Source organism: Miniopterus schreibersii, assembly GCF_964146895.1.
Source record: "Miniopterus schreibersii genome assembly, chromosome: 6".
NCBI classification, from domain to species: domain Eukaryota; kingdom Metazoa; phylum Chordata; class Mammalia; order Chiroptera; family Miniopteridae; genus Miniopterus; species Miniopterus schreibersii.
Genome location: NC_138107.1, coordinates 2,207,866 through 2,279,954, shown reverse-complemented (window position 1 = coordinate 2,279,954; position 72,089 = coordinate 2,207,866). Strand labels below are relative to the sequence as shown.

General features: G+C 46.9%; 1 protein-coding gene across 1 annotated transcript; it reads left to right on the top strand.

The window, feature by feature from the left end:
- Positions 1-54,622: 54,622 nt before the first annotated feature.
- On the top strand, positions 54,623-62,211 carry TRIM26 (tripartite motif containing 26; the record flags this gene model as incomplete). Its single annotated transcript, XM_081141467.1, is given in 14 exon segments — positions 54,623-54,738; positions 54,740-54,868; positions 54,870-55,050; positions 55,230-55,325; positions 56,476-56,590; positions 56,593-56,682; positions 56,685-56,736; positions 60,762-60,860; positions 60,862-60,875; positions 61,052-61,084; positions 61,554-61,609; positions 61,613-61,624; positions 61,628-61,682; positions 61,685-62,211. Coding segments are annotated over 14 exon segments (1,575 nt in total).
- Between the last annotated feature and the right edge of the window lie 9,878 nt (positions 62,212-72,089).

Below are 72,089 nucleotides of genomic sequence, written 5' to 3'. Positions count from 1 at the left end.
AAGAGCATGTAATGAACAATGGACCTTGTTACTGAGCAATCTGATCAGACCACACACCAGAGATGACTGCACAGTTCTGGCTCTGCATCTGGAAGACATGTAGGCCACAGAGCCCCAAACTTCATTGTGCACAGGAATCACGGGGACATCTCATCCAGATCCAGTCAGTCTGGAATAGGCCATGTTATTTTGAATTTATAACAAGCTTGGTATAGATAGTAGCAAGAACATAGAATTCCCACATGGCTGCCTCACATGTAGGGCTTGTTAAATAATCAATTCCTGGGCTTCAGGCCAAACATTCTAAGATGGTGGTTCTGGGAAGAGCCTGAGCATTTTGTTACAAGCCCATAAACAGTCCTGGGGCTTAGCCAAATTAGGAATCATTGGTGTAAGTGATGAGGGCACCGAGATTGGGGAGAGATTCTTAAATCCACATTTGTGAAGGTTTTTATGGAGGAGAGGAAAAGGCAAGAGATACCTCGGAAGATACATGTTTCTTTACCATGAGGTATAGCCGGGTGGAAGAATTAGGTCGTGGGTATTGGCTCAGCATAAAATTTTAAATGCTTGCTTTCTATTACCTACATTGATTTCTCAACTCACTTCTTGTAAGCAAACAATGGAATTGAGATTTTCTAATATAAATATAAATATAAATAATATAAATATAAATAAATGCATATATTATTGGGGGCTCATTTTATTTCAGAGAATGCCATAGAACAGGATTGAAACGACAACAGCTAGGAACAAAATCCACAGTCCCATTCTAAATTGGGTTCCACACATGAACCACAGCCCCTGCTGCTGGGCACAGACACTATTGTCCATACCATTGACACTCCTGGTGTGGGACCCGGGAACCCTGGTGCTAGGACTGCTATCACTGATGCTCTTGGAAACTGGATGTCTATTTCTACTCACACCACTTCTACCAAATAAATTCTGCACAGTCCCAGCTTCTTTGTGACACCACATCCTGAGTCAAAATCTGGCATGTGGTCATCTAACTGTTGGAAGCTCATGTCTATGTCCAATTGCAAGAATGTTTGGTAAATTAGTTTTCCTCCCTTAGGGAAGGAGGTGGTCCCTTTTCTCATCAAGACTCTAACATTACAACTGACCACAGAAGTACAAAGGAACATAAAAGACCACTGTACACAATTATATGCCAAATAAACCAAGTTAACTGGAAGAAATGGAATAAATTCCTAGAAACATACAACCTAACACGACTGAGTTATGAAGAAATAGAAAATCTGAGCAAACCAATAACAAGGAGATTGAATCAATAATCAAATCCTCCCAACAGAAAAGTCCAGACCAGATAGATTCACTGGTGAATTCTATGAAACATGTAAAAAATTAACAACCCTTTTCAAACTCTCAAAAAATTGAAGAGGCCGGAACACTCTTAAACTCATTTTATCAGGCCAGGATTACCCTGATAACAAAGCCAGAAAAAGACACTACTAGAACAGGCAATTAATAGACCAATATCTCTGATAAAGTGCTAATTTTTTAAACAACATATTGATAAACCAAATTCAACAGCACATTAAAAGGATCATACAGGTTGGAGGAAAAACAAGATGGTTGAGTAGGTAAACCTTGAACTCACCTTCTCCCATGAATATATAAATATTATAACTGAATTATAGAACAGCTGTCACTAAGAGCCACTCCAAGAAGCTGAACAGAATTCTTGTAACTAAGGATACCAAGAAGAAGCTACATTGAGATGGGTAGGAGGGTTGGAGATGCAGACTGGGCAAGTCCCACACCCACAGTGTGGTAATTATGGGAGGGATACCTTGGCTATGGAGGTCACCTTGAGAAGTGAGGAGTCCCACCCCCACACTTGGCTCCCCATTCCAGGGCACCAGGACTAGGAAGAGGGGCCCACATAACATCTGGCTTTGAAAACCAGTAGGGATTGAATCAGAGAGATAAAGGGCTTTGGGAGACCTAGATGCTGCTCTTAAAGAGCTTGCACATAAATCCACTAACTAAGCTCTACAGGAGCTGCAGCTTGAGAAGTGCCTGGGAGCAGCTGGAAGGAATTAAGTGGACTAACTTCAGTGTGGGGGCTGGTGGGACAGGGATTGGGGTACTCTCTTAGGGGGTGAAAACACTGGTAGGTGCCGTTGCTCCTTTTTTTGAGCTCTCTTCCCATCCAGATGGCCCAGCCCAGACACGCATGAAATCTGTCACTCCATTAAACTAACATTGTTCACCCCACTGCAGGGTCTCCCTGAGACTCTGCGCCACCCAACCCACTTGCCTGGCATAAGCGGCAGCCAGTCTTGGCTTGCATCACAGCCTCTCCCAAGCACCCTCACACCTAGCACAAGTGGCGATTTACCACAGATCACATTGTGGCTCCTAGCAAGAGGCCTGAAGCCTGACTTAAGTGGTGGCTGACCTCAGCCCATACCAGAGTATCTCCCAAGAGGATCCAGACACAACATACAGTGGCCAGCTTCAGACAGCACCAGAGACCCACCCAACCAGCTCCACAACTGACAGACCTCGTGGGCAGCCTTGGCTGGCACCAGAGCCCCATTAAATGACTCCTTCATGGGTCAGCCCCTGAACAACAGTTCATCTACTATATTTGCAACTGGCCCTCATAGCCAGTCATCCTAAGAGTCAGCTCCACCCACCAGGGTGCCTGCAGCAGTCGAGGCCCAACTACATCAAGAGGGCACATGCAACTCACACAAGCAACCCTCCTGGCTCAGGTGACAGGTAGGGAGTGCACCAGTGGGCCCCACACCTTCTCATAAGGCCACTCTTTAATGACAGGGAGATGCAGTGATAGTAGCTAAAATAGTGAGGCAAAGAAACCTGTTCCAAAAGAAGAACAGGACAAAACTCCAGGAAAAGAATTAAATGATATGGAGACAAGCAATCTCTCAGATAAAGAATTCAAAACACTGGTTGTAAGGATGCTCCTGAACTCAAGGAGAAGAATAGAGACACTCAATGAAGACTTCAACAGAGAGAGAGAAAACAAAAGAGAGCAATCAAAACTGAAAAATGCAGTAACTGAAAATGAAAAGTGTATTAGAGAAATCCACAGCAGATTAGATGAAGCAGAGGATCAAATCTGAATTTGAAGACAAGGTAGCAGAAAACAACAAAAACTGGAACAACAACAACAACAATTTTAAAAATAAGGATAGTTTAAGGGACCTCTGGGACAACATCAAGTGTACAAACATTTGCATCATACCAGCTCCCATGAAAACTATAAGCTCATTTTTCAACAGAAAGTTTGCCTGCTAGAGGGGATTGGCATGAAATATTCAAAGTGATGGAAAACCTACAACCAAGACTACTCTATCCAGCAAGGTTATCATTTAGCATTGAAGGAGAGATAAAGAGTGTCTCAGATAAGGAAAAGCAAAGGAATTTTATCACCACTAAACCAGCATTACAAAAGATGTTAAAGGGATTTAAGTAGAAAAGGAAAGGACAAAGCTAAAAATAAAATTTGGGAAAAGATATATTTCACGGACAAAGGCAAATAGTAAAAATATTGGATCAACCAATTATAAAGCTAATAGAAAGGTTAAAAGGCAAAAATAGTAAAATAATGTGTAAATACAATAATGAATTATGGGGTACACACTCACAAAAAAGGTAAAAAATGACAAAAACAAATGTAGGGAGGTGAGTAATATAGTGATTTTAGAATGCATTTGAACTTATGTGACTATCAACTTAAAATAGACTTCTATAAACACAGGTTGGTATATATGTAGCACATGATAACCAAAACCCAAAAGCCTATATTAGGTAAACAAAAAATGAAGAAAAAAGAATCCAAACATAACACTGTAGATAGTCATCAACATACAGGAGAAGAGAGCAAGAGAAGAAAGGAACAGAGAACAACCACAAAACAATCAGATAGCAATTAATAAAATGGCACTAACTGCATACCTATTAATAATTACTTTAAATGCAAATGGACTAAGGGCTCTAATATAAAAACATAGGGTGGCTGTCTGGATGTTTTTTAAAAAAAGACCCATGTATATACTGCCTATAAGAGACACACTTTAGATCAAAAGACACACAGACTGAAAGTAAAGGTTTTGAAAAAGATATTCCATGCAAATGGAAATTTGAAAAAACTGGTGTAGCAATACTAATACCAGACAAAAAAGACCTTAATACAAAGGCTGTTAGAACTAATCAATGGATTCACTAAAGTTCAGGGTTACAAAAACAACATACAGAAAACAGTTAAATTTCTATACAGAAACAATGAAACATCTGAAAAAGAAATTTAAAAAATCTAACAATAGCATCAAAACCAATAAGATAATTAGAAATAAACTTAACCAAGGAGGTAAAAGGTCTGTTTACTGAAAACTATAAGACTTTGATGAAAGATAGTGAAGAAAACACATACAAAAAAGTGGGAGAATTTATACTTTAAAAACATCCACATTGCCCGGCTGGGCGTGGCTCAGCGGTTGGGATCCAGGCGATCGGGGTTCGATTCCCAGTCAGGGCACATGCCCGGGTTGTGGGCTCGATCAATGACTCTCTCATCATTGATGTTTCTATCTCTCTTTCTCCCTCTCCTTTCCTCTCCCTGAGATCAATAAAGACATATTAAAAAAAAAAAAGTCTTAAAAACGTCCACATTATTTAAAGCCATGTATAATCAATGGAATCCCTATCAAAATTCCAATGGCATTTTTTCACAAAAATGGAAAAAAATCCTAAAATTTCTATGGGACCACAAAAGAACTGAATACTCAAAGCACTTCTGATAAAGCACAAGGTGAGAGACATCACATTTTTCTAATTTCAAACTATACTGCAAGGCCATAGTGTTCAAAACAGTATGGTACCAGCCTAACAATAAACACATAGACCAATGGAGCAGAATCCAGAGTCCAGAAATAAACCCTTGCTTATACGGTCAACTAATATTTGACAAGGGAGCCAAGAATATTCAATGGGGAAAGGATAGTCTTAAATAAATGGTATTGGGAAAAATTGGGTAAACACATGCATAAGAGTGATATTGATATCTTACACTGCTCACATCAGTGAACCAAAGTGGGTTAAAGACCTGAAACCATAAAACTCCTGGAAGAAGAAAACATAGGCAATAAGCCACTTGACATCGATCTTGGTAGTGATTTCCTGGATATGACACCAAAAGCACAAATAACAAAAGCAAAAATAAGTGAGACGATACCAAATTAAAACCTGTGCAGCAAAAGAAACAGGCAACAAAAGGAAAAAGCAATGTACAGAATGGGAGAAAATAATTGCAAATCTCTTATCCGATATGGGGTTAATATCTAAAATAAAGAACTAATATAAGTCAAAAGCAAAACAAAACAAAAAATGATTAAAAATGGGCAGAGGAACTGAATAGACATTTTTGCAAAGAAAACATACAAATGGCCAACAGAAACATGAGAAGGTACTCAGTATCCCTGATCATCTGGGAAATGCAAATCAAACCGCAAAGAGATATGACCTCACACATATTAGAATGGCGACCATAAAAAGACAAGCGATGAGAAGTGTAGGCGAGGGTGTGGAGAAAAGGAAACCCTCAGGCGCTGTTGGTGGGAACGTCAACTGGCACAGGCACTATGGAAGACAGGACGGAGATCCCTCAGAAAAGTCAAGAGAACTACCACTTGACCCAGCAGTCCCACTCTGGGTATTTATCCAAAGCATATCTGCATCCCGATATTAATTGCAGCATGATTTACAATAGCCAAGATATGGAAACAACCTAAGAGTTCATCATCATATGAAGTATGGTTCAGCTATGAGGGGGAAAAAAGAAATCCTGTCATTTGTGAAAACTTGGATGAATCTGAGGGCATTATGGTAAGTGAGATAAGTCAGACAGAGAAAGTCAAATACTGTCTGGTATCACTTACATGCGGAATCTAAAATGCCAAATTCTGAGAAACAGTAAAGTAATAGTTACCCAGGGCTAGAGTTGGAGGGGAAATGGGGAGACACTGGTAAAGGGTACAAACTTTTAGGTATAAGATTAACAAGTTCTGAGGATCTAATGTACATCTTGGTGTTTATAGCTAATGCTACCTGAAATGTTCTTACTATGTAAAAGAAATGGGAAAGACATGTTACCTAATGCTGTGATGACAATTATTTTACAATATAGAAATGCTTCAAATTAACACAATGTACACTTTAAACTTACACAATGTTATATGTCAGTTATATCTCAATAAAGTTGTAGAAAGAGACTTTTTAGGGGTGAAACTCTTCTTACATGGGAAGAGTACAATGTTCTGGGAGTGGTGATTGGGGGTAAGGAATTGAAAAAGTGTAACAAATTTCGATGCTTGGAGCAGTGACCTGAGCCTGGAACTCGATCTGATGCACTGAGGCACTTGGATTTGGTTACATCCCTGAGTGACTAATAAAGGAAGTATTTCAACTTACTTCCTTAATAGTCTATAATGGGATCCAGCTTTTGTGTACTCCAGTTTATGCTCTCAGATAAGTGGAGTGGCATTGTGCATTAGTAAAATGATTACTCAAAACATCTCCCTGTCTTTGTCTCTTGGTAAGATTAAAAAAAAAAAAAAAAGACTCAGATTTATAAGACTTGCATACACAGGATCCATGCATACACTGACATTTTATATTAATTTTTACGTTTCTTTTAATTTATTTATTTTTATTATTTTTAAAAAATATATCTTTATTGATTTCAGAGAGAGGAAAGGAGAGGGAGAGAGAGAGAGAGAGAGAGAGAGAGAGAGAGACATCAATGATGAGAGAGTCATAGATCGGCTGCCTCCTGAACGCCCCCGACTGCGGATCGAGCCCGCAACCCGGGCATGTGCCCTGACCGGGAATCGAACCCCAGTTGCCTGGATCTTAGGTCGACGCTCAACCGCTGAGCCACACCCAGCCAGGCTGTTTTTTTAAATGCACGTATTTCTGGGGAGAGTCTCCATAACATTTTTCAGTTCTTTTATGTGACCCTGCTTAAAGCTCTAAAAACCACCCTACTTTAGATACCATGCTATTCAAATTCTGGTCTATCAGTTGCTGACAACCAAGCCTTTTAGCGAACCTGAAGACATATAAGTGATCATCTTTTGCTTGACTGTTATCAGTATGGGGCAAAATACGGTAGAAGTTTATAGCTTATGGTCACTTTCAGTTTCTGTGTGTATCTTATTGTGGGCTGATAACAAACATTCACACACCTACAGAGGGCACCAGGTGGCACTGGTGTAGGTGGACTTGTATTCCAGCATATACTGTGGTGCCAGGTAAATACCAATAACGAGTTAATGGGGATTGCATTTCAAGCAATATGGTGGCTAGGTTTCAAAGCTGCCTCTTCCATTATAAACAACTGAAGATAAGAGATAAAATATAAAAAGCATCCAGAAGTATAGTAAAATAATAAAAAGAATAATTTATGACAAAGTATAAATGTGAGCAATAATCCAGAGAGAAAAGCTGTTTTGCTCCTTGGGTGTTTTTCAAATCTGAAAAAATGTTAGCTTTGGTTTTTCTCTAATTCATGAGCTGTAATAGAAGGAAATAATGCCCAGAGTTTATTCATGGGGGAAGCATAGGAGACATCCCCTCCCTGAAAACCTGGGGAACCAAGGTTTCATCTCGGAGTAAGGATGAAACAAAACAAAATCCCCTTTACCCCTCAATACAAAAGAATTCTAAGAAAATTTGCCTTTGAGCCAGCAAAAAAGGGAGCAAACAACTGTTTTTGAGGATTTGCAGTCATAAATTAGCCCTCCTGTGATCTGCAGTACAGATTTGGTTTACTTTTTGTGCTAAAATAACTTCAAACCATGACTTTACAATCTTGGATTTGTGACGATGCAAAAATTGGATGAAAGAAACAAAAATCTATAGAGAAACATACTTAACCTAGATATCAAAGAATTTACACAAATAATTGCACAAGAAAAAAAAAGCTCACAGCAAGAAATGTACAAGGACAAATGCAAAAAAGACTGAGAAGCAGTAGAAACAAAGGACAGTAAAAAGAGGCTCATAAACTCCAATATTGGACTTGTGAGACATAGAATATAACATAACCATATATATGTACAGTAGTCCCTCCTTATCTGTCGGGGATACATTTCAAGACCCCCAGTGGATGCAAGAAACCATGGATAGTAGCAAATCCCATATACTATATTCTTTCCTATACATACATACTTATGAGAAAGTTTAATTTATAAATTTGGCACAGTAAGAGATTAACAACAACAATAATAAAATAGAACAATTAGCATACTGTTATAAAAGTTATGTGAGTCACTTTCAAAATAAAGCACCTCTCATGCACTGTGACAATACCTTTTGCGTTTGAGGTGCAACACCAAAACTATCATAAATAAATTTTTTCCTTCACAATTTCATACATAGAATATTCATTCTTACTGTAGATCTCAGCAACCTCAAAATACATTTTTTTTTTTTATCAAGCTGAGAACTACTACCGTTTTACTTAAAAGAAGTGCTTTATGGCTTCTCTTTAGCATAGTGTTGCCAGCATCCTGACTCTTGTGCTTTGGGGCCATCAGTAAGTATGGTCATGTGCAGCTTAATGATGGGAAATGTTCAGAAGAATCACCATCAGGTGATTTCATCATTGTGCAAACACCATAGGCTTACACAAGCCCAAATGGTATGGCCTACCACACAGACAGGTGTATGGGATAGCATATTACTTTCAGACCACAAACCAGCACAGCATGTCACTGTACTGAATACTGTAACACAGTGGTATTTGTATATCTAAACATGTCTAAATATAAAAATATACAGTAAAAATATGGTCTAAAAGATAAAAATGGTACACCTGCATAGGGTATTTGCCATGAATGGAGCTTACTGAGCTAGAGTATAGTAAAGTATAGTAAATACATAAACCAGTAACATAGTCACATCATAATTTATTATTATCAAGTATTATTTACACTGATTATTATTTACATGGTACTGTACATAATTGTATGTACTATACTTTTATGTGACTGGCAGTGTAGTAGGTTTGTTTACACCAGTATCATCACAAACACGTAATCCACTGTGCTATGACATTACAATAGCTACAATGTCATTAGGCAATAGAAACTTTTCAGCTCCATTATAATCTTATGGAACAACTGGAGTCCATCATTGACCAAAAACATCAATAGATAACATTATAAGTCAACAGTATAAACCTAACAGACATTTATAGAACATTCAACATAACAGAATATACATTTTTCTCAAATGCACATGGAACATTCTTCATGATAGACTATATGCTAGGCCATAAAACAAACCTTAGTAAATTTAAAAGGCTAGAAATAATACAAAGTATGTTTTTTTCCACAGTGGAATAATATTAGAAATCACCAATAACTAAAAGAAATTTGAGAAACTCACAAATATGTGGAAATTAAACACACTTCTACATTACTAATGGGGCAAAGAAATATATAAAAAAAAATTAGAAAATACTGCAAGGGACATTACTAAAGCAATGCCTCTAGGGAAATTTATAGCTATAAATGTTTACATTTTAAAAGCAACGTATCAGCCTTAGCTGGTTTTGCTAGTGGTTAAAGCATTGGCCCATGGACTGAAGGGTCCTGGGTTCAGTTTTGGTCAGTGGCACGTACCTGGTTGCAGACTTGATCCCAGACCCTGGTGTGGGTGTGTGCAGGAGTCAACCAATTGATTGGTCTCTCTCATATCGATGTTTCTCTCTGTCTCCCTTCCACTCTCTCTGAAAAGCAATGGAAAAAATATCCTGGGGGGGGGAGGGGAGGAAGCAACATCTCAAATCAATTACCTAACCCTCACCTTAAGTCAAAGGGAAAAGAGGAGCTAACAAGCAAGCAGAAGGAAAAAATCATGTATTAGAGAGAAAATTAGTGAAATAGAGAAAAGAGAATAGAGAAGCAATATATAAAATCAACTAAATAAAACTGGTCTTTTGAAAGGTCAATAAAACTGATAACTCTTCAACTAGACTCACTAGAAAAAGAGAATGAACTTATTTCCTTGCCCAGGACTCATCACCCCTCGACAGAGAGAATCTCTTGGATCTGAAAGAAAACTTCACCCTTCTTCAGCAGGAAGCAGCTACAGAAAAGACCCTGTGCCCCTTTTCCCTGAAAGGATTCAGAGCCAAGATCCATGAGGGGGAAAATAGTAGGAAATTAGATAGACAAGATTGGAGCAAGGACGATAGGCCAGATACAGAAGAAGGTGACCAAGGTGGAAAACCTCGGGTGCCTAGCAATGGGCAAGAGGGAGCAAAACAAAAGGAATAAAAAGAGGCATCTAGGCAGATGACAGTTTCCTTAGAAGCATATTGCAGGCATCAGCAGTTCCAGTTCTTGCTTGTACAAGAAACAGCCTTGACCACAACTTTGGATGAGGCAGATTGCCCAACTGCAGGAATTTGGCTAGCACCAGCCAGGTCCAGTATGCTGACATTAACCATCCATGTCAGGACCAGCAAGGACGCTGCCTGCATGTCCACAGCCCCTCCTGATCTCTGTTCTGCTTTCCCTCTCCTTCCCTATAAAACCCCTGCCTGCACTGAGATGCTGAGATGGGCTTTGGACAAGAATCCCCCATCTCCTCGAGATGCCAGCACTTGAATAAACCTCTTTCCTTTTTTCACCAGTACCTGTCTCATGAGTTTGGCTTTGGTGGTAGCAGGCAGTCCAACCTTGGTTTTGGTTACATGACGGGCTTTTGATTAACTAAACTGCACTATTTGTACCATCTCTCAATGGACAGCCTATTTTTGCCATCTCACTATACCCTAAAGGAGTGATGCCTTCAGGTTGTCCAAAGCCTAGTCAAGCCTGAGAATTATTATAGGAGACTGGATATTGTGAGATCACCCTACAAAGGTCTGGAAAACTGCCTGAATATGAGGAAGGAGCTGGAGCAGATGACACAGGAGCATATTGAAATCAGTGTACAGAAGAGGAGACTGAAGATTTTAATTGAAATTTGCACTCCTGAGTCTCAGCTTTTGATGAACTGACTAGTCTTGATCTAGATACAGGACTGGTTGCTTATTCTTGGTTTAAAGGTGTCTCATTCTTGGAGTAAAGAATGCTCCAATGCTTAAAAGGAAGTTAACTGACTTCACTAGGTATTGTGATGTTTAGGGGCAAAAAATTCACAAAATGTAATGCCTATCTTCTCTAGAAGTGTTTATTAAGGGAAAGTAGTTGCATTTTTGCCTCTTAGTAAGTTTCTCTATAAGAACTTTTGTGTAAGTAATTCAGTGAGAATTGCAGCATATTATTTGATTGTAAGAAAGCAGTGGCATCTGCCTTTAATGCTGTATTGAAGACTGAGGTGTCCTTGAGGCAGGGACAGATCTGTCTCCTGTTTGAGACCCCAGTGCCTCTCACACTATGAGCCTTCATCAGTGTTTGTTGAATGCACAAACCAGTGGATACTTTGGTTGAAAGTGTTTGGAGGGTTTGCCCTTTGTGTGTGTGTCGGGGAGAGGGGCTATGGAGGACCTTAAAGGGTGTACAGTGAATACATGTTTTAAAGGGAATTATTTTTATAGAAAGCACTTTTTATAATTGTCTAAATTTTGTGCTTTTCTCTGTTCACTATTGTTACAGTGCTGTTTTATTTCTGTTTCTAAACCAGGATTAGCTTTTTACAGTTACTGTGAAGATAGTTCTTTTGAAACTTGACATCTGCAGAAACTAGCTAGCTCTCTCTTGTTTAACTCTAGCATTAAGGAGATACTACCGTACTGTCAATAGGTTTCTGCCAAGTGTAGGTACTTCTGTTTTTCTTTTTGTTTGTTTGTTTTAATATCTTTATTGATTTCAGAGAGAGGAAGGGAGAGGAAGAGAGAGAGATAGAAACATCAATGTTGAGAGAGTTGTCATTGATCAGCTGCCTCCTGCATGCCCCTGACTGGGGATCGAACCTGCAACCCAGGCATGTGCCCTCACCAGGAATCGAACCATGATATCCTGGATCCTAGGTGGATGCTCAACCGCTGAGCTATTCCCAGCCAGACTCTGTTTTTTTTCGTAAATCATGACATTTCTGTTTGGCTCAGGATTTTTCATCAGGTAGGATCTGCTGACACTTTGACCCTGGCTGCAGGAGAGGCCGGAGCTCTCTCAGCTCTGGGAAGTTAGTGCTCACACACAGTGGATTCAGAAACTGGCCTGGAATGTTTTATAGTTTTATAAGTGAACAAATATTCTTATAGGCTGGACTTAAATTCATTCAACATCAGGCTTCCTTTCTTGTAACAGTTAAAAAAAACCCAGTAGAGAAATTTTTGGAAAAGACAGAAAAGTTAAAAGGAAGAAGAAGATCCCTGTAGATACACTACTTAAACACAATCACTAACTTAACATTTTAAAATTTCAACTCTTTTTAGGGTAACTTTGGTTTGATTTGTTTTTACATAGTTGAGGTTATACTGTAATACAGTTTTGTATTCTTTCTCATTTAACTTTGTAACTTAAATATCTTTTCATGACATCTTTATAAGCACTTCATAGACATTAGTACAATCTTTCTTTTGCAAATAATGTTGGGCTATTTCTTGGCATCTTCAGTTCCTGTGCTAATTGTTCCTCTGCTCCGCAGTGAGGAGCATGAAGCACACAACCCTCACACTGTACTTTAAGTTTCACCTGCTCTTGTTCCCCTCTGCCATTCAGCAAAATCGTTGGCTTTTTAAAAAGCATGTTGTAGTGCTCATTCAGTGATACACCTCTCAATACCTAATTTTTTGTGTGTTGAATTGTTGGATAGGGAGGAGGATATGCTGGTCCAGAAGGTAGTGGGATAAAATGGGGGCTTAAGGAAGTCTGCTGGTGCTAGATTACCTCAGTGTTGGCCTTATTTAATTTTTAACCTATCTTTGTGTCAAATGAGATTTCATTTTCCTCTTGTTAAGACATGTGATTTGAGTATGTGTTTTTTGTGTGGTCCAAGGAAAATTGAAAACTTGTAGCATGAAGAACATATGTTTTTCATTTGAAGTCTTATGAATGTGTTAAATATATTAAGAGACTGTGCTGTTTCCTATTTTGAGTTTTAAAAACCTGTTCTTTAATACATTATATGATGCTGAATAGAGGGAGAAAAAGTGAATCAAGTTGACTACTCCACAATGAAAATCTATGCACTGGGAATTATGACAAAAAAAAATTAGCCAGATGTTTTTCTACAAATATTTGAATTAACTGACTTTTCACCAGTAAATCTTATCTTTCATATAGTATTTGCTGGTAGCAGCAGTCACCTGATACTTAAATTTAGAAGAAAAACATAATAATAATACCTCAGAATAGCACAGCCAAATCTTTCACGAAAAAAGTTCACACACAAAAGAGTAATATACACATATTAGGTATCCAGAGGGGAAAACAAACCAAGCACAAAATAAATGTTCATCAAGTGGTCATCACTAATATTCTATTCTTACCAAAATGATGGCTCATATGTCAACTCTTGGCTACACTCAAATACCTAAAACAAACCAGTAATCAATAATATATAAATAAAAACTCACTTAAAATCATGTTTAAATACATCAACAGCTTGGTGTGTCTGACATATATTGACTTTTTTTGTTACTGAACTCAAGGGATGTGTCACCTGGGTGCTTTATTAAAAAAAAAAAAAGACATGGTTGTCACAAGGTAGTTCTATTTACTTGCACTAAGTAAAGGAGATGGAATTCATAACCAGAGCTCTGCCTCCTGGAAGGGAGGCTTAGCCACTGCTTATACAGCTATTTGGCCAATTGTATGTTCATTTCTTCTTTACAGTTGGCTACACTTATCAGGTTGGGTTCCTGCCCAGTTTATCCTGTTTACTGCTGCATCTGAAAAATACTGTGCTACATTCTAACATTTAGCAAGAATAGCATTGAGCAAGAATTGCCCAGATCTTGAGACCCTTGTTCTAACAATCCATTCCCCTTGAGATCTTTCACTCCTCATTCTTGAGGGAATGGGGACAAGGGTCAGACTTCTGTAACTATTTCCTGCTGAACTTGGTTGGAATATGTCTTTGAGAACTAGGAGTGAAATTCTCTGGCTGCCTGACTAATGAAAGTCTTGGGGTCTGCTGGGTTCTGGAATTCCTGACAACAGGAGTGTGTAAAGAGAGCACTGCTCTAACAGGAGACATGCACAGTAAGAGGTAAGGCAGAAGCAAGGGAAACCTAGGAGACCAAGACCCTGCCACTCATAAACTCACACTTTGGTGGGAACCTAATGAGCAAGAATGAACAGATGGACCAGAGTGACAGCCTCCCTAAGGACAAAGATGCCAGGAAAGATACTTATTAAGCTGCTAGGTCTATCTAGGACTTGGAAGGACAGGTAGTAACTGGGCAGGAAGTGACTATGCAGGGACCAGTGAATGAAACACAGAAATCCCAGTGGGGAAAAGAATGCCAGAGATGATAGTTCTGGACAACATCCAGCCAGTGTCCCATGGTTTCTCAAGCACAGTGATGCTTGCCATGAAGCTGAGTAAAGAGCTTCATGTTGTAGGCATCTTGGCCTGGGGAGAAAGAAGAGCTCTGGAGGAGTCCTGACACAGCCTCCTGCATATGCTTTCTTGGGACAGTGCACCACAGAAAAGCCCCCTGTGATGGCAGGAGGCACTCCTGGGAATACAAATTCAGAGAGAGAGAGAGAGAGAGAGAGAGAGAGAGAGAGAGAGAGAGAGAGAATCTGTGCGTATGTGTGTGTGAGCTTAACAAATCTACCTAATACACAGAAACAAACCCAAACAGGCAGCCAAAATGGGGAGACATAAAAACAAGCCCCAAATGAAAGAACAAGAGAATTCTCCAGAAAAAGAGATAAATGAAATGGAGATAAGCAATCTATCAGATATAGAGTTCAGAATACTGATTGTGAGGAGGCTCAACAGCATGAGAAAAGATATGAAAACTATTAGGAAATTAAGAATGACATAGTAGCCCAGCCGGGCGTGGCTCAGCGGTTGAGCATTGACCTAGGGTCCAGGAGATCGAGGTTCTATTCCCGGTCGGGGCACATGCCCGGGTTGTGGGGTCGATCCCCAATGACTCTCTCATCATTGGTGTTTCTGTCTCTCTCTCCCTCTGCTGCTCTCTCTCTGAAATCAATAAAGATATATACAACAACAAAAAAAGAATGACATAGCAGAAATAAAGAATACATTGGCAGGAATAAACAGCAGATTAGTGGAAGCTAAGGATTGGATGAGTGAATTATAAAACAGGGTAGAAAACACTCAGAGAACCAAAACAAAAAACAATAAAAAAGCAGGAGGACAGCTTAAGGGAGCTGTCGGACAAAATGAAAAAAAACATTTGCATCATAGGAGTGCCAGAAGGTGAAGAAAGTGAGCAAGGGATAGAGAACCTGTTTGAAGAAATAATGGCAGAAAATTTCCCTAACCTGGTCAAGGAAAAGCTCACAAGGGTTCAGGAGGCACAGAGAATCCCAAGCAAGAAAAACACAAAGAGGCCCATGTACAGACACATCATAATTAAAATGCCAAAAAAATTCAAGACAAAGGGAGAATCTTAAAGGCAGCAAGATAAAAGCAATCTGTTACCTACAAAGGAGCTCCCATAAGGCTGTCAGCTGACTTCTCATTAGAAACTCTACCAGGCCAGAAGGGAATGGCATGAAATACTCAAGGAAATGAAAAGCAAGGATCTGAAACCAAAACTACTCTGTCCAGCAAGCCTATCATTCAAAATAGATGGTGAAATAAAGAGCTTCCCAGACAAAAGAAAAAGGCTAAATGGTTTATCTGCCTGAGAAATATGTCCTCTGAAGTATGGGGGAATGACTCAGCACAGGAATCCGGATGGCCACCCTCTTAGCTCTATCTCCAGAGCCAGCATCCCTAGATTTTCCTCATACCACTCTGCTCCACTCTGCCCTCTCTCTGCTGGAGCCCACGGTGAGTGATCTCACACAAAACTTTGTGCATTGGCCCTTTAAGAGGGTGCCTGCATTTCCAGCTATCTCTCCCTGGCAGTCAGAAACCCAACTGCGTTTCACAGCCAGATTTTATGTGGGCACCTTTCGCAGTTCTGGTGCTCTGGGTTGGGCAGCCCAGCTTGGGGTTTAAACCCTAGAGTTCTAGGAGGGAAACCCTCATAGCTGAGATATCCCTCTGGACCTTCTGCTTCTGCCTGTGGGAGGCCAGCCAGCCCTCTGGTGACTTTGCACTTCCTACCAGTGTGTATGAGGTCTCCACTTTAGGTCCTTGGTAATGAGGGTGCTCTCCAGCTTGTCTTCAGTTGCATCTTCAGGATGGTTTTTCTGTATTTTATTTGTAATTCTAATTTGGTCCTGGGAGAGTGTCTGTAGCTTCCACTTAATCTGCTGCCATCTTGGAACATTTTAAGTATGTTATCCTAGATGCCCAAAAAGAAGGGACATGGCTTGTGTGAGGTAAAGATTAATCTATCATATAGGGTTAGGATGTGATCTTCCATTACTAACCGCTCAGTTAAGAGTTTTTATGATTATAATATCCTGTATTTGTTGCAGGTGGATGTGAGGTACTTGTGGTGTCATGAGAAAACGCATTTCCAAAGACCCACAAGGGAAGATGAGGTTGGGTGATAATATTTATTTTGGAAGCAAAATAAAAATGATCCCCCTCAGATGTCCCATCTCCATTTGTTCCACCATGGAAAATGAAGCCCACAAAAGGAGTCAATGTCCAGAGGTACTGTGCCATATTAAAGCTTCATTCAGTCCAGCATTTGGTGAGCTTAGCTTGTGTTCCTGGCTGCAATCTGTTGCTTGTCACTGTACCGAGATTCCCACTTGGAGCTTCTGTGTGGGATCCATGTGGCCATTAGCATGAGGCTTCTAATGGGGTGAGCATGGGTCACAAGCAAGAGAGAGAGAGAGAGCCTCTTTGTTCACCTAGAATTATGTGTTCTCAGGCTTGGGAGGAACCAGAAGGTTTTTCAAAATGACTAATCAGCTTCCCAAACTTTTGCTCGCTTCCGATGAGTCCAACGATCCCTTTCCCAGGTTAGGCTGACAGGCCTCTAGGTTCAAGCAGCTCCCTCTGTGCCATTTTGACTTTATTGTGCATGTGCTTATCTCCTCCTGCTTCCTGCTCCCCCTCCACACACAAAGAGAGAGGACCCAAATAAATAAAACCAGAAATGAAAGAGGCGAAGTAACAAGTGACATCACAGAAATGCAAAGGATTGGTGTTAATCCCCTTGGAGGAAGAACGCCACAATTCCTTGGGGTGTGAAGATGTAGCTTCCTGCTGAAGAAAACAGGCCTCTGCTTCCCAGCAGAATATGCCACACAGTGTCTGGCTTCCTTTGCTGCCTTCCTTTCAATAACTACCTAATGATCGTAACACTTCCACGTATTAAACTCTCTTTTTCATTTACAATATTCTCTCAACTTTTTGTAGGTTTGAAAAATTCCATAATAATTTTAAAAATATGTTATGATCATACTCCATTTCTCATTGTTTACTATAAAATATATTTTCACTAACTTTTGAAATAAAAGACACATGTAAAATCCCTAAATTTGTAATGTAATGTATATTAAAAGACAAACCTAAGTCACATAAGAGATTGGCTCAGCCATTGACTTCTTTCTAGTCAAAACCCAGCAGTTAATGACTGCTAGCATTCTAATTCCTTTTTTTCCTTCTAAAAGGCTGGGTGTTTTTTTGTCTGTTTGTTTTGTTTTTTAACATATCTTTATCGATTTCAGAGAGAAAAAGGGAAAGGGAGAGAGAGAGAGTTGAAACATCAATGATGAGAGAGTCATCACTGATTTGCTCCCTCCTGCACACCTCTGACTGGGGACCAAGAGCTCAGGCATGTGCCCTGACCAGGAATCAAACCGCAATCTCCTGGATCCTAGGTTGATGCTCAACCACTGAGCAACACCTGGCTGGTCAAGGCTGGTTGTTTTTTCAGCCCACAGTCGTGTATTAGTGTTAGCATAGGCAGCTAAATATTAATAAAGGAAGGGAAGAAGGGGAATCAGACATCATCAAGTACAGGGAGCTGAATCAGACAGAGCTGGCTTCCTTAGGTCCCCAGGGGATTGCAGCATTGCCCCAACAATGGGGTCCAGCAGCTGCGTGGACTCGGAGCAGAGGCTCTGAATGCAAGCTTGAGTATAGCAATGCAGCGCCAGCTGGAGCACAGCTGGAGCAGACTACGCTGCTAGATAGGCACAGACATGCACTAAATCAATGGCACAGGATTCTGGACCTTGGCCTTTGTTCTGGGCTTGATGAAGACAAGGCTGGGCTTCCTTCACAGCAGGACAGAGCTCACCCTGGGACAGTCCTTGTGTTTGCTCCAGCTTCAATGAACTTTACCGCTAAACCTTATCCTCCAATATGTGGGCCCCAAAATGCTTTCCTTGTGACTCCATGACAGCATCCCATTTCCACCACCAACATCAGCACAAAAACAGTCAGTTCTTAGTAGCACACAAGTATATCTTTATTAGTTAAACCTCTGCTCGACAACAGAATAGACTTAAAACTCATTTTAATTCATGTAATTTTTGGCTTTTCATCTAGAGAAAGGCACTCATTATGGCCCTGATACCAAGGTATTCTTCACATGAACTATTCAAACAAATTCTTTGCATCTTACCAAAGGGAGCTTCTTATTTTGAACTATTTTTCTCGGAGGGTTTTACCATTTGGAAGCACTATAAAATTCTTCAGATCTTGAAATTTCTGAATATCGTATTTTAAGTAAATAAACTTATACTATATTAAGTCAGTTTTAGAGGGCAGACACTTTTTAAAAATTTTTATTTTTTAATTTTAGTTTTCATTTACACTTTACATTCAATATTAGTTTATGTTAGTTTCAGGTGTACAGCACAGTGGTTAGATAATTCTATAATTAAAGAAATCCCCCTTTAAATGCTCCAATAAAAAGGCATAGGGTAGTTGAATGAATAAGAAAATAAGACCCAAATATATGCTGTCTACAAGAGACCCACCTCAGAACAAAAGACTCACACAGGCTGAAAACAAAACAATTTCTGGAGGACTTTAAGGGAGAGATTGACAGCAATACAGTCATAGTAGGGGACTTGAACACTCACTGACTTTACTGGATAGATCTTCCAGACAAAAGTGAACAAGGAAACAGTGACTCTAAATGACACACTAGATCAAATGGATTTAATTGACATTTACAGAACATTTCACCCCAAAGCTGCAGAATATACACGCTCCTCAAGTGCATACAGGACATTCTCAAAGACAGACCACATGTTAGGACACAAAACAAGTCTCTACAAGCTCAAGAAGATGAAATCATATCAAGCATCTTCTCGGACATTTACACCATGGAATACTACACAGCTGTAAAAATGAAGGATCCTTTACCCCTTGAGACAGCATGGAGGGACCTGGAGAGTGTTACACTAAGTGAAATAAGCCCACCAGAGAAAGACAAGTATCACATGATCTCATGCATATGTGGAATCTAATGAATAAAATAAAACGATGAACAAAATAGATCCAGAGACACAGAAGCATGAAACAGTCTGATGAATCTCAGAGGGAAGGTAAGGGTAGGTGGTTGGGTGAGGAGTGATTAACCTAAGAACTTATATGCATATATGCATAGCCCATGGACACAGACAATAGTGTGGTGAAGGCCTGGGGGGGGGGGGGTGGAGAGGGTCAATGGGGGGAAGAAGGGGACATTTGTAATATTTTCAACAATAAAGATAAATTAAAACATAAAAACAAAACAAAGAAATCCCTCTGATTATTCAACTACCCACCTGAAATCATACCTAGTTATTACAGTAGTGACTATATTCTTTATGATGTGCTTTCCGTCCCTGTTACTATTTGTAACTACCAATTTGTATTTCTTAATCCTTTAACATTTTTTTTTGCCCAGCCCCACAAACAACCTAGCGTATGACGTCCAAAACAATGTTCTCTGTATCTATGAGTTTGTTTCTGTTTGTTTGTTTTTTAGATTCCACATATAAAAGAAGTCATATGGTGTTCGTCATTCTCTGTCTAACTTATCTCAGCAAAATACTCTAGGTCCATCCATGTTGTTGCAAATAGTAAGATTTTATTTTATTATTTTTAAAAGATTTTTTTTATTGGTTTTTAGAAAGAGGAAGGGAGAGGAAGAGAGAGAGAGCTACGTCAATGTGAGATCAAAACATTGATCAGCTGCCTCCTGCACGCCCTCTGCCAGGGACTGAGCCCACAACCTGGGCATATGCCCTGACTGGGGATTGAACTGGCAACCTTTTGGTGCATGGGACAACACCCAACCAACTGAGCCACACTGGCCAGAGCAAGATTTTATTCTATTATATTTAATTTAAAAATTTTTTTAAATTCTCACCTGAGGATAATTTTTTCCATTGCTTTTCAGGGAGAGAAGAAGGGGGGGGGGGAGAGAAAGAGAGAGAGAGAGAGAGAGAGAGGGAGATCGCTGTGATAGAGACACATCGATTGGTTGTCTTTTGCACACTCATCGACCGGGGCGGGGGATCCTGCCTGCAACTGAGGTATGTGCCCTTGGCCAGAGTCAAACCGAAACCCTTCCATCTGGCGGCTGACATTCTAACCACTGAACCAAACTGGCCAGCGCTTATTCTATTTCTTTATGGCCGAATAGTACTCTATTGTATAAGTGAACCACTGCTTTCCCCCCCGCTTGTCTATTAATGGGCACTTGGGTTGCTTCCTTATCTTGCTGTTGTAAATACGCTGCAATAAACATAAGGGTGCACATATCTCTTGAAGTTAATGTTTTGGGGTTTTTTTGGAAATACACCTAGAAGTGAAATCACTTGGTAATAAAGCAGTTACACTTTTAATTTTTTAATTTTAATTTTAATTTTTGTCAATCCTCATTAGAGGATATTTTTTTGTATTGATTTTTTTTAGAGAGAGTAGAAGAAAGGAGGAGAGAGAAGGGGGTGGGGGGGAGAAATATTGATGTGAGAGAAACACATCAATTGGTTGCCTCCCACATACTCTCCAACTGGGTTGGGGATCAAACCTGCAACCCAGGTATGTGCCCTTGACTGAGAATCACACCCACAACCCTTTGGTGTGTGGGAGGATGCTCTAACCACTGAGCCACAGGGCTTTAATGTTTTGTTGTTTGTTTAAATGTATCTTTATTGATTTCAGAGAGAGGAAGGGAGAGGGAGAGAGAGAGATGGAAACATCAATGATGATGAAAGTCATTGATTGGCTGCCTCCTGCACACCCCCGTCTGGGGATGAGCCCGCAACCCGGGCATGTGCCCTGACTGGGAATCGAACTGCCATCTCCTGGATCCTAGGTCAATGCTCAACTGCTGAGCCACACTCGGCTGGGCACTTTAATGTTTTTAAATTAAACTTATTGGCATGACGATGGTTATTAAGATTATATGTTTCAAAGGAGAAAATGGCAGATGAATACGCAGACTTTTCTTGCACCTCCTGCCAGGGCCAGATGAAGTAAAACTAAATTGGGGAACATTCAACCAGAATTACCAACTGAGGTGCAGCTGAGGAGGAAACATAAAAGGGAAGGACAGAAACCAACTGTAGACTTGTAGGAAGGCTGAGGTCAGAGAGGGGCAGGCTTAGCTTCCAGGAGCCATAGGCCAAGAGTGAGGAGGAATCTCTCAGCTGTGGGGGGGGGGGTTCCCCGAGAAGATTGAGGCCCAGACCCCGGGCTGGACTTTCAACCAGAGCACCAGAGCTGAGGAAAGGAGGTCACATAACATCCAGCCATGGCATGGAAAGGTGGCCGGTCAGCCTGGACGGTATGGCTCAGGGGCTGACCATCGACCTATGAGCCAGGAGGTCAGGGTACGATTTCTGGTCAGCGCACATGCCCGGGGTTGCGGGTGCGATTCCCAGTAAGGGGCAGCCGATCAGTGACTCTCTCGTCATTGATGTTTCTATCTCTCTCTCCCTTCTAGTCTCTGAAATCAATAGACACATTTAAAAAAACAAAAGAGAGGCAGCAGGGCTTCTGGCTGCTGGGGAGACCTAGCTGGCCACCGTTTGTTCGTTTTTTAAACCCAGAGCACAGGATTCTCATTTGCAGCTACTCACGGGGGCTTCTGTGGAGGTCGGGCGGTGCAGACTGGAGACCCCCGAGGCGAGGCTGGGTGGGCAGCGTTGTGGGAAGACACAGGACAGCCGGCCAGCGGGCATGCATTCGGTTTAGCACCCGCCCGCCGCCGAAACAGCGGGTTTTCCGCAGAGGCACTGCCCCTCCCAGAAGCCACAGCTCGGGGCACGGGAGATACCCTGCCCTGGGTGACGGCGCCCAGCGCCCTCAGGCCTTCCCGCCGCACCTGCCTCTCCGCCCTGCTGCGGGCCGCAGGGGCAGAGCCTCCGCGCGGAACCGGCCGGGGCATCAGTGACCGGGGGCGTGGGACCGCGCCGCCGTCCGCTCACGGGCGGGCCCCGGGCGCCCCGGCTCCCGGCGCCCTCCGGCCGCATCGCGCCCAGCCGGCAGGGGCGCCCTCGAGCGCCTCGGGCGGAAAACTCCTCCGCGGTGCCCGAACCTGGGCCGGACGCCGGGCCCGCGGCCCTGTCAGAGCCCGCGTCCCGGGGGCTGAGGCCGAACCTCGCTGGCGGCCAAGGCGGAGCGGGCAGAGGCCAGGGACCCGGGAGCCCGCTGGCCGACCGGGCACCGCGCTACCACCAGCTGGGGTGCAGCTGGCCTCTCCCACCGCCTGTCCTCCCCGTCTGCCCCTCCTCCCCTTCCTCCTCCTCCCCTTCCTCCTCCCCTCCTCCCCTTCCTCCTGCTCCTGCTCCTCCCCTTCCTCCTCCTCCTCCTGCTCCCCTTCCTCCTCCTCCTCCCCTTCCTCCTCCTCCTCCTCCTGCTCCTCCTCCTCCTCCTCCCCTTCCTCCTGCTCCTCCTCCTCCCCTTCCTCCTCCTCCTCCTCCTCCCCTTCCTCCTCCTCCTCTCCTCCTGCTCCTCCTCCTCCTCCCCTTCCTCCTGCTCCTGCTCCTCCCCTTCCTCCTCCTCCTCCCCTTCCTCCTCCTCCTCCTCCCCTTCCTCCTCCCCTCCTCCCCTTCCTCCTGCTCCTGCTCCTCCCCTTCCTCCTCCTCCTCCCCTTCCTCCTCCTCCTCCTCCTCCTGCTCCTCCTCCTCCTCCTCCCCTTCCTCCTCCTGCTCCTCCTCCTCCTGCTCCTCCCCTTCCTCCTGCTCCTGCTCCTCCTCCTCCTCCTCCTCCTCCCCTTCCTCCTCCTCCTCCTCCTCCTGCTCCTCCTCCTCCTCCCCTTCCTCCTCCTCCTCCTCCTCCTGCTCCTCCTCCTCCTCCTCCCCTTCCTCCTGCTCCTGCTCCTCCCCTTCCTCCTCCTCCTCCCCTTCCTCCTCCTCCTCCTCCCCTTCTTCCTCCTCCTGCTCCTCCTCCTCCTCCTCCTCCCCTTCTTCCTCCTCCTGCTCCTCCTCCTCCTCCTGCTCCCCTTCCTCCTCCTCCTCCTCCCCTTCTTCCTCCTCCTGCTCCTCCTCCTCCTCCTCCTCCCCTTCCTCCTCCTCCTCCTCCTCCTGCTCCTCCTCCTCCTCCTCCCCTTCCTCCTGCTCCTGCTCCTCCCCTTCCTCCTCCTCCTCCCCTTCCTCCTCCTCCTCCTCCCCTTCTTCCTCCTCCTGCTCCTCCTCCTCCTCTCCTCCCCTTCCTCCTGCTCCTGCTCCTCCCCTTCCTCCTCCTCCTCCTGCTCCTGCTCCTCCTCCTCCTCCCCTTCTTCCTCCTCCTGCTCCTCCTCCTCCTCCTGCTCCTCCTCCTCCTGCTCCCCTTCCTCCTCCTCCTCCTCCCCTTCCTCCTCCTCCTCCTCCCCTTCCTCCTTCTGCTCCCCTTCCTCCTCCTCCTCCTCCCCTTTCTCCTCCTCCTCCTCCCCTCCTCCCCTTCTGCTCCTGCTCCTCCCCTTCCTCCTCCTCCTCCTCCTCCCCTTCCTCCTGCTCCTCCTCCTCCTCCCCTTCCTCCTCCTGCTCCCCCTCCCCCTCCTCCTCCCCCTCCTCCTCCTCCCCCTCCTCCCCTTCCTCCTCCTCCCCTTCCTCCTCCTCCTCCCCTTCCTCCTCCTCCCCTTCCTCCTCCCCTTCCTCCTCCTCCCCTTCCTCCTCCTCCTCCCCTTCCTCCTCCTCCCCTTCCTCCTCCTCCTCCTCCCCTTCCTCCTCCTCCTGCTCCTCCTCCTCCTCCCCTTCCTCCTCCTCATCCCCTTCCTCCTCCTCCTCCTCCTCCTGCTCCTCCTCCTCCCCCCCTTCCTCCTGCTCCTCCTCCTCCTCCTGCTCCTCCTCTCCCTCCTCCTCATCTTCCTCCTCCTCCTTCTTCTCTTTCTCCTTCTTCTTACTTTTTTTTATATGTCTTCAAATTGATTTGTTATTATTTTAGTCTCTCTATTTGCTCTCATATATCTCATTTTTTCTTCCCTTTTCTTACTCTATTTTTCTTTTTTCTCCTGCTTTCTCCTCTTTGTTCAATTTCTTATGTTTTGACTTTTTGCTTTCTCATCTGTTTTCCTTCTCCTGATTTTTCCTTCTCTTTTTTCACATTTCCTCCCCCTATTTTTTATTCTTATTTTCCTTCTTTCTCTCTGCTTTTTCATATTCCTTTCTCTTCTCGTTTTTTTCTCATATTTTTTTCTTTTCTTCTATTATTCTTTCTCTCTTTTCTCTTTTAAAATTCTCTTTTCTTTTGTGATTTCTTTTGTTGTTGTTGTAGGGGTATTTTGTATGCTTTTGGTTTGTTTCTTGTATTATTTTTGGCTTACTCTGTCAGCACCGGCACAACAGCTTGTAGGACGTAGTCAGGAGAGAGCCTCACAGCCAGCCAGCCTGAAACAAGATTCTTCCCATGAATGAAACATTCAAGATCCAGTTAAAATAGGCTATCCCAAATAACTCATAAATGGACACTCCTAGAGCAATAAGCTCAGGAAATCTAAGAGACTGCAGTGCTGGGGCCCAAAAACACTTACTATGTAGGCCAACCCATGAATACTGGTAGACATTGCAGTTTGACCTAACACATAGAAAAATTAAAAGGGACAGAAAAATAGGGATATGGAGAAAAATCCCTAGTGAAAGAAAAGGAGGAAACTGCAGAAAAAGAGCTAAACCAAATGGAGAAAATCAATTTATCAGATATAGAGTTCAAAGTAATGGTTAGAAGAATACGCAAGGAACTTAGTGGGAATTACAATACCATGAGACAAGAAATAGAAAGCATAAATAAGAATCAGGCAGAAATTAAGAATAACATTTCTGACATCAAGAATACACTGGAAAGAATCAAAAGTAGACTGAGTGAGGCAAAAGACAAGGATTTGGAAGACAAGGTTGAAAAAACACCCAATTAGAGCAGAAAAAGAAAAAAAGAATTAAAAGGCAGGAGGATAGTTTAAGGGAACTTTGGGACAACATGAAATGTAACAACATCTGCATCATCGGGGTACCAGAAGGAGAGGAAAGTGAGCAAGGACTAGAGAACCTGTTTAAAGAAATAATGAGAGAAAACCTTCCTATCCTGGTAAAGGAAAATATCACACAAGTTCAGGAAGCACAGAGAGTTCCAGTCAAGATGAACCCAAAGAGACTCACCAAGACACATCATAATCAAAATGACAAATGTTAAAGACAAAGAAAGAATCTTAAACACAGCAAGAGAGAGACAGAAAGTTACCTACAAGGGAGCACCCATTAGAATGTTGACTGATTTCTCCACAAAACACTTCAGGCCGGTGGTGGGGGGTGGGGGGGATTGTATGAAGTATTAAATTTAATGAAAAATAAAGACCTGAACACAAGAATACTTTATCTAGCAAGGCTATCATTTATAATAAAAGGTGAAATAAAGAGCTTCATAGACAAAAAAGTCTAAAGGAGTACATTACCACAAAATCAGCATTGCAGGAAATGTTAAAGGAGTGTTTTAAGAAGAAGAAGAAATCAAGAGAGAGAGAGAGAGAGAGAGAAACATAAGTATAAAGGGAAAAAAAGGCAGTAAATAAGTACCTATCAATAATAGCCTTAAATGTAAATGGACTAAATGCTCCAATAGAAAGACACAGGGTTAGCTGAATGGATAAGTAAACATGACCCATATATATGCTGTCTACAAGAGACCCACCTCAGAACAAATGATTCACACAGGCTAAAAATGAAGAGATGGAAAAAAATATTCCGTGCAAAGAAAAGAAAAGAAAAGAAAAGAAAAGAAAAGAAAAGAAAAAAGAAAAAGCTGGGGTAGCAATACTCATATCTGACAAAATAGACTTCAAAATAAAGACTATAACAAGACAAGGAAGGATACTACTTAATACTAAAGGGATTGATCCAACAAGAGGACATAACTCTGGTAAACATGTATGCCCCCAACATAGGAGAACCTAACTATATTTCAAAAAAAGTTTTGGAAGATGTTACAAGGGAGATCAACAGAAATACAGTCATAGCAGGGGACTTTAACGCCCCACTAACATCACTCAATATATCTTCCAGACAAAAAAATCTACAAGGAAACAGCAGCCTGAAACAACACACCAGGTGAGATGGATTTAATTGATATTTGCAGAACATTTGACCGCAAAGCTGCATACTATACATTCTTCTCAAGTGTACATGAGTCATTCTTGAAGATAGAACACAATTAACAAAATAAGTCTTAAAAAATTCAAGAAAATTGAAATTGTATCAAGCATCTCCTCAAATCACAATGGCATAAAACTAGAAATTAACTACAATAAAATAACTCAGAAACATTCAAACACATGGAGACTAAATAGCTTGTTATTAAACAATGAATGGATTACCAATGAGATCAAGACAAAAATCAAAAACTTCCTGGAAACAAGTGAAAATGAACACACAGCAACCCCAAATCTATGGGACACAATGAAAGCAGTCCTGAGAGGATGTTCATAGTATTACAGGCCTACCTCAGAAAAACAAGAAAAATCTCTAATAAACTATGTGAACCTACAACCAAAAAATGAGAAAGAGAACAACAAGAAAACCCCGAGGAAGTAGAAGGAAGGAAATAATAAAGATCAGTGTGGAAATAAATGACATAGAAATGAGAAAAACAGTACAAAAGGTCAATGATACCAAGAGCTGCTTCTTTGAAAAGATAAACAAGGTTGTTGAACATTTAGCCAGACTTATTAAGCAGCAAAGAGAGAGGACCCAAATAAATAAAATCAGAAATGAAAGAGGTGAAATACAGCTGACATTACAGAAATACAAAGGATTGTAAGAAAATACTTTGAAGATTTATATGTCAACAAACTGGACAACCTGGGTGAAATGGACAAATTCCTAGAAACATATAATCTGCTGAAACAAAATCAGGAAGAAGCAGAAAACCTGAATAGGCCAATAACAATGGATGAAATTGAAGCAGTAATAAAGAAACTCCAAGCACACAAAAGCCCTGGACCAGATGGATTTACAGGTGAGATTTACCAAACATTCAAAGAATTAACACCAATCCTCCTCAAATTATTCCAAAAAAGTCAAGAGAAGGGAAGCCTTCCAAGGTCTTTTTACAACACCATCATTAGCCTAATCCCAAAACCAGATAAAGACCCTACAAAGAAAAAACTGTAGGCCAATATCCCTTACGAACATGGATGCTAAAACCCTCAAGAAAATATTAGCAAATAAGATCTAGCAATACATTAAAAAGATCATACACCACGATCATACACCAGTGGAATTTATTCCAGGGATGCAAGGGTGGTTCAATATATGCAAATCAATAAATGTGACACACCACATTAAAAAATGAAGAATAAAAATCATATGATCATATGATCAATAAACACAGTAAAAGCATTTGACAAAATCCAACACCAGTGGGTTTTGTTTGTTTGTTTGTTTTAAATATATCTTTATTGACTTAAGAGATAGGAAAGGAGAGGGAGAGAGAGAGATGGAAACATCAATGATGAGAGAGTCATTGATCAAGCCTGCAACCCGGGCATGTGCCCTGACCGGGAATCAAACCCTGATCACCTGGATCCTAGGTCAACACTCAACTGCTGAGCCATGCCCAGCCAGGCCTAACACTCGTTTTTGATAAAAATTCTCAGCAAAGTGGGAATAGAGGGAATATACCTCAACATAATAAAGGCCATATATGACAGACCTACAGCCAACATCATACTTAATGAGCAAAAACTAAAATTGTTTCCCTTAAGAACAGGAACAAGACAGGGGTGTCCACTTTCACCACTCTTATTCAACATAGTACTGGGAGTCCTTGCCACAGTGATCAGACAGGAAGAAAACATAAAAGGCATCCAAATTGGAAAGGAGAAAGTAAAACTGTCATTATTTGCAGGTAACATGATATTGTATATAGAAAGCCCTAAAGACTCTATCAAACTACTACTAGATTTAATAAATGAATTCAGCAGAGTAGCAGGATACAAAATTAACACCCGGAAATTGATGGCATTTTTATAGATCAACAATGATCTCTCAAAAAGAGAAACTAAAAAAAAAAAATCATATTTACCATTGCAACAATAACAAAAAAATTAAGATACTTAGGAATAAACTTAACCAAGGAGGTAAAAAACCTGTACTCAGAAAACTACAGGACACTGAAAAAAGAGAAAAAACAAAGTAAACAAGTAGAAGAATATGTGTTCATGGATTTGTAGAATTAACATCATTAAAATGTCCATACTGCTCAAAGTAATCTATAGATTCAATGCGATCCCGATTAAAATACTAACGGCATATTTCACAGATCCAGAACAAATACTTTAAAATTTTATATGGAACCAAAAAAGACCCAGGATAGCTGCAGCAATCTTGAGAAAGAAGAACAAAGTTGGAGGGGTCGCAATACCAGATATCAAGTTGTGCTACAAAGGCACTGTAATCAAAACAGCCTGGTACTGACAGACTAACAGACATATAGATCAGTGGAACAGAACAGAGAACCCAGAAATCGACCACACCATTACACTCAATTAATATTTGACAATGGAGACAAAAACATAAAGACAGTCTCTTCAATAAATGGTGTTCAGAAAATTGGACTGGTGCATGCATAAAAATGAAACAAGACCACCGACTTACACCATATGCAAGAATAAACTCAAAATGGATAAAAGACCTAAATGTAGGACGTGAAACCATAAAAATCCTAGAAGAAAACATAGGCAACAAAATATCAGACATTTTATATAGCGGAATACTCACAGATACATCACCTTGGGCAAGAGAAACAAAGGAAAAACTGAACAAATGGGACTACATCGAACTAAAAAGCTTCTGCACAGCTGAGGAAGTAAGCATCAAAATGAAAAGGGAGCCCACTGTATGGGAGAACACACTTGCCAATGATACGTCTGATAAGGGGTTAATTTTCAAAATATATAAAGTACTCACACAATTCAACAAAAGGAAGTCAAACAATCCAATTAAAAAATGGGCAGAAGCCCAGCTTGTGTGGCTCAGTGGTTGAGCACTGACTAATGAACCAGGAGATGGTGGTTTGATTCTTAGTTAGGGCCCATGCCTGGGCTTAGGGCTCGATCTCCAGTACGGGATGTGCAGGAGGCAGCTGATCAATGACTCTCTCCATCATTGATGTTTCTCTCTTTCTCCCTCTCCCTTCCTCTCTCTGAAATCAATAAAAACATATTTTTAAAAATGGTCAGAAGACCTGAATAAACACTTCTCCAAAGAGGACATACAGATGGCCAAGAGACATATGAAAAATGTTCAATGTCACTAATCATCAGAGATGCAAATTAAAATGACAATGAGGTGCCACCTCACACCTGCCAGAATGGCTACCATCAATAAATCAACAAAAAAGTGCTGGTGAAGATGTGGAGAAAAAGGAACCCTAGTACCCTGCTGGTGGGAATGCAGACTGGCACAGCCACTGTGGAAAACAGTGTGGAGTGTCCTCAAAAAATTAGAAATGTAACTGCCATTTGACCCAGCGATTTCATTTGTAGGTATATATCCTAAGAAACCTGAAACATCAATCAGAAAAAATATATATATACCCCTATGTACATAGCAGCGTTATTTACAATAGCTAGAATCTGGAAACAGCCCAAGTGCCCATGATTAGATGAGTGGATAAAAAAACTATGGTACATTTACACAATGGAATATTACGCAGCTTCAAAAAAGAAGGATCTCTTACACTTTGAGACAGCATGGAGGGACCTGGAGAGTACTATGCTAAGTGAAATAAGCCAGTCAGAGGAAGACAAATGTCACATGATCTCAAGAACAAAATAAACTGATGAACAAAATAGGTCCAGAGGTATGGCTGCATGCTCAGTGGAGGGGGGATATTAGGGGACAGGGGACAGGAAGAGATTAACCAAAGAACATTTATGCATATATGCATAACTCATGGACCCAGACAATAGCATAGGAAAAGGTGGAGAGGGGCAAAAGGGGAGAAAATGGGAAACATCTGTAAAACTGTCAACAATAAATTTAAAAGTATTAGATAGGTTTCAAGTGTACAATTCTATGATACATCCTCTGTGTACTGCATTGCATGTCCACCACCAAAGTGAGATCTTTTTCTGTCACCATATGTTTGACCCCCTTTACTATCCCTACATTTCTAATTTTTTGAGGAATCTCCACACTGTTTTCCATAGTTCCTGCACCAATCTGCATTCCTAACAACACTGCAAGAGGTTTTTCTTTTCTCTACATTCTCGCCAACACTTGTTTTCTGTTGATTTATTGATGATAGTCATTCTGTCAGGCGTGAGGTGATATCTCATTGTGGTTTTAATTTGCAGTTTTCTGATGATTAGTGAAGTTAAACATCTTTTCACATGTCTAAAGCTTTCTGTATCTCCTTTTTTGAGAAGTGTCTATTCAAGTCCAGGTCCTCTATCCATTTTTCAATTGGATTTTTTTTGGTGTTGAGTTGTATGAGTTCTTTATAAATTTTCAATATTAACCCCTTGTCAGATATATCATTGATGAATATCTTCTCTTCAGTAGGTTGTCTTTTCTTTGTTTATGGTTTCTTTTGCTGTGCAAAAACTTTTTAGTGTGATGCAGTCCTATTTGTTTATCTTTTTTTTCTTGTTTCCCTTGCCTGAATAGATATACCAGCTAAAATATTGCTAAGAAAAATGTCACAGAGTTTACAGCCTATGTTTTTGTCTAGAAGTTTTATGTTTTCAGTCTTACATTTAAGTATTTAATCCATTTTTAGTTAATTTTTTATATGGTGTAAAACAGTGATGTAGTTTCATTTTTTGCATTTATCTGCCCAATTTTTCCAATATCATTTATTGAACAGTTTTTACCCCATTGTATGTTCTAGCATCCTTTCTGATAGATTAATTGAGCATATAGGTGTAGGTTTATTTCTGGGATCTCTATTCTGTTCCATTGATCTCTCTGTGTGTCTTTATGCTGATATCATGCTGTTTTGATTACTTTAACCTAGTAGTATAGTTTGATATCAGACAGCATAATATCTCCAACTTCCTTCTTCTTTCTCAAGATTGTGGGGGCTATCTGGGGTCTTTTGTGGTTTCATATCAACTTTTGGATTATTTATTTTAGTTCTGTGAAAAATGGTATTGCTGTTTTGATAGGAATTGCATTGAACCTCCAGGTTTTTTTGAGAAGTATGGACATTTTAAAAACGTCAAATTTTTTTTGGATATGTGAACATAGTATATACTTTCATTTATTTGTATTCTCTTTAATTTCATTCTTTCTTCAATGTCATAATTTCCTGGGTACATCTTTTACCTCCTTGGTTACATTTATTCTTAGGTATTTTTTGAGGGAATTGTTTTCTTAGTTTCTCTTTCTGATAGTTCATTATTGGTGTATAAAAATGCAACTGATTTCTGGATATTTATTTGTATCCTGCTAATTTACAGAATTCATATATCAGTTCTAGTATTTTTTGGTGAAATCTTTATGGTTCTCTTTATACAGTATAATGTCATCTGCAGTTTTACTTGTTCCTTTCCAATATGGATGTCTTTTATTTCTTCTTCTTGTCTGATTGCTGTGGTTGGGACTTCCAGTACCATGTTGAATAAGAGTGGTGAAAGTGGACATCCCTGTTTTGCTCCTGATCTTAATGGAAATGGTTTTAGTTTTTGCCCACTGAGTAGATTTTAGCTGTGGGTTTGTTATATTTTGCTTATTATGTTGAGGTATGTTCCCCCTGTGTTCACTTTGCTAAGAGTTTTTGTTTGTTTGTTTGTTTACCATAAATTGGTGTTGGAGTTTGTAAAATGCTTTTTCTGCATTTTTTGATATGATCATATATTTTTTATTCTTTATTTGTTTATGGTGTGTCATGTTAATTGATTTGAACATATTGAACCAACCTTGCATTCCAGAAATAAATCCCACTTAATCATGTTGTATGATCTTTTTAATGTATTGTTAAATTCGGTTTGCTAATGTTTTGGTGAGAATTTTTGTATTTGTGTTCATCAGGGCTATTGACCTATAATTTTCTTTTTTTGTAATGTCTTTTTCTGTTTTTGCAATCAGGTTAATGGTAGCCTCATAAAAAGAGCTTGGGAGTCTTCCCTCCTCTTGAGTTTTTTTGGAATATTTTATTTTATTTTTTCTGAATGTTCGGTAAAAATTCACCTGTGAAGACACCCAGTCCAAGGCTTTTGCTTTGGGAGTTTTTTTTTATTACCAAATAAAGTGGTCTGTGCAAATTTTCTGTTTCTTGATTCAGTACAGGAAGATTTTTATGTGTCTAGCAATTTATTCTTTTCCTCCAGATTGTTCAATTTGTTGGCATATAATTGTTCATAGTATTTTTTTAAAAATCCTTTCTATCTCTGTGGTATCAGTTATCACTTCTCTTTCATTTCTGGTTTTGTTTATATGAGTCCTCTCTTTTTTCCTTGATGAATCTGGTTAAAAGTTTACTGATTATCTTTATCTTTTCAAAGAACCAGCTCTTGCTTTATTTCTTTTACAGTTTTTATTGTTGCTGTTTATTTCTGCTCTGATCTTTATTATTTCCATCCTTCTACTCACCTTAGGCTTTGTTTTTTATTCTTTTTCTAGTTCCTTTAGGTGTAAGGTTAGATAGTTTATATGAGATTTATTTAAAAGACTTTATCTTGTTGATTTTCAGAGAGAGAGCAAGGAAGAGGGAGAGGGAGGGATAAACATTGACTGGCTTCCTCCTACATGCTCCCTACTAGGGATCAAGCCCGCAACCTGGATATGTGCCCTTGACCAGTAATTGATCCAGCAACCTTTTGGTGCACAGGGCAAAACCCAGCCAACTGAGCCACACCCGCCAGGGCTGAGATTATTATTATTATTTTGAGGTATGCCTTAGTTGCTATGAATTTCCCTGTTAGAACTGCTTTTACTGTGTCCCATAGATTTGGGGTTGTTGTGTTCTCATTTTCATTTGTTACAAGGTATCTTTTGATTTCTTCCTTGAACTCATTGTTTAGTTACATGTTATTTAGCCTCCATGTCTCTGTGTGTTTTTCAGGATTTTTTCTTGTAATTAATTTCTGGTTTCATACCATTGTGGTCAGAGAAGATGCTTGATATGATTTCAATCTTCTTAAATTTATTGAGGCTTGTTTTATGTACTAACATGTGGTCTCTCCTAGAAAGTATTTCATCTGCAATTGAAAATAATTATATATTCTGGTGCTTTAGGGTTAGGTGCTCTAAAAATACCAATTAAACCCACCTGATCTAATGTATCTTTTAAGGTCGCTGTTTCCTTGTTTATTTTCTTCCTGGGAAATATATTCAGTGATGTGAATGGGCTGTTAAAGTCCCCTAATATTACTGTATTACCCTCCCTTTATTTACATCAAGATTTGCTATATAGCCCGGCAGGTTTGGCTCAGTGGTTGAGCACTGACCCATGAACCAGGAGGTTGCTGGTTTGACTCTCAGTCAGGACACATGCCTGGGTTGCGGCCTCGATCCCCAGTAGGAAGCGTGCAGGAGGCAGCCAATCAATGATGTTTCTCTCTCATTGATGTTTCTATCTCGCTATCCCTTTCCCTTCTTCTCTCTCTAAAAATCAATAAAAATATATATATTTTAAAAAGGTTTGCTTTATATATTTAGATGCTTCTATATTGGGTGTAAAGATGTTTACAATGGTTATATTATCCTGTTGGATTGATTCCTTTACCATTAGTAATGTCCTTCTTTGTCTCTTAATATAGCCTTTGTTTTAAAGTCTATTTTGTGTGCCCTAGCCAATTTTGCTCAGTGGTTAGAACATTGGCCCATGGACTGAAGGGTCTCAGGTTTGATTCTGGTCAAGGGCACATATTTTGGTTGCAAGCTCGATCCTTGGCCCTGGTCTGGGAGCCTGTGGGAGGCAATCAATTGATGTGTCTCACACTGATGTTTTTCTCTCTCTCTCTTCCACTCTCTCTGATAAAGCAATGAAAAAAATATCTTAGTGTGAGGATTTAAAAAAAACCCCCACTATAAATAAACCATTAAATAAATAAAGTATATTTTGTCTGATAGCTTTTTGTTTGATTCCATTTGCATGAAATATTTTTTTCTATCCTTTTATTTTCAGTGTGTGTGTGTCTTTGGAGCTGAAGTGGGTCTCTTGTAGACAGCATATATATGGGTATTGTTTTCTTATCCATTCAGCTACCCTTTGTCTTTTAATTGGAGCATTTAATCTATTTACACTTAAAGTGATTATTGAGGAGAGAAACAAGATGGCTGGCGGTGTAGGTAACAGCTGTACCAGCCGCCTCACATCAAAATCGCAACTAAAATACAGAACCACCATCACTCAGAACCTCCTGAAATCTGGCTGAACAGAAGCCCTACAACCAAGAAACTGAAGAAGCACCGAGACAGGGAGGAGGGGCGGAGACGCGGGCGGATTGAGACTGAATCAAAGATTCGCTGTGGGCCCACACCCGGTGCTGAGGTTTAACCCAGGAGGACATCTCGGTGGTGGAGGTTTCCTGGAGGAGCGAGGGGGTCCAAGCCCCACAGCAGACACCCAGTCCATGGCTCCAAGGCCAGGAAGAGACATCCCCACAACTCTGGGCTGTGAAACCAGCAGGGACTGTCGCTGAGGGTCCCAGAGGCTGCGGGAGTCCCAGGCTTTCCTCTTAAAGGGCCAAGCATGGACTCACTCAGACGCGCTCCCTCTGAGCCCCAGCACCTGGCAGCAGCTTGAAAGGACCTGGGACATTTGGGGAGGAACTAACCTGCCTCAAATCAGGAGGTGGAGGCGCAGCTTTCTCCCAGGCAGAAGAGCTGGCAGAGGCCATTGCTCCTTTGGTGAGTCATCCCAGCATACGGCTGGCAGGAGGGCTCCATATTTGAATCACCAGCACCTGACTGACACCTTTGGCCCCGCCCTGTGATTCCCAGAGACCCCGCCTGTCCCTACCTGCAAGCTCATCCAGGCCATTTCCAGTGGCTTTTCTATGCAAGTGGCCTCTCGAGCTTCATGCTTAGGACTTTCCTAAAATCTCTCAAACAAGCAACAATGCGCCCCATACTGCTTGATAAGTGGCCCCAGGCCTGGCACTGGTGATAGCCTGCATTGGCTCATAGCTTGGCCTCTCCAGGACAACGCCAAGCCCAGCACAAGTAGCAGCCAACTACAGTTTTCTGTGTAGCTCATGCTGGGCGGACCTGGGCAAGGCACTGGCACAGGCTGACTTTGCACCTCCCCAGAGACAGTGCACCTGGTGGTCATGCTCAACCACACTGGATTACAACCCTACCACATCCATGAGTGACACTCAAGGGGCGCACTTGGTGAACACCAAAGCTCCACTGAAGTAAATCCTGCTCCATAGGGGTGTCTCCAGCACAGCACCTCTTTGGCTGTAGTTGCAGCTGGTCCTCACAGCTGATTGGCTGGGGGTCAATTCCTCCCAGGCTCAACTACAGCAGGATAGTGCACACAGCCCACACAGGGGAGCACCTAGAAGGCCCAGCTCAGGTGACTGGAGAGGCTGAGTCATTGGATCCTACAGGACACCTACTACACAAAGCCACTCTACAAATTCCAGGAGACATAGCAGCTCTACCTAATACATAGAAACAAACACCTGGAAGCAGCCAAAATGTGGAGTCAAAGAAACATGTCACAAAGGAAAGAACAGAAGAAATCTCTACAAGAGGAACTAAATGAAATAGACCCAAGCAAGCTAACAGATACAGAGTTCAGAATTTTGTCTATAAGGATGTTTAAGCAGACTAGTAAGGAAATAACTGAGAAAATTGATAACATAATAAAGTACCAATTTGAAATGAAGGCTACAGGAACTGAAATGAAGAATAATTTACAGGGAATCAACAGTAGAGTAGAGGACGCTGAGAATCAAATTAACAATTTGGAACATGAGGAAACAGAAAACATCCAACCAGAAGAGCAAAAAGAAAAAAGAATACAGAAATATGAAAATAGTATAAGGAGCCTCTGGGACAACTTCAAGAGGCCCAACATTCGTATTATTGGGGTGCCAGAAGGGGAAGAAAGAGACCAAGAAATTGAAAACCTATTTGAAAAAATAATTACAGAAAACTTCCCCTACCTGGGGAAAGAAATAGACTTACAAGTCCAGGAAGCACAGAGGGTCCCAAACAAGAGGAACCCAAAGAGGCCCACACCAAGACACATCATAATTAAAATGCCAAAGGTTAAAGACAAAGAGCGAATCTTAAAAGCAGCAAGAGAAAAGCAGTTAGTTACCTACAAGGGAGCACCCATACGACTTTCAACTGATTTCTCAACAGAAAACTTGCAGGCCAGAAGGGAGCGGCAAAAAATATTCAAAGTGATGAAAACCATGGAACTACAACCAAGATTGCTCTACCCAGCAAAGCCATCATTTAGAATTGAAGGTCAAATAAAGAGCTTCACAGATAAGAAAAAGCTAAAGGAGTTCATCACCACCAGACCAGCACTACAGGAAATGTTGAAGGGTCTTCTTTAAGAAGAAGCTAATGAACAAAAGAATCTGGTGAACTAAATAGATCCAGAGACATTGACGCAAGCAACAGACGATCATATTTCAGAGGAAAGAGGGAAGGGGGGTGGAGGGTGGGAGGAGATTAACCAAAGAAGTTATATGCATATATGCATAACCCATGGACCCAGTTAATAATGGGGTGAAGGCCTGGGGAGGGGGTGGGAGCGAAGTGAAGGGGGTTAATGGGGGGGGGGAAATGGGACACCTATAATACTCTCAACAATAAAGATAAATTAAAAAATAAAAATAAAATGATTATTGATAGGTATGTAGTTATTGCCATTTTATTACTTATATTCATATTCCTTTCTTCCCCTTTCTTCTTAAAGAAGTCTCTTTAAAATTTCTTGGACCTAGCGGTGTGGCTTGGTTGGATGGAGCATTGTCCCATACACCAAAAGGTCATGGGTTCAATTCCTGGTCAGGGCACATAACTATGTCACGAGTTCAGTCCCCAGTTAGCAACCAATTGATGTTTTTCTCTCACATCAATTCCTCTCTCTTTCTCTCTCTCTCTCTCCCTTCCTCTCTCTAAAAATCAATCAACATGTCCTCCGGTGAGGATTGGAAAAAAGATTTCTTATAAAATGTAAAGTATTTTCTTATGAAAAAAATACTGGTTTGGTGGTAATAAACTTCTTTAGCTTTTTCTTGTCTCAGAAGCTCTATACTTCTCCTTCAGTTTTAAATGATATCCTTGCTAGGTAGCGAAATCATGGTTGTAGGTCCTTGCTTTTCATCACTTTACATATTTTATGCCAATCCCTTCTGGCCTGCAAAATTTCTTTTGATAAATCAGCAGACATTCTTATGGGAGCTCTTTTGTAAGTAACTAACTGTCTCTCTGCTTTTAAGATTCTCTTTGTAACATTTCCCATTTTAGACATAATGTGTCTTGATTTGGGACATTTGGATTCTTCTTGTTTGGGACTCCCTGCACTTCCTGGACTTCTGTGTCTTTTTCTTTCACCAGGTTAGGGAAGTTTTCGGTCATTATTTCTTCAAATAGGTTCTTAATCCCTTGCCCTTTTTGTTTTCTTTCTGGTACCCTGTGATGCAGATGTTGTTCCTCTTGATGTTGTCCCAAAAGTCTCTTAAACTATCCTCATTTTCTTTTCCCTTTTTCTATTTGCTGCTCTGATTGGGTGTTTTCTGCTATCTTGCCTACCAAATCACTGATTTGATCCTCTGCTTCATCTAATCTGCTGTTGATTGATTCCTTTTTCTGTATTCTTTATTTCGGTAATTGTATTTTTTATTTCTGACTGGTTCTTTTTTATGCTTTCTATGTTCTTTTTCATGCTGTTGAAGTTCTCAACTAAGTTTCTTGAGCATTGTTATAACCATTGTTTTGAACTCTTTATCTAGTAGATTGCTTGTCTCCATTTCATTTAGGTCTTTTTCTGGAGATTTCTCTTATTTTTTCATTTGGGACAAGTTTCTTTTTCTCCCCATTTTGGCTGCCTCTCATAAGCCCTCCTGATTCCTATCTTGGTTAAAGTCCCTATTATAAATTTTGACACTACTAAATCTTCTTGCTTGATTTAAGATTCTCATTTCAAATGCAAGTAATTATATCATACCCTTTGGCCTAGTCCAAAGTTATTCACTGTTTTAAAGACTTTACACATATTGTCTCATTTAATCTTCACAACAATTCTATGAAGTTGATATAATTATCATCTCCATTTTTCAGTAAAAAAGCCTGACACACAGAGGCTGATCAACTCTCCAAAATCATGCAGAATGTGGTAGAGCAGAGGAGTCCAGCAGAAACTTGACTCCAAAGCCAAGCTTCTAACCAGTCCCATATACTGTTCTGGTTTCCATCTGGAATGAACATGGGTCTAGAGAGACAGAGGAAGAAATCTCCACCCTCCTCTCAGAACCTTGGGGGCCAGTGCCTCTGAGCACTCAGCAGCTGCAGGTACAGTTACTGCTGTGTGCTGTCACAGACTATCTGTGGGCACAGGGCCTCGGATCCCCATTTCCATTGTCCTTATTTGGAAGTGAGAAGCTGCACCAGTACAGGTGTAGTGTTGAGGCAGGACAGAAAGAAGTTAGGGGAAATTCCGACAACTGGAATGAGGCCAATAAGTCGCTAGGTCCTCTCATCAGAGCCTACATGCCTGCAACTGATCAAAGGGAAACAGTTTATGGCAGGAAACCCCTGTGGTGGTCACAGAAGTCAACAACAGGACAAGCTAAAGCCTGATCATTCCAAGATGGAAGGAAAATTGACCAGAAACAGATCCAAAAGCTCTTTATACCATTATAATGAAAACTGACACCTCACCCGGCCAGCGTGACTCAGCGGTTGAGCATTGACCCAGGATCCAGGAGATTGCTGTTCAATTCCAGGTCAGGGCACATGCCCAGGTTGTGGGCTCCATCTCCAGTAGAGGGGCGTGCCGAAGGCAGCCAATCAATGACTCTCTCTCTCATCATTGATGTTTCTCTCTCTCTCTGAAATCAATAAAGATACATTTTTAAAAAAACACTGACACCATAAGTAGAACGGGGGCTGAGCGGAATGAACATGGGACACTTCTGGAAGGGACCATATTAGGGGCAAGGCCCCTCTCAACCAGAAGGTGAGACAGAATTTGGCACCACAAAGTTCAAGAACCGGAAACACTACAATCCCAGGAACTGACTGGCTGGGGCACAGCTCACACGCCAGGTTGAACAGTCTACTCTGCATGTTCTTTCTCTTCTTTCACAGCGGAGCCCTGTGAGACTGGCAACCAGCGGGGCAGTGGGAGGTGCCAGCCAGTCCTGGGCTTACTTCTGATCCTGTTTCCAGGAGCCTGAGTCCTAGCCTCTTTCTTTTTATCTACCTGAATAAAACTCGCTTTAGTTCTTACTTTGACACATTCTTGAATTCTTTTCTGTGCAAGTGAAGAGCCTGGAGGTTGCCTGCCACACAAAAGGTCCTGGAGTGTTCCAGGGCAGGGCCAGCTCCTAGCACGGAACCTGTCCAATAACTGTGGAGGGGAAGTGCTCAACTGATACTGCAGCTAAGTAGGGTCATATGGCCATTAGAAAGCTTCTAGAAATTCCCTATAGAGATCATTCATTCAACATATATTTTTAAACAGTTATGTGCACAGAAGACAGGAAATGTCTCCACTCTCCCAGGGCTTACATCGATGGGGGCAGGGAGTGGAAAATAAACATACTGACAAAGAAATGGGTAACAGTCTTTCAAATTATGACGAATGAATGCAGAAAGTGAAACAGAATGATGCATTATGGGGAACTGATTTAGACAAGGATGGAAGAAGGCCTTTCTGAGATGTCAATTGACCAGAGACAATGTTACCAGAAAGGGAGTGTGCGTGGGGCCAGCTGGTAATATGTGAGTTCTTGACTTCACACAGCCCAGATGATTTTGAGAGTAAATTTGTTAAAGCTTGGAACAGCGAAAGGAAGAGCCAGGATAGAAGAAGCAACAGGAGAGCCTAGGCGGGGCTGCTTTGGCTCATAGAGAAATAAAAGTCACCGATGAAAGTGAGCCAATGTAGGGCTGCTATTTGGTTCCTTGAAAAATCAGAGAAAAGGGGGCCTTGGAGACAGGTCCAGGAGGTTAGCCAGGGACAGTTGCTTCTGTCCATTGCTACCCTGGTTACAAGTATCATGGGGACCCTTAGAGTTTAGGTGATGCACACCTGAAAGAGAAGAACAGCTCTGGAGAGGGAGAGCACTCTGGGTCCTTCGTTTTTTTGAGGGTTTTTAAAGTCTGGGAGTTTAGGGGAGGTTTTAGGGGAGGATCTCAATAGAATATTCATCATCTTTCTGCTGATGTGCCAAAATGAGATTTACTTCCCTTACTTCATCTGTCCTTGGCTGTGGCTAGCAAATGGCACTAATTGGATTTCTATTATCTCCCAGAGTGGAGAGATTTAAGCTATTTACTGTCTGGTTGGGGAGGAGAAGTGTAAACCATTTACTCTCTTAAGTGTCCTTGGTTAGGGAAGATAGGATTTTGCGACTTACTAGATGGCTGTAAACTGCTTGACTAGTTAACTATCTCGGTCTCCTTATTCCACGTGTCCTGGCTGACTAGCCTGTCTCAAAGTGACTGACAAAAAGGGGCCGCCATGCAAGGGGCTAGGGCAGAGGGTTTCGAGACCAGAGGGGCCGAAGCACAGGGATTAAGGAGAGGTGACAAGAGGGAGGTCAGTGAGATAAGCAAGGCAGTCATGTCAGCCCCTCAGGCCCTGCATAGACCTCCTCTCTCAAAGTGGGCTGGGAAGAGAGAATTTTAAGATACGAAAGGAACCACTGGAGGATGCACAGCACGGTCTGTGGGTGGGGCAAGTACCTCCTAGGGACTGGGAGAAAACAGAGTAGTAGCAGGAAATCTTTCAAGGAGCATTTTAAACACACTTTTTCCCACAACACCAACTAAAAGTGCAGGTAGCTGGAGAGTCTAGGATGTGCCAGAGCCCAGGCAGCCAGGGTCGTGGGGGAAAAGGTGAAGTCCAAATCCCTCTGGCCCAGAGTACACTGGCTGTGTAAGTTACTGGAGAGGGGATACAACATGGGCGTGGATTTCTTCTGAATACCCCACCCCTCTACCACCACACAGTTAAGCACAGCTCACTGAGTCTTCACATCAAATCCCTCTGCCCCTGTCCAGGAGGGGTGGAGGCTGGTTAGGTTTTAGGGTTTAGGGCCCTGAACTTGTTAGGGGCAGAAATGTTAATAATGCTCTGTTAACCGTGATTGTTCTGCTCTGATTAGAGAAAGCACATTCTAACCTGGCTGAGAGTTTTATGCCCCTGGACATTCAGAATGCCATCCATTCTCCTTAACTGCCTATCACCAAAAGATTAACAACCTTGTTTTGGAAACAAAGAGGTCCCTGGATGTGCCTCACCCTTTTGCGAACCCCCAACCCACATTGCCTGTAAGCTGTCCTACCCAATATAAGCAGCTGGCTTACGGGGGGTGAGGGAGAGTAGAGCAGATTTTATGTGGATGACCTGCTGCTCTCCCATACTGCTGGCATTATTGGAATAAACGCTCATATATGATTCAACCTTGTCTCTGCTTAATTGGCTCAAGTAGTGACAGGCATCCCAGACCCATTTGTTGTCTGGGTTCAAGCTCACCCCATCACGAATACCCCCAACACCTGCAATCTATCTCCTTACCTGCTCCTAGGCGGGGGCCTGTGCCCCCTGTGGCTCTCCCCTCCATCCTTAGGGGCAGGGAATTAGCTGACCTGAGAACCTTCACTGCCCGTCCCAGCGAGCGGCCAGCCCCTCACCGGGCTGAACAGGAGAGCCTGGCTGGCCCCGGAAGACTGGGGGGTTTTAAAAAAAATGTATCTTTATTGTTGAAAGTATTACAGATGCCCCCTTTTTTCGCCATTGATCCACTCCGCTCCACGTCCACCCCACCCCAGGCCTTCCCATGTCAATGTCTGTGCCCATGGGTTACGCATGTAAACACTGACGTTTTTGATTAATCTCTCCCCGCCACTTCCCCACCCCCACCTTCCTCTGAGATCCCTCGGCCTGTCCCAGGCCTCTGTGTCTCTGGATCAGTTTGTTTCGTCCACTAGATTGCACATCTGAGTGAGATCACGTGGCACCTGTCTCTTTCTGACCGGCTTATTTCCATTAGCACAATACTCCCCACGTTCCGTGCTGTCCCGCAGGGTGCAGGTCCCGCTTCTTTACAGCCGCGCAGTGTCCACGGCGTGACTGTCCCACAGCTCTCTATCCATCACCTGCTGAGGGGCACCTGGGCTGTCTCCAGATCTCAGCTGTTGCAAACTGAGCTGCTGTGAACATCGGGAGCGTGAGTTCTTTCTGATGCGTGTTTTGGGTTCTTAGGCTGCATTCCTGGGAGTGGGACGCTGGGTCAAACGGCAGCTCCCTAATTGACTTTTTGAGGACCCTCCATACCGCTTTCCACGGTGGCTGCCCCAGTCGGCATTCCCACCGGGCCTCAGGATGGGCTCTCCGCCCGACCGATGTTTCCTCTCCCGGGGCTCCGGGCTCGCGCGGGGTCGACGCCGCCTCGGACCGGCCGGGCTGGGGGCGGGAGAGCAGCGCCGCCCACGCGCGCCGGTCCCCGCGGCTCCGGAGAGGGCGAGGCCCCCGCGGTCCCCCAGCCGCCGGCGCGCGTGGGCTCGACCCTCCGTCCGCGCAGCCGCGGGGGGGCAGGGGCGCGGGCGGCCTGGGCGCCCCAGCCGAGCGACCGCCGGCTCCTCTCCGTGGCCACAGTCGTGTTTTCTGTCATTTCCGTTCTTTTGGTCGGAATAAAGCGGTCTCGTCGCGTGGACTTGGAGCTACGCGTCCCTCCGTCCGCCCGAGCACCGCCGTGCCTTCCCCCGGTTCCCCTGGTTGGGTTAGAGGGCGAGGGCACGCGCGTGGAGCCAGCGGGCGCGGACCCGCCCCGCCCCGCCCGTCCGTCCGTGCGTCCGTCCCAGCCGCACGCCGCGCGGTCCGGCCGCTGCCGCGCGACGGGGAGGACAGCCCTCCGCGCAGCAAAAGCCCGGGTGCCGCGGGTCGCCCAGGCCGGGCAGGGTCCTCCGCGGGCCGCTCGCCCTCCGCCGCAGCCTTTCGTTCCCGGCCCGCCCGCGCCCCTGCCCTGCGGCCGTTGCCCAGCCTCCCTTGTTCCCGCCGGCCGGCGGGGCTGAGGTGCCGTCGGTGCCGTAGGGCGCGCTTCTCCTGGAAGGGGCCGGTTGTTTCGCTCCTAAGGCTGGGCGTGGGGTGACCGGGGGAGACCCCACAGACTGTCGTTTTCATGGGGTCCTGCCGAGGGCACGTGCTCTCAGCACTGCTTGAAATTCTTTGCGTGGGACGCGTGTTTCTTGTGCCTGCTTGGCGGCCTGACTGACTGACTGCCCGCCTGACTGCCCGCCTGACTGCCTGACTGCCCGCCTGACTGACTGCCCGCCTGACTGACTGACTGCCTGCCTGACTGACTGACTGCCTGCCTGACTGACTGCCCGCCTGACTGCCTGACTGCCCGCCTGACTGACTGCCCGCCTGACTGACTGCCCGCCTGACTGACTGACTGCCCGCCTGACTGACTGACTGCCCGCCTGACTGACTGACTGCCTGCCTGACTGACTGCCCGCCTGACTGCCTGACTGCCCGCCTGACTGACTGCCCGCCTGACTGACTGCCTGCCTGACTGACTGCCCGCCTGACTGCCTGACTGCCCGCCTGACTGACTGCCCGCCTGACTGACTGACTGCCTGCCTGACTGACTGCCCGCCTGACTGCCTGACTGCCCGCCTGACTGACTGCCCGCCTGACTGACTGACTGCCTGCCTGACTGACTGCCCGCCTGACTGACTGCCCGCCTGACTGCCTGACTGCCCGCCTGACTGCCTGACTGCCCGCCTGACTGACTGCCCGCCTGACTGCCTGCCTGACTGACTGACTGCCCGCCTGACTGCCTGACTGCCCGCCTGACTGACTGCCCGCCTGACTGACTGCCCGCCTGACTGCCTGACTGCCCGCCTGACTGCCTGACTGCCCGCCTGACTGACTGCCCGCCTGACTGACTGCCTGCCTGACTGACTGCCCGCCTGACTGACTGACTGCCCGCCTGACTGCCTGCCTGACTGACTGACTGCCCGCCTGACTGACTGACTGCCCGCCTGACTGCCTGCCTGACTGCCCGCCTGACTGACTGCCCGCCTGACTGACTGACTGCCTGCCTGACTGCCTGCCTGACTGACTGACTGCCCGCCTGACTGACTGCCTGCCTGCCTGACTGACTGACTGCCCGCCTGACTGACTGCCCGCCTGACTGACTGACTGCCTGACTGACTGACTGCCTGACTGACTGCCTGCCTGACTGACTGCCCGCCTGACTGACTGCCCGCCTGACTGACTGCCTGCCTGACTGCCTGACTGCCCGCCTGACTGACTGACTGCCCGCCTGACTGACTGACTGCCCGCCTGACTGACTGACTGCCTGACTGACTGACTGCCCGCCTGACTGACTGACTGCCCGCCTGACTGACTGACTGCCTGACTGACTGCCTGCCTGACTGACTGCCCGCCTGACTGACTGCCCGCCTGACTGACTGACTGCCTGACTGCCTGCCTGACTGCCTGACTGACTGACTGCCCGCCTGACTGACTGCCCGCCTGACTGACTGCCTGCCTGACTGCCTGACTGACTGACTGCCCGCCTGCCTGCCTGACTGCCTGACTGCCCGCCTGACTGACTGACTGCCCGCCTGACTGACTGACTGCCCGCCTGACTGACTGACTGCCTGACTGACTGACTGCCCGCCTGACTGACTGACTGCCCGCCTGACTGACTGACTGCCTGACTGACTGCCTGCCTGACTGACTGACTGCCTGCCTGCCTGCCTGACTGCCTGCCCGCCTGACTGACTGCCCGCCTGACTGACTGACTGCCCGCCTGACTGACTGACTGCCTGACTGACTGACTGCCCGCCTGACTGACTGACTGCCCGCCTGACTGACTGACTGCCTGACTGACTGCCTGCCTGACTGACTGACTGCCTGCCTGCCTGCCTGACTGCCTGCCCGCCTGACTGACTGCCTGCCCGCCTGACTGACTGCCTGACTGCCTGCCTGACTGACTGACTGCCTGCCCGACTGACTGCCTGACTGCCTGCCCGCCTGACTGACTGCCTGCCCGCCTGACTGACTGCCTGACTGCCTGCCTGACTGACTGACTGCCTGCCCGACTGACTGCCTGCCTGACTGACTGCCTGCCTGCCTGACTGACTGACTGCCTGCCCGACTGACTGCCTGCCCGCCTGACTGACTGCCTGCCTGACTGACTGACTGCCTGCCTGACTGACTGACTGCCTGCCTGCCTGACTGACTGACTGCCTGCCTGACTGACTGCCTGCCTGCCCGACTGACTGCCTGCCTGACTGACTGACGTTCCGGGAGGGGCCGCGCAGATGAGGGCGTGTCTGCGTCGGGCCTTCGCGGTGAGCCCACCGAGCCGGGCCCGGGGCTGAGGAGGGGCCGGGCCGGGCCGGGGTGTCCGGCCAGCGGAGGGGCCAGCTCCTAGGCGCCCGGGGCCCTGGGGCGCAGCTTGGGCCCCAGCCAGGCTTCTGGAGCGCGAGGGGCTCGGGGTGAAACCCGGGGCGCCGGCCGCTGTGGGAACACGGCCGTTTCGGACCCGGGACGCTACCAGCTGTTTGTGTTCTGGGTGGAGAACAGGTTTGCCCGTGAGAGTGGGGCGTGGCGGTGGTCCCAGTGGGTTAGAGCGCCTGCGGGTAAGGCCGGGCGAAGCGCGAGAGCCCGCGCTCCCCGGGGCCCGGGGCCTCCGCTCGCGCGGGAGCCGCCGGTGTAGCCGCCCCGCCCCCCGGGGCGCGAGCTCGCGGGCTGCGCGGTCCTGGGAGCGCGGCTGCCACAGGCTGGCCCTTCCCCGCCTGGCAGAGCGTCTGTGGGACGCGGGCTCGGGGCCCCCGCGGCGCTGCCGCGGCGACTGTGCGCTGCGCTCCCCTGTGCCCGCCCCTTGCCAAGCCTTGATTTCAGCTCATCCTGCTGTGATGGGAAAACCGCGTCCAGCGCCCACTCCCGTGCCCCAGTTTAGGACCCGGCGTGGCGAGGCCGCGGGGGAAGAGCCAGGTGAAGGGGTGCACGGGGCGCGGGAGGGGCCGGCTCCCCACCGGGGCCCGCTCCCTGGGCCGCTGGGGCTGCGCGGGGCTCCCTCACAGGACACCATCAGTTATGTCTGCGTTTCTGGCCCCTTCCCCTCCGTAGGGGAGCCGGGGCTGGAAACTAAGCACCTGCGTGGCCTGGTCCTTTAGGTGAGCAGGCCCGTCCAGGCGCCCACCATCGAGCAGACGCTGCTGCTAGCGCCCCTGCCACCCGGGGAGTGTCCGGAAGGGGCCGAGTTTTCTATCATTTCACACCTCCGGGAGGCCTGGGGGCGCCCTGCCACTCCCGTGTCTTTGTGGTGACTCTGTGACCCGAGAGGTGGGGAACTCTCGCCCCAGGCCGCACAGCAGGGCGGCTCAGGCCAGGCGGAACCGAGCCCTCCACCCGCTCGGTCGGAGCGGCAGCCGCCGCCGCATACCCGCCGGTGCGCCGCGCGGCCGGGAGCGGAGGGGAGGCCGGCGGGGCTGAGAGCCCTCCCGCGCCACCTGGCGGCCAGGGCGGGGAGGCCTGCGGGGCTGAGAGCCCGCCCGCGCGGCCGGGAGCGGAGGGGAGGCCGGCGAGGCTGAGAGCCCGCCCGCGCCACCTGGCGGCCAGGGCGGGGAGGCCTGCGGGGCTGAGAGCCCGCCCGCGCCACCTGGCGGCCAGGGCGGGGAGGGGCGCCCGCCGGTATTCCCCCGTCTAGACAGACAGGCCATCTTTCCGCACAAGCTCTTTGTGTGTTTCAGCCTAGCAACCTTCAGCGACTTTCTCTGAATGCCGGTCAGGGTTCTTTTTTTTCTTCAGATGACAGGCAAGTCCAGCTGGCTGGGCAGAAAGAGCACGTATTGGTTCATGTGACAGGCAAGTTCAAGGGTAGGAGACAGCGGCAGCTTGACACAGGGAGTCACGCGATGGGCCTGGTTTCTTTCACTTCACCTCTGGGTGGGCTTCATTCTCAAACAGGCTAACCCTCTGGTTAGCAGAACTGCTCTAGCAGCTTCTGACCATATTGCAGCTCTTGCAGGTTCTCGAGAAACCACAAGAATTTTTCCCCCGTTCTCAGCTAGGTCTCCTTGTGACTGTCTGACGAGTCATGTTCTCTTCCCTGAAGCAAGCACTGTGGCCCCGGGGCTTCAGACTGATTATCTTGCTCCACTGGTGAGCTGAGGGAGCTCTGCCTGCGGCACATGATCCCCAGAAGGGGATTGGCTGGACCCCGCTCCCCAAAAGGCAATCAGAATTTGCTGGCCGGATCAAGGAGAACCTCCTGCAGGATTCTGTTGCCTCTTACTGGGCCTCTCTTGTGTGGTTTCTTTCTGTTTCTTTTCTTTTTCTTTTTTTTTAAGCATTACACACACACACAGTGGGATTCTATTTCCCATCCACCAGATTGGCAGAAACTGAAAAGCTGACAATACCAGGTGGGAACGTGCCTTGGTACAGTTTGGAGACACTTTGGCATGAGCTAGTCGAGTTGAGGCTGCATCTACTTGCCTGTGTGTACTAGGACACGTGTGCAGAAATGAGCAGTGTCTGTCATTGTCCCAAACTGGAGACAACCCGGATGGCTAGCAGAAATAGATTATATCAGAAGTAGAGTTCTTTAGTCATAAAGCAATGATAATGAACAAAATCACAATGAATAAAGTTCACAATCACATGACTGAACTTCACAAACATGTTGGTAGTCCCTCTCCCAAAATGCAATGATTCTGTTCCTCTGAAGCTCAATGCCAGGAAAAATGAGCTCTTTGCATACATAGGTGTAAAACTAAAGGAGAGGGAAGACGGGTTATCACCACTAGAATACACCGCAGCCGCCACTTCCTCCTCTCCTGGCTTCTGTCTGTTCCTGGAGCCAAACCTTGGGTTCTGTGACGGGCAGTGACTGCTGTTGCTTGCTGTGGGAGTGTGAAGAAGTCACCTCTCTAGTAACCGCCTTGCCAGAGAGAAGGGACACGTGGCTAAGACAGCTCGCAGGGGCTTGCAGACGCTCAGGAAGTGTTTTGTAGGCTTTGGTGCTCTGTGCCTGGGCCTGCTGAGCCAGGCATCGCGCTAGGTGCTGGGGTAAGAGAGTCTCTGTTGTTTGGGAAAAGCTGGTATTAAATAGGACTTGGTTGCAGAGAAACACAGCGTGCAGTGTGGGGCGCTTTGGGGCTTCATCTGGGAGAGCCCTGGCTCACTTTGCAGATCAAGAACGATTTGCCAGAGGAGGTGTCTTTCAGCTGAGACTTAAAGCAGGAAAAGGAGTTGGCTAAGCAGGAGAGGAATGGTCCTCGGCAGAGGTAATGACACCTGTGACGGGCTCTGGTGGGAAGAGCGTGGCGTGCTTTGAAGCTTGGAGAGGGGTTTGCTTTGGCCATGGGGTGGAGTTTGAGGTAGGAAGTGGCAGGAAGTGAGCCTGGAGACAAGGGCTGGGCCTAGAAGGTCCAGGGGCTTGGGAAGGAAATTTGACCGTCCCTGGGGCACCGGAACACCACTGGGTTTTAGGCAGAGTGGTTCTGCGAGCATACTTGCATGGCAGGGTCTGTCTTGGGGACTAAAGGAAGGCACTAAGCAATGGAGACAGGAGGCTTAAGTAAATCGGAGTCCCTTGAGGGTGGCATAATCCCCACAATTAGCTCTGGTTTCAGCTTCTAAAGAAAAGTTTACTCAATTATGTCCCTAGATTTAAGTGCTGGGAGGACAGGGACTTTACCATATTTGCTCCCTGCTGTTTTTGTGCCTGGCACATAGTAGGCACCCAATACCTACCTAATAACCTGTTGGATGACTTATGCCACCCTTCTATGTAAAACCCTCAGCAATACTTAAAGCCTTGTCCCATCCACCTGCCTAGTGGCTGCTGCCTCCCTGCCCCTCTTTGAGCCCGATGGGGATTTACACTGGTCTGTGTATGTCTCGGCCTGGTCCCGGTGGTTGCGCAGCCCACACTGTGCTTCAGAGCACCACTGACATTCTGCCCTGTGAGGGAGGAGTAATCCACGTGTGACCTCAGCAATGCACCAAGAGCCAGGTGGCCAGTGCACAGCCACAGCCACAGTGATAAAGTATGGGGAGTCCAGGCCTTTGGTGTCAGCAGGGCATGGCCACCCCTCTAGTGTCCAGGTCCAGGGCACTTTCTTGTTGCCCTGAATTCTGCCCTCTCTAGGTTTGTTAGATGTGTCTCACAAAAGTTCACTTCTACCAAAATTTGTTTATTTTCTATTAAGAAATGGAGCTTAACTGGGGCTCTACGAGTCCTTAAGTGGGGTTCCTACAGGGCATGGAACTCTCTTGGGATTACAAGGAAGAGGGGGCTCTTGTTTGGAGCGCCAAGCATGGGCTTGAGAAGCAGCCTAGAGGCCGGGTTACAAACGCAGGGCCTCCACTCACTTCTCTGGGCTTCGGAGTCCACATCTGGAATTAAGTGTCTTTTAGGGTTCCTTTCTATGGCATGTAGGAGCCCAAGGGAGAGTTTAGCACCTGCTAGGGCAGAAGTTGGCAGCTGTTAAGAAGCAAGTTGCTGGAGCTCTGAGCCTTTCCCTCTAGAATCAGTCCAGCAGGGGTGGGGTGCAGGTGTCTGCCTACAGGTGTGGACATTCCTGGCAATGCCTCCCTCAGCTTGTTCCCAGCTCACAGTGGTTCTCGCAGCCACAAACTGTGCATGGCTCCCACGTCCTGAAATGTTCAGCAGGAAAGTACATAGTGTCCTCTCAGCTGTTCTGCTGACAGATGCTGACAGATGCCTAGGAGGTGTTTACGAGACCCAGCAAGTTCTGGGGAGGGATGGGTTGCAGGGAGAGGGGACCTCAGAAAGGTGGGGAGTGTCTCCAGTTCTGCTTGGTTCTGTTGAGTCACAACCACCTGGTTTATTGAAGGGACAGAAGACCTGCCACCCTGGAGCCAGAGGTTTCAGAATTCTCATTTGGGTGAAGGGAGTGGGGTTGACTGTGTCCTCTGAGGTTTTCCCCAGCTCCAGCTCTGGTTTCTGTGTCCAAGAGCCAGGAATAGAGAGGAGAATAATAGTTTTACCCCTTATCATGGAAATTTGTTGCGATAAACAAAATATGCTGAAGGCATAAATGTTAGGCAGAATCATCCGGGAGTGTGGTAGGTTGGGGAAGTTTGGGGGAGGGCCTTTTTACATCGGACCCGAAAGGATTGGGTGTGGGGTGGTGAGCCGCTCCTCCCATCTGCCCTGTGTCCTATGCTCTAATCCTGTTTCCTGTCATTTAAGGCGAGGTGCTCGCGGTCAGTGTCAGCAGTAACACGTGCTGCTTAACTGTTGTCACACTCTGCGGCTTATAAGGCCTTTCCATGTGGGTGACCTCATCTGAGCTTCCTGACAAAGGAGCTGCTGTGGGACTCCTTTCAGTTTGCCTGGGTAGGGAACAGAGTCCTGGATCTTGAGGCCTTTGCACCAGGTACGGCTTCCTAGCCATGTGCCCTCGGGCAAGTTGCTTACCCTGCTGATCCTCAGTTTCCTTAGAAGAGTACCCTGAGCACTAAATAATAGAAGGTGTATAAATGGCTATAAGGTGGGTCCTAAATGAATGTTGTCTCCAAGAAGTTGTTGGTCACCTGGCTGTTGGGTTGCAGAGCCCAAGGCTGAGCCTGGATTGTCCACCCACAGATTGACACCAGGGTCTGACGTGTATCCAGGATGCACTGAGCTGTCTCTCAGTGCTCCTGTAACGTGCTCAGGTGGGGTCTGGATAGCCCAACGATGGACTGGAGCATAGAAATGGTAACACATTTCGTTTGTCTCCCTCGTCTGGTTACTGCAGACTCTCAGATGGTCCTGTACAAATAGCTTTGTCTTCAGTTCCTGAGTCTGTTCATCGCTCTTCACGTGTGCTGAGCTTCTACAGGGTGTTGAGCACCAGGGTCTCTCCATTAGTGATTTCTAACATCTTTGGTATTACAGACCCTGGATAGAAAACTATAGCCCCTTTCCTCAGAGAATTTTTCTAGCTTTGTTGTTGAACTATTTAGAAGTGAGTTGTGGTCATGCAGCCCTAAGAACTGCAGCACATTGCCTGAAACATGGACTCTCAGCCTCAGCAAGTACTACTTTTACAGTTAACAATGATCTCATAATATGACTCAACACCTCGTCCTTTGTCAAATTTCCTTAACTGTCCCAAAACGATTTTTATAGCTTTTTTAAAAAAAGCCAGGAGCCAATCAAGGTATTTGCATTTTGTTGTTACTTTTCTTTAGTCTTTCTAAATCAATAAAAATCCTTTTTCATTTTTTATGATATTAACATTTTAAAAGACCAGGCCAGGCCCTGGCCAGTGTGGCTCAGTTGGTTGAGCATCCTGTGCACCAAAAGATTGCTGGTTCAACTCCCAGTCAGGGCGATGCCCAGGTTGAGGGCTCGATCCCTGGTAGGGGGCGTGCAGGAGGCAGCCGCTTGATGTTTCACTCTCACATTGATGTTTCTCTTTCCCTCTCCCTTTCTCTCTCTCTAAAAAAAGAAACCAATAAAAAAAATCTTTAAAAGTAAATAAAGAAACAAAAGACCAGGCCAGTTTTTGTGTGGAATGTCCTGTCTTCTGGACTTATCTGATTGTTTCCTCATGATGTAGTTTAGCTCATTTCTCTTTCCCTCATAGTTTCTGTAAACTGGAAGTTAGGTCTAAGGGCTTGATTTGATTCATTTAGGTCAAACATTTGTGGCAGGACTACTTCAAAGGTGACATGTAATTCATATGGTGCCACATGGGAAGCATGTGCCAGGTTGTCCCTCTGTCAGCGATGCTGTGTTTGGTCACTGGCTGAGGTGATCACAGATCTCTCCCTTATCAGGGTACATTAGGAAACACTAACCCATCTGGAGATACTTTGGCTCCATGGGAATATCCTGTCCTCCAACACCTTTTACCTCATGGTTTTAACATCCATTGAAGATCCCTGTCTTATAATGAGATTGCAAGATGGTGTTTTTCTCATCTGTTACCCCTCCTGCACCTGTTCGCCGGTGTTCTTCTGTAACCTGTAGACAATTTTATTTATTGATGACGCGTGTGACCGTTTTCACATAGTTCCAGGGGTTTAAAGCTGCATCAGGGTGCGTGTGGCTCCTGGTGGAGAGCGCCTGCTCTGAGGAGGCGATGCCTGGCCATCAGGTTGGTGCGGATGGGTGCCGAGCTCTTCATGGTCCTTTCACCCCTCTGGGAAACTGCGGCAGAATGAAACCCAGCCCCAATGACAGCAAAGGAAACTGCCTCAGCTCTCAAACTTCTAAGCCCTCAACACAGTGACTGTCAACACCTGCAGTGCTGGGCCAGCTCATTCCCCCAGCAGGCAGACCGGGGAGCTGGGCCCACCACTTCTAAGATTTTTACCAGCTTCAGTATCCTTCTAAACATTTTATCACTTCATCTGCTGGTTAAATTACTCAGCCCCGCCCTCTTCATTTGAGCTTATGTGCACCTGGTTTTACACTCATTACCCTTAAAGTCACACTGCTCCCCCTCCCTCAGGTGCACAGTGGGCCTTGCTGTTGGGAGCGTGATAGTCCCACGTATGTGCGGCGCTTCCACTCTATAGAGCACTTTTATATACCGTTTCAGATCCTCAAGAAATAGACGTTTCTGCTTTGATTTTCCTTTGGGTCTTAGAGCCTGGGGGTCATTTCTAGCTCATTTCACTATGGTGAAAGGGCACGAAGGCCACTGTTGCGATGGGCTGTTCCAGGTGCCCCACGACTGCTCCAGTGCTGTCAGGATCCACAGCAGAGCAGGTTCCCAGTCCTGCCCCTTGAGTAGCACGTGTCGTCATGGCTGGTTCTCCCTGGCCCCTCTCTTGCTGCCACTGTATATCTCCGCTCTGCATCTGGTGCTTTGAACACTCCTGGATTTGGGAACTATGGGTTCTGGGCTCTCTCCTAGATTTCTTTCTGTGTACTGTGCTTATGCTCAGTACTTTCAGCACAGTTCTTTCACTCAACCAATTTAGAAAACCTTGAAGTATTACTCTCCCATTTTATGGATGGATAAACTGAGACTCAGAGTATATAAAATAGTTCTATATTGTCACACAGAGTTGGGAGAAGGGGGCAGCTGTTGTGTCAGAAAGTGGGCCAGGGCGGCAGAGCTTAGCAGACTAAAGTCTCGTGCGTAGCTCTATGCTCCATCTGGGGCCCAAGCCCTCACCTGTGCGTCGCCGGCACAGCCAGCTGAGCAGTCTTGCAGTGGGCTTCGTGAGCCCAGCTGGCACAGCCCATCCGTGTTCTGGCAGAGAGGCCTGTCCAGCTCTGTGGGGGTGGCACAGCTGGGAGCAAAACCAGTGTGGCCAGCGGGTGCTCTGCAGGCAGGCCTGTCCCAGGTAGAGTTCTGCTGTCCGGGGGACATGAACCAGACCCAGAGCCCAGACCAGCCCAGCCCAGGGAAACACTGGAACTCACACTGCCGGTGCTCCTTGAGTCTTGGTGAAGAACCTCAATGCGCTTAGTCCTGGGACCTGGAGGAGCAAAACGAAGGGGGCCCTGACTGTTGGGGGCTACGGAGAGTGCAGCTTGTGCATCACACAGCTGAGAGCATTGTGGGTAGTGGATATGGTAGATTTGTGTATTTGTTATGAGTTTCCTAGCAGTGCTCTCAGGTCCTCTGTTCTATCATAATTGGTACATCAGCTGATTGAAGGAAAGGGCCTTGAGCAGGACTGCTTTCCTGACCCCACAGGCCCGGCTTGGGGCAGCTCTGCTCGACACTCTACCAAGCTACTCACTCTGGCCTCAGTTTCCTCATCTGTAGAGTGAGTGCTGGACTGGATGATCAGGAAGGTGCTCTTGCTCTGCTGTTAGGTGAGCCTGTAGGAGCTGGTAAGTGTCTACTGATTGCTGGGCGGCAGCCCTGTGTGAGGCCACCAGCTCCGCCCTCTGCTGTGTCCGCTCTTGACTCCATGTCTGGTCTCCAAGGAGCAGAAGCCCCCACCAGTGAACAGAAGCCTCTCTGAGCTAAGAGCTAAGGACACCATGGCCACGTCAGCACCACTGCGGAGCCTGGAAGAGGAAGTGACCTGCTCCATCTGCCTTGATTACTTGCGGGACCCTGTGACCATTGACTGTGGCCATGTCTTCTGCCACAGCTGTCCACCCTGCCTCAGGGGGCCGCCCCGCTTGCCCCCTCTGCAAGAAGCCTTTTCAGAAGGAGAACATCCGCCCAGTGTGGCAGCTGGCCAGCCTGGTGGAGAACATTGAGCGGCTGAAGGAGGACAAGGGCGCAGCCCTTGAGGGACGCAGCCCTGGAACAGCGGGATGCAAGGCCGTGTGAGCGGCGCCGGGAGAAGCTGCACTATTACTGTGAGGACCACGGTCAGCTGCTGTGCGTACTGTGTAGAGAGTCCCGGGAGCACCGGCCCCAAACCACTGTCCTGCTGGAGAAGGCCACCCAGCCCCACAGGGTAAGCCCTCCTCACCTTGCAAGGCGCTTTGCCACCCTAGGGATGCTGCGTCTGCACCCACCTGGAGGCCAGGCCTGGCCGACACCCACTGAAGACTTGCCAGCCAAGCACTCAGCATGAGTCCACCCTGCTGCCCAGTTCAGAGTGTCCACCTGTCCCCACTGCTTGTCTTTCTGCAGGAAAAAATCCTGAACCACCTGAGTACTCTAAGGAGAGACAGAGACAAAATTCAGGACTGTGAGGCGAAGGGAGAAGCTGAAATCCTGGCTGTGCTGGTGAGGCTGTGAGGGGAGGCCCGAGGCAATGGCTGCAGCAGCCAGAGCTCCAGGGCTGGTAGAGGTGCAGCCGGAGCCCTGGGCCAGGCCTGGGAGCATTGCACAGGGGGCCGTGGCCGTCGGAAGCCTGCGTTGTAGCCCAGGGCCTGTCAGTTTGAGCTCTGGCTTAGGCCTGTTTCCTGATCTGACAAGTAAAGGGGTTGCCTAGATGTCAGCTAAGGTCCCTCCTTCCCTGGGACTCACTTCTGCTGGGCCACTATGGGCAGCTGCCGCTGTTCTGCGGGGAGAGCGCAGGTGTGGGGAACCGAGGAGGGCCTGGCTCACTCTTCCTCTTAGAGACGAGAGAGGCGTGATTCCTGTGGGAGTGGGCGCTAAAGGGCATGGAAGGAGGGTGCTGGCTCCAGGACAAGGACTGGGGAGGGCTGGGGTGCCCACCTGTGTGCTTTAGTAGGAGTGGTATCAGGAGGAGAACCGAGAAGCAGGTTCCAGTTTCCTGTGGGAAGGGGCCTTGCAGGGTTGTTGGGGCTGTGAGCAACTGGGCCCTGAGAGAGGGAGGGAGCAGAGCAGGAGACAGCTCAAGTTCAAGCAGCGCCTCCAGGCCCTTGGTGTGCATGGACGCAGCTCAGCATCAGTCAGCCAGGGGACCAAGGTCACTGACCAGATCCCCACCAGACTTAGCAGTGACACTCAGAGGCAGGAAAGGTCGTGGTCCTGAGCACAGACATTGCAGTCTCACTGAGGGAACAGATGCAGCCCTGCACGCAGGGTGGGTGCTGGAGAGAGGATTGGTCAGGCTTGAGGAGAATAGTCAAAGCGAGCTTCCTGGAAGAGGTGACATACAGGGATTGGCGTCCAGGAGGGAAAAGTATTTTGGCCCCCAGAGTTCCTCAAAGGGCCCTGGAACATACGGTTTTCCCAGAACTGCTAATGGCCGAGCAGCCAGGCAGAGTCAGGGCTCAGCCCTGAGGTGGCGCGTGAACGGAACTGGTGCGCTGACTGTCTTCTTCGAGGAGGCGAGGTTGGCTCAGGAATGCTCAAAAGCCCCCCAGCCTGAGCACTGGAATTCGTGAGTGGGGAGGAGAGCCAGCTCCTGGACGGGTTTCCCACCTCGAGGCCGAGGTGTGACCCTCCTCCCCTCCTGTCCCTGCAGAAGACACTCCAGGAGCAGAGGCAGCACATCACGGCCGAGTTGGAGCAAGGCCACCAGTTCCCGAGGGAGAGGGAGCAGCACCTGCTGGACCAGCTGGAGAGGCTGGAGCAGGAGCTCCCAGAGGCAGGGAGAAGCACAAAGCCAGGGGCCCCCGGGAGCTCACCTGGCTGAGGCTGGCCATCCCCGAGCTGGAGGGCAAGGCACAGCAGCGGGGGCAGAGCTCATGCAGGGGAGAGGCCTCCCTGGGCAGGGAGCGGCGAGGTGCTAGGCCTTGCCCTGCCACAGGCTTGCATGGCCTCGGGGCTGCGGCCTTCTCATCTGAAACATGGGCTGCCAATCCTATTCTGCATACTTGTTCCAGTGGCTGCTTGAGCATAAAATGAGAGGGCTGGCATGGTGCCCCTTCAAAAAGTAAATTTTCTACAAAGCTTAAAAATATTAAGATGGAGGGAAGGTTATCACTGTTTTCATTACTTGCTTCCGTCCTCACTGCCGTCATGAGCCTGTCTTCCGAAGAGTCTAATGCATCACTGGCAGAGACTGTCCAGTGGAAGCTATTTTTGGTTCTGGAGGTGGAGCTATAGAGGTTGAGGGTGGCTAAGGGAGGCCGGGCGGCAGCTTCTCTCAGGGACCCAGAGGGTCAGAGAGGGTGAGGTCTTCTCTGGACTCTGAAATTACCCTCAGGAGAGATGGAAACAGGTGAGTTGCCTCTGGAATGCTTCCCAATGGAGACGACTTTGATGCTGAGAAAGGGAAAGTCTTAGACAGGAGACCAGGTTGCCCAGTTGAAGTGGCACCACAAGTCCGCACTCCCAGAGCCTCCCAGGGAGTCGTACTGTGCTGAGCAGGGCCCAGCGGCCTGTGGAGGGGCACCTCAGTCCTGCTCTCATGGGCTAGGGGAAGGCGGTGTGATGGTCGCCTCCACTTGCATGGCTTGGAGTGGCTGGGCCTGTCTGTCAGCAGCAGAAATGCTGCTCCAGGCCAGTAGCCAGGCAAGATGGCAGCTGACAGGTAGCAGAGAGGTGGCAGGGCACGCTCCCCAGGGTTCTGTGCCAACACAGACCTTGTGGACAGGTGGCTTTGGCCTGCCTCTCCATCCTTGTGGATTCAGACTTGGGACTCAGGACTAGCGGGATTTTAGATTCTTCTAGTACAGGCCACACTGATGAACTCACTGAGGGCCAGAGAGTGGAAGGGGCCTGTCCCAGGCCAGGAGGGGTAGGTCGGGAGTCAGCCCGAGCTCCAGCCCGGTGTCCTCCCAGCCTCTGAACGCGTGTTTTTTCCTCCCATTGTATCCCGGTGCCTCTGGCTCCGTCCTTTCCTCCAGATGTCATTCTGTTCTCTCTAATTTCTCTCTCAGACTTTGACTGCGCCACTTGCTGCCTCCCCCCTTCCGCCTCCTCTTCTCCTTCCCCTTCAGGACGAGCACCCTTCCTTTCCCCATGGCCACGTGCACCCGTGCGCTGAACAGGGTGCTGGCGGGGCCCACGGTGCAGTTGCATGTGCCCTGAGGGGAGCCTGTCACTACTCTACCTAAGAAGCTGTGGGGCCGGCAGAGGCCTCGCCATCAGTGCCTCCCAGACCCTCAGATCGAAGGCTTCCCTGGGCTGGGTGAGGGTGGGGGGGGAGAGAGTTGGGTGTCTGCTTAAAACAGTATATGAAATGTACTGGTGGGTTTTGTCTGTGTTTTGATTTTGCTGCAAGGGAACTGGACAGCTAACTCCTTAGTTGTCACTGATATTTTCCCAGTAAGAATGAGATCCTATTAGGATAGAGCTCTGAGGCAGGAGCCTGGTAGAGGAATAGAGGTGAGAGGGAAGCAGCAGGACTAGAGAAGGAAAACAGCTTTTTGACAAGGAGACAGGAAAGGAAGATCTCTGGACTAGGAATTTTGTGAAGAGGTTAAAGGGGACAGGGAGACAGGCGCGGCCAAGCTGATGCTGACGTCCTCTCCATTCAGCTGGACAGACCTCGCAGGGTCGTGGCTGCTCACACCTCTGCCTCGCCCACCGCTGGCCACCATCCTTGCCCGTGAGGATCCCCTGCTCAAGTGCTCTTTCTTAGCACCCAGGGTCGTGCCGGCCTGGAGCGCCGTGGTGCGCCACCTGGTTTGTGGCCTCCCCGGAGTCAGTGGAGGCCGTGTGTGGCTGAAGGCCACCTTGCACTTCCCGGGCTCCCCCGTGTCCTTTGGGGGAGAAGGGTTCCTGCACTGGTCTCCGGGTCCCACCTTCTCTGGGCCCCTCCCACCTGTATCCCACTTACTTGTCCTTTTACACCACACCCCTCCGCAAACTTGTCGGCACTCACTGCCTCAGACTCGCCGCCAGTCCTCAGGCGGCTTGGACTTGCTGTTTTGAGGCACAGATTAGAAGGATTTGCCAGAAACTCAACCGTGGGCAGCTTCTTCCTGCCAGGCAGGTGTTGCTCTGACCTCTTGTCGTCCTACCAGCAGAGCCCACTGCTTCCAAGACTCTTTCAAACCGTCAGCAGCAGCCACAACACGCCGATGCCATTTGGCTCCCAAACCTTCCCCCTACCCAGTCCTCTTAACTCCGTTCTTTCCTCTCCCGCAGCACTCGCCATTACTATGATGCCATGTGCTTGTTACGTCGACGGCTTGCCGTTGGCCTTCCCTGTTAGGTCAGCTCTAATAAGGGCAGAGATTTGCGTTTGTTTTCTTACTGCTGTATCTCAGGCTTCCAGAGCAGTGCCTGGCATGCAGGGAGCGCTTAATTAATATCTGTGAATGAGGGAAATGAAGGCAAAACTTAATACAGACTATTATGGAGGCTTTAGACTCACAAAAGGAAAATAACCAGCATCTCACAAGAAACCCCACATTGCACCCTGGCCCTGCCTCACCCAGGGCAGCACCCCTCTCCCTCCAACTCATGCCAGGTCTGCCTCAAACATGCCAGTTCTGTCTCCACTGCTGCTGCGCCCCAGGCCATTGTCATCTCCCAGGCCCACAGCAGCAGCTTCCCTCAGCCCATGCTCTCGACAGCCAAGTGGTTGGTCACATAGGATTTTGGTCAGCTGCTGTGTCAAGCTCCAGTCCAGTGACTCAACTGAAACAAGATCCTTTGTCAGTGGCCTTTCCGTGTTGGGGAGTCTGGGCTGTCAGGGTGGCTGTCTGTGAGCTCATCAGAGAGCAGGGTGACTTCCATCTTCCGCTAACTTCAAGGGACCTTGTCCTCAGCTCTGTTGTCGAAGTGGGGCTCACCACCAAAATATCCAGAATTCAGCCAAGGAAAAAGAGGAAGCGGAAAGCAGTTTCCTTCTTCTAAAGGACATGATCCCCAAATTGCAGTCATTGCTTCCTCTTACATCTCATTGGCTGAGCTTAGTCTCATGGCCAGACCTGTTACAAGGGGATCTGGGAAATGACGTTTTTTGCTGGGTTCTGTTATTAAAGGGAAGAAGAGGGGCATGGACGCTGCGCCCAGTCACAGCCCGTGACGCAGCTGGCTTGTATCACGCCCCCGCCTGAGACCCTGAGCACAGAACAGAGTTTAAATTCCCTGCTGTTCCTGTCAGCCTGCATGACCCGGCCCTGCCTCCTCTGCCTCCTCTGAGGGCCTTTCCTGCCTTCGCATTTCTCACCCGGCCAGCACTTCCCCCTTCAGATTGCAGTGCAGGTGTCATCGCCTCAGGGGAGCTGGCCCTTCGTCCCTCCACCACTCCTCCACTCCCTCCCCCGGCCCCAGTTGCTCTGTCATTATTTTGGTTTTTTGTCGCTTTACCCAATGCTGCCGCTGCATCACCATCTCAGACAGTGTTGGTGCAGGTTAGTGAAGCCTGGTTCACATTGACCCCTGTGCTTTCTTCCTCTCCAGGACACCAGGGCCTTCTTGAGCAGGTAAGAGCCTCCTCTCAAGTGTGCCTCGCTCACCCCCCTGTGCTGTGTCCCCTCCCCTTTTCCTTGACCATGACCCATTTGAATGAATGGGACTGAAATGGTACCCAAGGTGCCCACAGCCCGTGGTTCCTCCCGGGAAGCAGGAGCATGGCCTGAACGGGAGTCCGCCACCAGAGCGAGTTCCCTGGAGTCCCGCCTCCTCAGCCGGCTCTCCTTGCCTGAGCTGGGACAGGTGGCGAGGGTGGCTAGGTGGCCCAGTTAACTAAAGTGCTCGGGATTGGAGCCTGCTGATGGTTGCAGTTCACTTAGTGTCTTTGGCCAGTTTCTCTTTCTTGCTGAGGGATAATCATACTTTCGCCTCCCCCTTCATACGCGTCGTGAGGATTGAGAGAAACAAGAACAGCTAAGGTCATGTTTGTCATCTCAGATATCCACAGAAGAAGTTCTGGCTTGGGAAACCCTTTGCTCGGGTGGTCAAAAAAAGGACAGGAGAATCCTCAGATAAACTTCTGTCTCTGCAGCGACCCTGGAGAATTCCAGGGTGAGGGCTGGGGACAGCCTCGGGGCGGGAGCAGGAGCTGCGTGGACCCTGAGGGAGGGCACCTGGCTCCTTACTGCCCTGTTCTGCCTCAGTGCTCCGGGGTCCGCGTCTGCGTGAGCAGCGAGCCTGTGGGTTTGCTGGGCCCGAGGGCCATTGCTGTCCTTTTCTTCCCCCAGGGAAGCTGCTGGGTGACTTGGAATATAAGACGGGTGAGTGTCCAACAGGTTGTTCCCATAGAGATTGTGACTGCCCCCTGGCGCCCGGGAGTGCCTTCTCTCATGCCGCAGGGAGAATTTCCCAGCTGTAGTACTCAAGCCCCAGTGACATTTTCTGACCACAGTCCTGCACGTCCCTGCGCCAGGGGCTCCATGGGGCTGTCTGGCCCTTTTCTCCCCGTGCTTGGTTATTCCAGCCTCACAGGTCCTGTGACCAGTCCCTTCCCTGCGACTCAGTTTCTTCCCCTCCGGCCGATCATGTGCCTCTTGTGGTCGGTCCCACTGCACCGCATCCTGAGGCAGGGTGTGTGCTGCACCCCCCCCCCCAACACCCCGTGGGTGTGGATCAGGATGTGAATGGGCCCTGGGATGGTGCCGTGTGGCAGCCCTGCCATGGACACCATGGTGACCGGTGGCCCCTCCCGGCCTATTGGTGACACTGGTACCACTTCTGTTCCCACAGTGTGTGTCACCCTGGACCCGCAGTCAGCCAGCAGGTACCTGCAGCTGCTGGAGGACTAGAAGTATGTGGCCTAGCACGGCCTGTCCCATGGCGCCTACCTGCACCCCCAGCAGTCTGACTGTGAGCCGGGGAGCTGGGCAGTAAGGGCTTCACCTGGGGCAAGGTCTCCTGGGAAGTGGAGGTGCAGAGAGAGGGCTGGTCCCAGGACGAGGAGGACTGGGGGGGGAGACACCAGGAGGAGGGAGAGGGGGAGGCTGGCTCTGCGGGTGGATGCTGCGGCTGGGGAACCAATGCGGACGAGGCATCGTTCAGGGACCAGGAGGAGCAGGAGGAGGGTCTGGAAAGCTGCATGGTGGGGGTGGCCAGAGACCTTGTGAAGAGGAAGGGAGACCTCTCCCTGCGGCCAGAGGATGGGGTGTGGGCACTGCGCCTCTCTTCCGCAGGCATCTGGGCCAACACAGGCCCTGAGGCCGAGATCTTCCTGGCAGTGCGGCCCTGGAGGGTGGGCATTGCCCTGGATTACGAAGGGGGCACCCTGACGTTCACCAGCGCTGAGTCGCAGGAACTCATCTACACCTTCACTGCCACCTTCACCCAGCACCTGGTCCCCTTCCTGTGGCTCAAGTGGCCTGGAACACGCCTCCTGCTGAGACCTTGAGCCTGCCTGCCGCCTGCCCCTGGCCCTACCCCCATGCGTCCCTTCTCTGGAATTCCAGGACTGAAGGAGGAAGGAGGTGCCTGACCCGAGCACCTGAAGCGAGGGAGAGGAGGGACTGGTCCACTGCTGGTCCCTCCCTGTGGCTGTGGCCCCTGAGACCTCTCAGTGCTGCTGCTCCACCCACCGCCGTGGCTCTTCTCCTGCTGGGGTGGGTCCTGTGCAAACTTGCAACCCTGAAGTCCACGGGGCTTCTCCCTCCCTTCTGCCCACTGCCTTTGACCAACCCTGCATGCTCTTTGCTGTGTAAGAGGCCAAGTAGCATTTTCTTGCCGAGCGTAGCATCTCATGCCAGATGTCCTTGGGAAAGACCAGTGGTCTGTGCCACCCCTGCCATTTTGCTGTCCCAAATCCCAGAGCTTCCCCTCAGCCAAATCCACTCTGCTCCCTTCCCTTCCCAGAGCTGCCCAGCTTAGTGGAACATCTATGAAAAGGTTGAGAATGAACTGAATGAAAACGTACCAAGGCTTCCTCGGCACTTGAGTAAGACACCTGGAGCCCAGCGGAAGTCGTTTACTTGTGTCCAGAGCAGGGGCTCGGGCTGTGTGTGTGAGGTCCAGACTGCGGGGGTGGGGGTCCTACAGTGACCAGTGGTCTTGGGAATGGTCTACATACCTGTGGCTTTGGGGTGACAGATGTGACCAGTGATCAATAAGTTACCTCATGGGTTGGTCCTCGTGTGGAGAGCTTTTAAAAGATCCCAGAATATCTTGCTTTTTTCAGTCCATCTGAAACTACAGGGCCCTGCCGTGGGAGCTCCGGTGCGTTTCTCCAGCAGGGCGTTCAGCTTCTGACACTGCCCTTTCAGTTTTCCTAGGACGGCTGAGGAGGCAGGACAGGCTGTGGGAGGGGAAAGGAACGCCCCCTGGTCTTTATGTCACAGGAGGGATTAGAGTGAATCCTGCCCACAGGTCAGCCCAAGTCCCAGCCTCTGTCCAGGCCCCAGGAGCCCAGTGTCACACAAGCTCCCTGCTCCAGCCGGTCACCTCGTGGCCGTGTCCTCACACTGCAGACTGTCTGCTGTCCTGCCTGCTCTGAGACTGCTCCCAGCCCCGGGTCGCAGTGCTCTCTCAGCCAGCAGTCTACAACATGTGCTGCCCGTCATGCCCATCAGATGTCTGCCTTTAGTTCTGTAGGCTCCTTAGGGAGGACACCATATCTTGTATTTCTCCTGTATTCTCCATGGTACCTAGTGCAGTGCAGGGTGTGCAGGACGTGCTCAATAAAACCTTGTTGAATGGACAGCCTGGACCTATGTATATGTTATTATAACTCTGATATCACCAGGCCTTCTGTCTGTGACTACAAAGGTTCCATGGATAGCAGTCGCCCAGGGCTTTCCTTCTGAGTCTGTCAGGACTGCGACTTTGCTTTCCATCCTCTGCACACATGCTGTCATTGCTAGAAGTCCCCAAAGAGCCCCCCACGGCACCCAGGCCAGCCAACACCAAGGTCGGGCATGTGTACATGCCGGGGCTCCCACAGGAATCGTGTCGTCTACCACAGCACCCCCAAATCTTTCCATGGAAAGTAAGCAGTGCCCCGAAGGAAGTAAACCCTAGAGATTCTAGCTGCCGCCTGCCACCACTGTCTGACCCTCTCATTTCTTCTGATTTTTTCTTTTCGTTGCCATGTTAAAGATAGAAAAGGGGTTACACAGTGCATCTGAGACTCGCCGCGCAGAGCACACTTCCTCTTTGGACTCTCATTTGTGATTCATGTTTTACCTTTTTATTGCTTCTTTCCTAAATACATATAGGCAAAATGTCAATTAAGACATGTATTATCAATTATAATTAATTGAGTCACATTTGAATCCTGATGGACAGTAATTCCTAGCATGTTCTTGAATATTGATGTGGATTGCTCCCTAAAATTATGCTCTACTAATCTTTTATTTATGGAAACATTTCATAATTCTCAAAATGCCTTTTATCTTTTTTTGGAAAGAATTTTTGTATAATGAGATTTCTAAAACTTTTTAAGGTGATCATTGTATAATTAAAAGATAACAGTTATTATTAAATAAGGAACATTTCCATTTGAACAAAATATTAATGCTTTCAGGTCATAGTTGCTTTAATGAGTTTTAGAGCATCATACTTCCCAAAATAAACTGGAGAAGATAAAATATGTCTCAGTATAAAAGACCCTTGCAAAATAATAAAAGTGTTTTCTGGACTAATAATGTACCACCTTCATGTAGAAAGTTGCCAGTAATACTTACTTAACAAATTCTTTTGAAACTTTAAAATTTTTTATGTTCATGTTTTCAAAGTTGTGTTTTTTATGAATTATAGGTGCACATATGGTAACACTAACTTACAATGTTATTGCAAAAAAAGTTCCCCTGTTCCGCTTCTCTCCCCAGAGGCCCAGGTCATCCTTGTAACAGACTGTGTTGGTGTTTACCTTCATTTTTTCCCTGGTAACATGAGTTTGGGGCATGATCTTCTGCTTCCCCCTGTGGAGAGGGAAGGTGGAGTTCTGTTCCTGTCACCATACCCACCCCACCCGTCAGTGTAAGTCCTAACTTCACATAAGAGCCTGGTAGGTTCATCATTATGTCTGTAAAGACTACACCTGTACAGCTTTTTATCCCCTGGAGTCAATCATTGCCTTGTCCTATCTTTTTGCTTTGTCTCCATATTTGTCACCAGTTGTCCAATCTCAAGGTGTGCAGTCCACAGGCGCTCTGAACACTCCCCATGACGCTTTGCCTGCAGCCTCCTGATGGTCTGCAGTCCTGGACCGGTTCTATTTCTTTATCCCATGTTTTCCCTATTTTTAAATTTTTAAAATTTTTATTTTATGTAAATTTTTTATTGTTGACACTTTCAGATGTGCCCCATTCCCCCCCTTTGCTCACTTCCACCCAGCCCCACCCACCCTTGACCCTCCCCCACACTGCTGTCTGTGTCCCTGGGCTATGCTTATTTGCATAACCTATGGACACAGGCATTGGTGTGGGGAAGGCCTGGGGGTGGAGGGGATCAATGGGGGAAAACGGACATGTGCAATACTGTCAACAATAAAAATAAATTAAAAAAACAAGAATAATTAAAGGAAAAAATACAAGAAAAAAGGGAATAAAAATAGGAAAGGAAAGAAGGGAGAGAAGAAAAAGTGGGAAAAGGGAAATGCTAAAAAAAAAAAGGAAAGAAAAATAAGGAAAGAGAGAAAGTAGGTAAAAGAGAAAAATAGAGTGAAAAAAGTTAGAAAAAGACGAGATATGAAAGAAAAAAGAACAATGAAAAAGAAAAATGAAAACAAAGTGGAACTGGCCTCTGCAGAGTCTAGTGTGTGCTGGGCTCTCCCTACTGTGCGCTCTTGTGCTGAGTGGGGCTGACTTGTGTGCCTGTTCTGGGCCACCGGGGAGGTACTTTGTGCCAGCCACTGTCAGAAGCTGTCCCTGTTTGGCTCTGGGCAACCAGTTTGGAACTTCAAGTGATCCACTGCTTGTGGCCCCCTCCGCTGGGCTTGGCTGTGCACACGGGGGCCCAAGCTGCTCTCTGGGGTCAGCTGTGGGCAGCACAGGCCAGGGCAGGTTGCAAATGTCCCAGGGCACCCAGGGACCCGCCTCCACCCACCTCCACTGCCAGCGGCTGCCAGACAGTCACTGAAGTGCTGTTTCTGAAATGGATTTTGGCAGAACTGGGAGGATGGGACCTCTGGGTCTCCCGTGAGTGGGAGGTGCGGGTCACACCAGGGGAGATGGTGGGTGTGTTCCCCTGTCCCAGAGCCACACATCTGAGTCCCTGGAATATTTCCCTTCCCCCTCATAGGCCCTCTGGGGGGGGGGAGGATCTGCCAGAAGTTTCTGTCAGCTCTCCTGTGTTGGGAGGAAGCACCAGCCAGGTGCCCGGGAGGTGGGGGGAATGGCTGCACCCCCAAACCAGTCACTGATGCCCCTTGAGACTGCCCAGAGGCGTAGGCCTGGCCCCCTGCGCCTGCTCCGCGGGGGTCCAGGCTCAGGGTGGGGGAGCTGTACCCCCCGAGGGCGGGGCACTCGTCTCTCCCCAGGCTGCTGGGGACCCGGAGGGCGCCTCGGGACAAAGGCTGCAGCCGCGCGGGGAGCCCCGCGCCTAGGCTCCCGCGCCTCCGCCCTGCTCTCCGCAGCGGCTCCAGGGCACACCGCCCCCTGCCGACACCCCTGCGGAGGGGCTGCCGCGAAATCCTGTGCTCTGCTTTTTAAAAATTTATCTTTACTGTTGAAAGTATTACCTATGACCCCATTCCCCCCACTGACCCCTCCATTTTCTTTTTTAAGTGGCTTTGTCTCCGACGGGCTCCCTCTCCCCCCGGCGGGTCGCAGCCCCGCAGCCTTTCAGGGCCGCGTGTTGCGTGGGCCGCGTGTTGCGTGGGCCGCTGCTCCCGGCTGCGATGCTCGCCGGGGGTCTGGGCCTCACCCCTCCCGGGAGCCCCGCGCCCCCCGCAGCCGAGAGGCCCCGAGAGGCCCCTCTTCACCCCGTGCAGGGGGCCAGCCCCCTGAACCCGCGCTCCCCACCAGTCCAGGCCGCGTCTGCCCTTCCTTGTTAAAACTCTCCCCCTAGCGAGTCTTCAGCTGGTAATTCAGGGCGAGTTCCCAGCTGAGTTTTATTTCCAGTTTGGTTCTGGGATCCACCTCTCCTGCACCATCCTGAAAGCTCACCTCTTCTTAGCTCACTTCATTTTGGGGACACAACACCCATAGCTTCCCGAGAAATGGTGTGGATGCTGAATTTTTGAAATCTTTAATATCTGGAATGTCTCTCCTACTCTTCACACTTAGTTGATAGACTCACCGAGTATAGGAGTCTTGGTGGGAAGTCCTTTTTCTTCAGAATCTGAAAGGCATCGTTCCACGTCTGCCAGCTGCCACCGCCGAGGCCCACGCCTGTGTGTGGCCTGATTTCCTTCTGAAACTTACAGGCCTCCCCTGCACACTCTTAAATTTCTCCCTAGGCCTTTGTATGACGTCCCCTCCTGCTGTGCTTAACCCGCCGCCCTGTCATTCTAGAAACCTACAACCCGTTCTGGGAAGCTACTGAATTATCTCAATTATTTCTTCATATATATATAATTTTTATTGATTTTTAGAGAGGAAGGGAGAGGGAGAGCTCGAGAGAGTAACATCTATGTTGGAAACAGATGGGCTGCCTCCCGCACGGCCCGACCTGGGGATGTGCCCCGCGGGATCAAACCCACAGCTCTTCAGTGTACAGGACAATGCTCCAACCAGGCGAGCCACACTGGCCGGGGCCTGAGCTATTTCTCGAGGCTCTTTCTGTCCTTCATTCTCTCTCTTCCCTCAAACCCATTATCTCTAGCCTTTGTCTACCTCCCATTTCCTTTACTGAGATCCTGTGACGCGTCCAAATGGTTGGGTTACAACAGTAATAAGATAAACAGTTCCTGTACTCAAGAAGCTTATATTCCATGGAGGTGAGGCAATGAGCTGAAATAAAAATAAAATAGTAATTGCATATGCAAAGAACTCCAGTAGGACTGTAAGTATAGTGACCAGCGTTTACTTTGTAGTTATGGTCAGGAAGGATTTCTCTGTAAAGCTGAACTCAGAATGAGGAGGGAGGTCTAAGAGCGTGCCAGCCAGAGTGAAAGGCAGTCACGAGGCAGGACCAGGTGGGGCAGAAAGGCAGCCCCCGTGCCCCTGTGGGGCGCCCGCCATCAGCCAGGCACTGTTCTTGGCATGTGAGATGCATCGTTGGCTAGTTTTTGTTTTGTTTTTAGTTCCCTCCTCAAGGAGCTTACATTCCAGAAGGGAAAGGCAGACAAATAGCATAGCAAATCCAACATATATAGTGCGTTCGAAGATAAGCGCAGCCGACAAAGAAATACGATTACTTTTTAAAAGGTCTTTGTTTAGGAAGCAGGGTCTCTAGAGAAGGCTTTGGTGAGCTGGTGAGAGGGCTGGTTTGGACGACGGCCACGGCGGGAGAGGTGGACAGAGGGGGACCTGGCCATGGGCGTGGAGGGTCGAGCCAGCGGGACCCGAGTCATTGATAGCTCCTGGGTTTGGCTTCGAGGAGGAGACGCAGGTGAAAGTCAAGGACGACCGGGGAGCGTTCAGCAGAGGGCGGGAAGCAGAGGCTTCCCTTTCGCTTGCGTTAAGTATGAGCGTGGACGGGGCGGCGAGGTGAGTCCAGCGGGACCGGGCTCGAGGACGGTGAACGGCGTGAGGGACAGGTGTCCGGGCCGGCGGTGGCCTCTGGAGGCCCCGGGCCGGTGCCCGATCGAGCTCATGGCTCGGACGAAGCAGACGGGAGCTTCCTGAGGACCTTCCTGGGGCGCCAGGAGGAGGCGGGTGGAGGCGGAGATGAAGACTGAAGCTGGACAGGGGTGTTTCTTTCACCTCCACATTATCTTCCTTCTTTCTCTTTCTTACTCACCTAGACCTCCAGCGCCGACGGGGGGTGAGAGCATCTGTCTTGCTCCTGATTTTAAAGTGCTGCTGCTGGGTTTCATTATAATTATGAGCCATGTTGCATTCAGGGTTTGGCCTATGGCTCTGCAGTGTACGCCTATAAGGTAGGAAAACTCGGTCCTCGTTAATTAAGCGTTTTCAGTAGGAATGGAATATTGAATTATATCATGTGCTTTCCTACTCCTGTGGAAGTGATCATATTTTCCCTCCTTTAACCTAGTAATGAGCGCCTGAAGGCTTTTTAAATCTTAAGCCAATATTACATTCTAGAGGTAAACTCTATTTAATTTTTTGCTCACTTCTGTTTATTTTTATATCTATGTTCATAGAAGATGTCTTTGCATCTAGTTTTAGTATTAAGTTTACATTAGGCTTATAAAATGATTTGGGAGCATTTCATCTGTTTTCTGTAATGAATTATTTTGAGGATTACCTGGTTTTTGAAAGATTGATAAAAGTTGCCTATAAAAACTAAGCTGACCTAGTATTTTTTGTTGTTTGGGGGTGGGGGGTGGGGAGGAAGGGCTTAAAATTGTAATTTTAATTTGATTTAATGGTTATAGATTTACTTAGGGTTTCCCTGTCATCTTGAGTCAGTTTGGGGAAGTTACATTTTATATAAAATTGTCCATTACATTTCTGTTTTCAAAGTTATTGACATAAAGTTATTCATAATTCTCCACACTTGCCCTGTTTTCTGTTTCTAATATTATTTGTATTTTTTTCTTTTTATTGATCAATCTTGTTGAGGATTTGCTATTTTAGTAGCGTTTTCAAAGAACAAGTTTTCGGTGTTACTGAACACTATTTCTTTCATTTCGATGTCATTTTTGCTCTTGTCTCCCTTTCTTTAGGCTTACTCTGTTTTTTCAACTTATTGAGTTCGACATTAAGTTTGACTCAGAGAGTTAGACAATTGTTTAATTTCACTGTTTTCCTCTAATATATGCATCTAAGACTGTAAATTTCCATGTAAGTAATACTGTGATAGACTTAAAATTATGCTCACAAAATTATTTGGCGCTCTGCTCTTGGAGAGCTAGAGCTCAGTTCCTCCGCCCTTGGGCCTGGGCTGGACAGCGCTGAGCAGGCAGTGCCCGTGGGGGGGGCTTGGAGCTGGTCCCTGCTTCAGGCAGCAGCAGCTGCATCTTGCATCAGCCTGGCCACAGGCTCGGGGCCTCCAGCTGAGCTGCTCCTGGGCTCCTGACCCACAGAAACTGAGATAATAAACATTTGTTGTCATAAGCTGCTAAATTGGGGGGTAACTTCTTATCATGGAGCATTCGCTAACTAATACAACTGCTTTAGCTGCATCCAAATGCTTTTGATGCTTTCATTCTCTTTTGGTTTTAATATTTTTACTATGATTTCAGATTTGGTTCAAATTTAGAAGTGTTTTTTTAAAGTTCTGTAAATGTATATAGGCTTTGATAATTATCTTTGTTCTTTATTTTTAATTTATTACATTGTGGTCAGTGATCTTCATCTGCATGATTAACGAATGCAAATCACTCAGACACATTGTTTTAAAAAAAGAGCCTGTCACTCAGGTCTTTATCACGCCTTTGTGCATGGAGGGAGGGAGGTGACTTTCAGTGCACTTCTCACTAATAAATAAATTTCTCAAGCATTTATATCTGTAGAAAACTTACTTATTCAAATATTATTAGCTATTATCAAGCAAGAAAATCATTTAGAGTATTAGAGCAGCTATTATCAAGCAAGAAAATCATTTAACAAAGCAGACAATTTGGAGCATACGTTTTATTGGGTTCTACAGAGCATGGCCATAGCATCTGCAGTTCAGGAATCTTGAAAGAATCTTTTGTTACAATTTGCAAGAACAGTTTTATGATGACAGAAAACCGAACAGGGTGGTTATAGTTGAGTTGCCACAAAACTATGCCCAGAACTGATATTCTTGTTGTTGCCCTCGGTGGGCCACCTTATCAGACGAGTGGAGAGAGCAGCACTCTCTGCGTCTGTCTGATAGTCCTTCTGCCAGCAGCTGCAATTTAGGAGCCAGCACCCATCCCCGAGAGGATGTGGGACGCTGAGGGTCAAGGGTCATTGCCTGGAGAAGAGAGCAGGCTGAGAAGCTCAAAAACTTACACGCAAAAGAAGAAAATGGAAGGAAATTTAAACAAACAATGTTTTGCTTTGACGATGTTGATGTTCTGCTTTTGTAGCTAGGTCTTGGTGATTTTTTCTACATGCTCCATGAGTGCTCAAAGAGACTGTACTTTCACTAAGTTCAGGGTTCTTTGTATGCCCATTAGATGAATTTTATTTTGTTATTCAAATATGCTGTGTCTTTATTAGAGGAATCTTATTTTGTGTTTCAAATATACTATATCTTTTGGAATATTTTGTCTTGTGTCAATAGCAGAGAGAAATCTGCTACTTGGTTTATCAAAGTAACTCTTACAATGAATTGTTACAGGCGCTACAGCTCAGCATTGTTACAGTTTCCGATCAATTGTTCCTCTTTCCAGGATGTAGCGTCCCTCCTCCTCTAAACTAGTAATGCTGTATGCATTAAAGTGTATCTTTTGTGATATTGAAACGGTTACATCTACTTCCTCTTTGTTGCCACTGCCTGGTATTTCACGTTTACTCTCTGTGTCACTGTTTTATTAGTTCTTTTATAAACAGTATAGCTCGAGTTTTTCCAGTCTAGAAGCCAGTGTTTGGCAAATATGAGTTCTTCTGTTTACATTTATTTTGACTATTGATAGATCAATAAATTTCTATCATTATTTTGTCATTTCTATTTCTCATTCTTTTTCTATGCTTTTTAATTTTTTAATTTTTGTTGGATTGATTACATTTTCTTTATTCCATTGTTTTTCCTCTCTTGGTTTAGAGGTGACCTATTCTTTTTACCCACAAACTTTTTTAAATATATCTTTTTTATTTCAGAGAGAGGAAAGGAGAGGGAGAGAGACAGAAACATCAATGATGAGAGTCATTGATCGAGCCCACAACCCGGGCATATGCCCTGACCGGGAATCGAACCCCGATCACCTGGATCCCAGGTTGACGCTCAACCGCTGGGCCACCCACAGCATTTTATATGCATACTTTAATTAACAAAAAATAAAGTGTATGTGTGCCTCCATCTTCCCAAAGAGCCCAAGACTGGGGAGTGCTCTCCCCCTTCCTCTGAGCGGTAGTGCCCACAGCTGCCCACCGCGCCCGCAGCGCGTGGTTTCCGTGTTTGCTGTCACAGCGATGCTGCTGGGAGCGTCTCTGCTCTCATCCCAGGCACACGAGCAGTCTCTCCAGGGTGCACGGGCGTGAACTCGTGGGCTTAGGGCGCGTGTTCTCAGCTTTACCAAGTAATGCCAAACTGTTTTTGAAAGTGGTTGTCCCAGTGCCCCGTCCTGCTGGTGGG